At 40.1% G+C, this 71,875-nt stretch overlaps 2 protein-coding genes across 4 annotated transcripts in view; one reads left to right on the top strand and one right to left on the bottom strand.

Moving 5' to 3' along the window:
- The first annotated feature begins 14,946 nt into the window (after positions 1–14,946).
- Positions 14,947–58,801, top strand: Il5ra (interleukin 5 receptor subunit alpha). The gene is made up of 13 exons (XM_034512445.2): positions 14,947–15,137; positions 16,030–16,207; positions 18,844–18,991; positions 19,723–19,807; positions 21,231–21,376; positions 22,580–22,718; positions 25,355–25,508; positions 25,585–25,772; positions 28,056–28,201; positions 31,309–31,447; positions 48,263–48,356; positions 49,356–49,440; positions 53,718–58,801. The coding sequence occupies exons 4-13, from the start codon at positions 19,735–19,737 to the stop codon at positions 53,799–53,801; spliced, it is 1,248 nt and encodes a 415-aa protein (XP_034368336.1). The 5' UTR covers positions 14,947–15,137; positions 16,030–16,207; positions 18,844–18,991; positions 19,723–19,734; the 3' UTR covers positions 53,802–58,801.
- A 7,350-nt stretch (positions 58,802–66,151) lies between these two features.
- Cntn4 (contactin 4) overlaps positions 66,152–71,875 on the bottom strand; it is a 904,382-nt gene continuing 898,658 nt past the window's right edge. For all 3 annotated transcript variants that reach the window (XM_076940198.1, XM_076940197.1, XM_034511644.2), the window contains 2 exons: positions 71,279–71,447; positions 66,152–67,944 (listed from right to left, as the gene is read on the bottom strand). In XM_076940198.1, coding sequence (XP_076796313.1) covers positions 67,844–67,944; positions 71,279–71,447 — 270 coding nt within the window. In that variant the 3' untranslated portion in view covers positions 66,152–67,843. The remainder of the gene's footprint in view (positions 67,945–71,278; positions 71,448–71,875) is intronic.

Below are 71,875 nucleotides of genomic sequence, written 5' to 3'. Positions count from 1 at the left end.
GAGAAGAGAGGCATGGGGAGAGGGGAAGAATGCGGAAAAAGGACAGAACAAAAACAAGAAGGCAAGAGAGGAAGGAGGGGCCAAGCAGCCCCTTATATAGTGAGTTAGGCACACCTGGCTTTTGCCTGGAGCCTAGACAAAATGCTAACAGTATAAGCATTGATTTCCAACATATTAATTCCCCATAGTAACAGAAAGAAAAAATTTGAGTGCAACGACATAGAAGAAATCATAATTGTCTTGTCATATGATAGGGAGAAATCAGTTCTATAATTATTTAAGAGACTTTAAAACTTCCAGTAAAAAACTCTTGCAACTGATAAATTCTTGCAGCAAAATGGTAAAATATTGAATTAATATTTTTTAAAAAAATCTGTCTCTATATACCAATAATGAACACGGAGAAGAAATTAGGAAATCAATCTCATTCCAGATGGCCTCTAAAAATATCTAGACTAAACCTAACCTAGGAAGAGAATGACAATATAATTTGAACTTTAAAACACTCACAGAAATGGAAAAAGACACCAGAAGGCAGAAAGACCTCTGAGCTTTTGGGGTTGGTAGAATCAACATTGTGAAGAATGGCCATTTTACTAAAAATAATGCAAACCCTATCAAAATGCCAACATCATTACTATATATAAATGCCAATATCATATATTATAGGTAAAACAAACTGAAAATGCACTGGAAAACACAATAAAAACAAGATAAGGAACAATGCTGGAAGCTTCACCACACCTGACTTCAAGTTATACTACAGAGACTATTACAAAAACAGTGTGGTACTAGCTCAAAAATAAACAATATTTTAAGTTTTAAACCTGGGACAAAGGATGAGGTGCCTATTTAACTATGAAAGTGGACCTGGCCTCTAGGTTCTCCCAGCATCCCTCATTCCCACCTTTTAAAGGTGTGGCATACCAGAACTCTTCTGCCCAGGGGCTGGGCTGTCCTTCCCTATATAATTTAGATATTTTGGCTACCCTTCCTTCCCCACCCCCCCATCCCCTTGGCCTCCTGGATGCTGGACCTGGTTCCCTCTCTCTCTTCTTTCCCCTCCTGCTCTCCCCACATGGCTCAGGTGTCTAAAAGCTCTGGACGCTCTCAGATGTTTTTACTCTGGCTATGCTATCCCACATAACTATAATGAACTTTCTCCTCCAACATACCTAGGAACAGTCATGGCTTTTCCTATTTATTTATTTTTTTCATAGATCAGGATGGAACGTAGAACAGAATGGAAGACCCAAGCATGAACAATCACAGCGACAAATGTGTTAATTGTTCACAAAAGTGTTGGTAATACTAACTGGAGGAAAGACAGGCTCCTTAACAAACAGTGCTGGGAAAACTGGATATCCCCAAGTAGAAAAATGAAACTAGAGGCTTGCCTTTCACCTTGCACAAAAAAAAGAGTCAACTGTAAACATAGATCACAGATGGAAAGTGAAGACCTGAAACTGAAAATTCCAGAAGAGAAGGTAAGAAGGGGTAGGATGCTAGCTAGCATGGTCTCTGAAATGTGGAACCAGGTCTTGTGACAGTGAAGGAGCCTGGAGACCAGCACTGCTTTGATATGCTAATAGGCACCATAGGTATCCGTGTGTCACTTCTGCCAGTGACAGATAGTTTTTTGGAAGGAGAAAACTGACTTTACAATTTTCTGAAGAATGCCAGTTTTTGATCTCACCACCAGAAACCCTCCTATAGTTCAGCTTGATCCCATGTTTGGATATTTGGACTGCCTTTTGGAGTTTGGGGAACTGGAATCCTTTTTGGACCTAATACTGCCCATCACAATACCGACTTATCACAACAACAAAAGGGAAACTAATACAAGGTCTTTCATCTTTTACTACTCATGTAAAAAGAAAAAAAAAAAGAGGAAATTATAGAAAACAACAAAAAGTAATATGTTAGAAAGGTCTCGGGATACAAGATAACCTCATAAGTATTATAATGTTACAATCTAGCACCCAAACGTACACAATGAAAGCATCCATCGTTTTATACAAATAAAATGTGTAGGAATAAATACATAGTTAAGGTGCACAGATATACAATATCTTCAAATTGCTAGGGAAATAAGACCACACAGAGAACTATTAAAAACCAAAATGATGTTTAAAACTGAAAAACCTGGCACTATCATCATGTACTGGTAAGAATTTAAAGTGAGCAGAATTCTAATACATTGTTGAAAGAAACAATTGGTTTGCTACTTTGGAAAAAAACCTTAGTATTGTAACATAAATTATAACCCAGTAGCTGTACCTCCAAAATACTAAAATGTGGAAAATATGTTCATACTTAAAAGAATTTTTCAATGGTTATAGTTTTATCTATAATTCCCAAACTGAGTATCCTAAATTTCTTTCAACATATGAATAAATGTGCAAACTTCAGTATGCCCTTAATGAAATCCTACTTGGCAATGGAGTACATTGTGCTAATACACATAGTAGTACATTTCACTATTAAGTGAAGACAGCCTATTGCAGGATATTTAATCATACTGTAAACTGTGAGATTGTATTATTTAGTAGGAAAAAAAAACCTTGTTTCTAGTTGTGGAGTGACTCAGCCTTAGCTCATACCTTTAATCCAAGAATTTTCTGTTTATTGTAAAAAATAAAATACAGTGAACCATACATAGGTCATGTCAAGAGGCAGAGCAAGCAACCACTTGATAGGGAGTGAACATAGGATAAAACCATAGAGAGTAAAAGAAACTCAGAAGGGATGGATAGAGAGACGTACATGAAAGGGAGGAATATTCCCCTTTGAGGGTTTTTTGAGACAGGGAGGAGAAGGAGAACTTCCTTCTCTTTTGGGAACTTCAGTTGAGGAAGAAGGTCAATTAGGTGCTTTCTCTGCCTCTCTGAACTAGCAGGCTTTCACCCCAGCATCTGGCTCCTGGGTATTTATTGGTAAATTGAGCTTTTGTGATTTGTTAAAATGTGCTGTTGTTTTGTTGAAAACAACAGCCAGATCCAGGAGACTATGTATGATTATATTCATATGGCATGTAAAAACCAGAAGGTTAGAGACAGAAACAAACCATTTGTTAGCCAGGACTGAATATAGAAAAGGAGGTTACTACAAATGAATAGGAAAAAATTTTAGAGAGCGGGAAAGGAAAGCATTGTGTTAGAGACTGACATAGCCTGTAACTGTATAACTGCATGCTTGTCATCACACACACACAAGAGTACACTAAAAAACTGCTTTGATAAAAGGTAATTTTGGGGTACATAATCATACATCAAAAAACTCCCCAAATGGCTTTTTATATACTAGAAAAACAATTAGAACATAAAATTATACTTGAAAACAAATGCTTGTATATTGATTGTTACAAAATGCTTGTATGTTATATCTACAAAAGCTAGATCAAGATCTTTGAGGCTATTTAATTAAAAGAAACTTTTATGCATGGTATGTGCAATTGAACCACCAGGACCACTGAAGGTCTCACACTCTCTCTTTCCTACAACATGTTTACTATGAACTCTTATTACAAACCAGCCTTAAGGGAAATGGAAACTCCATGGTCAGAAGAACTGGTATTTAATAGTCAATAGCCCAGGAAGAATTCTCTCCGAGTATGTGCTTTATATTGTGAGATGAGTATAGTACAGAGTACAGTCTGTAAGAGTCTGGTAAGTTTTTACTATTCTAGATACAAATGTCAGTCAAGACTACTATTCATCAATTAGAAGCCAATATGTGATTAAGAAAGAAGTATCAGGAAAGTGAAATAAAAGCAATCTAGACTTATATGTATATACATATTTGTCTATCATTATATATAATATGTGTGTATATATAAATATATATACATATCTATGTACACAGATATATTCATATACACATACATACATATACACACATATATACATATGTATATATGTATATATATATGCATATATATGGTATTTACTTATAGGCTGTGGTCCAGTTAATCCAACAATGTCTGCCAATCGATAGTCTAAGAATCCAGTACTTGTTCAGTCCATGAGGCTGGATGTCTGCATATGCCAGCTGGTCTTTAGTATATCAGAATCCCAAAGAAGTAAGAACTACTGCCAGTGAAGAAATTACTTTCCAACTGTAGAGACAGCAAGGAGATAAAGTAAGCAAGCTTCCTTCTTCTGTGTTCTTTATATAGGCTACAAGCAGATGGTGGAACCCAGATCTTTCCACCTCAGAAGATCCAGATTAAGATTTATATTTCTATCTCTAAAGATCCAGATTAAAAAAGTGTCTTCCCGTTTCAAATTATTTAATTAATAAAAATCCTCTGTAGCCCATAGGGTTTCAGTTAATTCCAGATATAATCAAGTTGACAACCAAGAATAGCCATCACAGGCTTCAGGCTTTTAGATTCATTCATTCATTCTGATTCAGAACTGTGACTCAACAATGATTCCACAGGGGGAGGCCACAGAGATCAGATCATACAGGATGACACTGTGTATCATGTCCCTGGACCTATTTTTAACTTTAATAGTAAGGAGTTGATGGTTTTACTGAAGTAGGGGTTTCTATAAGCCCACTTGTGTTTTCCCAAGTGTGATCACTGCAGCATGGAGGCCCAGGAAGGAGGCTGAAGCTGCTGTCCTTATGCACGTGGGCCATGTTAGTGGCACTGGGGGAAAAGAACAATAAATGGTAACTAGAAGAAAACTAAGAAAAGATAAAGATGAACCGAGAAGAGGAAATGACAGGCAAACACTGCATTCGCTTCCTGTGGCTGCTGTAACCAACTATTCAACATGTTAAGACTGAAACCACATAAATATATCATCTCATATCTCTGGAAGTCTGCATTAGTTACTTTTCTTCTGCTGTGATAAAGCACCATGACCAGAAGGGGTTTATGGAAGGGGGAGTTTATTTTAACTTATGGTTTCAGAAACATAAGCCCCCATCATTGTGGAGGGGCGTAGCAGTAAGAGGCAAGAAAGGAAAGCAAACTGAAAGCCGGCTGCTGTTACCAAGTCTCAGTGCTGGTCCCCAGTGATGTACTTTCCCTTCCTCCAGAAAGGCCACACCTTCTAAATTTCCTCTTAGAACACTACTGACTGCAGACCAAGGATGTAAGTGCCTGAGCCTATGGGAGACTTTCTAATTCCAACCACCTCAAAGTCAAATTCTAAAAGAAGTCCATTGAGTCATGTTCCTTCTGAGTACTCTGGGAGATCCTGTTTGATTTTTTTCTAGCTCCAAGAGAATTTCTTTATCTTCAAAGTCCAGAGAACAGTGTCATCCCTCCTGCTTCCTCCTGCCACCAGGTTATGAGGACATTAACAACTGGATTTGTTTATCTAGATAACATAAGACCAATCTACAGAAAATGTCTCACCTTAACCATATGTTTTATAGAAGTAGACTGGTCTCTGGGTTCTCCTATTATTTAGCCTGCCAATCGTCAGTGGCTAGGCAGATGAGAGAACAAGAATACCATGGAAAGATGCAAAAAGGTAAAATACCATTAGCCACCTCAGATAACATTGAATACCTTCCTTAGCTCCCCCCTCTGCCTTTTAGGCAGGTTGTGTGATTTCCATTACAAATTTGGCTGAAGGAGAGGGAAAATAGCTCAGTTGGTAATGTGCTTAATGTCCAAGCATGGGGAACTAAGTTCAGTACCCAGAACGCATGTAAAATGAAGCCAGGCATGATGACACACAACATGCCTTGTAGTACCAGAACTGTGGAAGCAGAAGTAGGTAAATACCTTTGGCTTACTGGTGACCAATCAGAGAAGCTTGAACTGACCAGGTTAGTGAGAGACACTATCCCCCAGATTAGAGGAACTAGGTTTCTGAATACACACACACACACACACAGACACACACACACAGACACCACACACCACACACCACACACTCACCCCTATGTGCAACCTTACACAGACTGACAGGCACACACGTACACACACACACACACACACACACACACACACACACACACACACACACACAATTACCTTTACCTTTATAGACATACGTGCATGCGCACGCACACACACACATTAGAACAAAAACAACTAACTATACTCCGAACTCTCTACTGACTATTCCCTCAGGGACACCCCTTGTGCTCCCACCCCTCATTTCATCCTCCTTGCTAGAAGCATCCATATCTTCAAACACTCTGAGAAGGCAGAAGGACTCTTCTCACTGTGTGGCAAGATAATAACATTGTCGTCCACTTGAGAAACACATTTTAGGCAATATTTAGATAACTCATGGGGGAAAAAAAAAGATTGTGACCTGATGTGGCAATCTGCAACTCAGGAGTTCTGCTAGTCTTCTCTCCTACCCTTTCCTACCTTGTCCTTTTTCTTTGTAAGTGGCACACCCTAATTTGTTGGGGAAAAATGTTCTGTTTCAGACATGTGTGTTCTTCTGTGAAACAACAAAACGTACCTGCTTGAAGAAAAAGTCATTCTCCAGTTTTGTTCTCATAAAAGTTTAATAGAAGCCAACTAAAGTTTAAGATCTCCCAGAGGACAAATAAAGATATTTCTCAGCAAGTGTAGAATCGCAGTTTCCATTGGTGCTGGGGGATTTTACACACAAATGCAATTTTATTTTACATTTAAAAGAGGTAAGTAAATAGACGAATCAATTTTAGCTGCTCTGAAATTTCATACTGGGTCATTAATTTTAAAAGATGGGATTTCAATAACAGTTAAGAGAACAGAGGCCCAAGGGTAAAGACTGAAAATAATCACCTTCAAAATTCCAAGTTTTTGGCAGCCTCAGATCAGAGTAAGGAAGAATCTAAAGTGAGTTTCTTATAGCGTCGTTCGTTCTTTACTGCACAGTTTAGCTCTGAGTGTGGGTTCACATGAGCCAGTCTACTGCCAAAGCAGAAACCACCTCCCTCCTTGCAGCTCCCAACCCTGCTTTGTGTGCCAGCTTCTAGCAAAGATTCTGAAACACTGAAGCTGGAGTAAAACAAACATGTTCTCTGATCCACCCAGGGTTTCAAATTCGAGACAGGATGCACTGGCAGCCATCACTGCAGTGGAGACAGAAGTACAACCATCACTCTCAGTTCAGTAACAGCACACAATAGAACTATACAAGCAGCAGGTCAGTGAGGAGGAGGGAAGCAGGAGAGGGCTTCATGGACCAGAGGACATTCAGACTGAATTGTGCATTAGTCAGAGGATTCTCAGGAAGACTTACTCACCGGCCATTACTAACTAAATATTCCTTCCAAATCAAACATTTATCATCTTCTAGAACAACACTAATATTTGTAGAATGAACATTTCTGCCATTCCAGGCAATGTGAATTTGGGAGGCATTACAAAAAAGCCGTGCTATGTAAATTCTCTAAGCCTCAGTTTACTCACCTGTAAAATGGGTTTATGGAGCTATAGTGATATATGTGTACATAGAACATCAGACACACTAAGAGCTTTCTTCTTCACTGAAACAAAATGTTACTTTTTTGTTAATAGAATGTTTAACTGTACAGTTTTTGTTAAGTTTTTTCTTTCTTTGTATGATTGTACACTATGTATATTGTATGTGCATATGTGTTGGGTAGGCCAGAGAAGAGTGTTGGCTATCCTCCTTTATCCTTTGAGGCAAAATCTCTCTCTTTCTAAGACCTCACATTTTTTTCAACTAGGTTGGCTGCCAGCAAGCCCTGGCCATTCTCCTGTCTCTAACTTCTACAACACTGGGGTTTACAGGCACAGGCAAGACCTCACTCAGCCTTTGATGCAGGTACAGGTGACTGAACTTAGGCCATCACAGTTACACAGGGAATATAAATGCTCTTAGCTTGTGAGTTATCTCTCCTACCTCTTTGTTGGCTTTTAAACAACTTGGCTCCTTTCCGATCTGACTTGCAGAGCTCTGACTGCTGAAGAAAGAACTGGGAAAGCTTCAGCTTCTGGGAATCTCTACGGAACGGAGACAAGCTTGGACTTTTTGTAAAACACAGTGAGCCTACACACACTAAGCTTACACTATACTGATTTTCCAACAACTGCTTGTGGTTTTGATAAAATTGTGTTAGGGTGATCTTTCTTGTATTTTTATGACAATTGTACTGGCGCATAGTAAATGTCATAAAATTCATGGAAAGTATATAACTCAATGAATTTAGAAATCAGTTGAGTTGCTAACTATCATTACACACAGTATAAAATGTTTTCTTTACCCCAAACAAGCCAACATAACAGTAGCGGTTACTGCTCAGCTGCTCATGTTCTCCAGACTCTTCCTCACTGTGTCCCCTCTACAGCAGACGTCTCCATCATTATTAGCTGATATTTCTTTCTCTATAGATTATCTTGTTGTGGACACTTCACATGAAGAACAGACTCATGCATTGGTTCACTCTGACTACCCTGACTTAGCTTCCTGTTTTTAAGGTTAATCTATTCTATACCATGGATTAGTACTTCCTTTTTATTATTTGTCAGCCTGCCATTGATGCTCATACTATATATTCTCTCTCTCTCTCTCTCTGTCTCTCTCTGTCTTTCTGTCTCTCTCTCTCTGTCTCTCTCTGTCTCTCTGTTTCTCTCTGTCTCTCTCTCTGTCTCTCTCTCTCTCTGTCTCTCTGTCTCTCTCTCTCTCTCTCTCTCTCTCTCTCTCTGTGTGTGTGTGTGTGTGTGTATGTGTGTGTGTGTGTGTGTGTGTGTGTGTGTGTGTGTGTTGCAGGGGCAGGCACCCGGGGAGTAGAGTGAGATACATACACCACTGTATGCCTATGTAAGGCAGAGGGCAATCTCAGGTAGCAGTTCTTACTTTCTACCTTGATCCATTAGAGTCATTTTTGTTGTTTTTCTGCATTATGTTCCAGGATGGCAGGTTACAGGTATTCTCCTGCCTCTGCCTTGCATCTTGCTCCATTACTGCTGGGATTAGAGACCTTCACCATGCATTCAGTTTATTTAAGAGGGGTCTGTAGCTTTGAGTGCAGGCCCTTGTGCTTGTGCGGTAAGCCTCTTTGCCTTCTGAGTCATCTTCTAAGCTCTGTACCACATATTGTTTATCTATTTATCGGTTGATAGATCCTTGGGTTTTTCTCAGTTCTTGGCTTTTACAGGTAATGCTGTGCATATTCACATAAACATTAGTATGTTTGTGTTAGTTATTTGAGAATTTCATGCATGAAGATAGTGCATTTTAATCATATTAATTATGATTAATTCCCTTTCCTCCTTTTTACTCCTCCAAGATTCACTCACATGACCCCACCCAACTCACATCTCCTTTTTTTGATAGCCTTTGAGACCAATTTGTGCTGCTGTCCATACACTCATGGGTATATATATGTCCATCCTCTGGAACACAGCTGATGTACAAGAGTCTACACCATTAAGGAAATGGAGTCTCCCTCCAAAACCTCCCATCAAGAGTCACTAGCTCCTCAGTTATGGGTTGGGGTTTGTGAGCTGTCCCTCAGTCTATACTGGACTATTGCCTGGCCTGGTGTTGCAGGTCTCATGCAGACAGTCACAGCTGCTGTGAGTTCATCAGTGGAGGGCGTCATCATGTTCAGAAGGTACGACTCTGACCTAGTCTTCCCTGACATCTGGTTTTTAAAATCTTTTTACACCTCTCTTCCATGATGGTCCCTGAGACTTGGGGTCAAAGGGTTTGATATAGATGCCCCATTTGTGGCAGCTCAGTTCATGGACCTTCTATGCACGTTGACTAGCTGTGAGTTTCTGCATTAGCCACTATCCACAAAGAGAGAGAGAGAGAGAAAGAGAGAGAGAGAGAGAGAGAGAGAGAGAGAGAGAGAGAGAGGAGAGAGAGAGAGAGAGAGAGAGAGAGAGAGAGAGAGAGAGAGAGAGGAGAGAGAGAGAGGAGAGAGAGACAGACAGAGAGAGACAGTAACAGAGAGACATTGGGCTTGTCATGGGCTTTTGAAAACTAAAAGCCCACCCTCAGTGACACAGTTCTTCCAACAAGACCACACCTCCAAATCCTTTGCAAATAGCACAACTCCCTGATGATTAAGCATTCAAATAGATGAGTTTATTGAGGGCAATTCTTATTCAAGCCACCAAACTCTTGAAGACTTATGCTTCTTTTCTTCTGGGTATTTTATACATTTCCCTCTTTTATTAGTCAGGGTTCTCTAGAGGAACAGAACTCTTAGAACAGATATAGATAGATAGATAGATAGATAGATAGATAGATAGATAGATAAAGGGGATTTATTAGAGTGGCTTACAAGTTGAGATCCACCTAATCCAACAATAATTGTATACAAAGGAAATTCCCAGAATCCAGTAGTTGTTCAGTTCACGAGGCTGTATGTCTCAGCTAGTCTTCAATATAGGCTAGAATTCTGAAGAATTCTCATCATCAAGACCAAGGGCAAGCAGACAAAGTGCAAAAGTTTCCATCTTCCATGTTTCTTATATAGATAGATAGCTACCAGAAGTGGTGACCCAGATTAAAGGTGGATCTTACCATCTCAAAAGATCCAGATTAAAGGTGAGTCTTCCTGGGGAGGCAGAGCCAGGCAGATCTCTTTGTATTAGCCAGTTTGGTCTACTGAGGGAATTCTAGGACAGCTAGAGCTACACAGTGAAACCTTGTCTTAAAATAACAAAACAAAACAAAGGAAAAAGGAAGGAAGAAGAGAAAGAAGGCAGGAAAACAGGAAGGAAGAAAAACAGGAAGGAAGAAAGGAAGAAAACAATCTCTTACAGGTACTTGGGTTTTAATTCCATGTGTAGTCAAGTTGACGAGAATAACCATTACATGTCTTTTATCTCTATTAAATTCATTTTTGCATATGTTGTAAAATAAGTTCAATATAGATTTCTGCATATCTGTGTGCACTAAAGAACTAGTGTTTCCTGATTGAGTTGTATTAGTTACCTTCTCAAAAATCACTTCATTGAGAGGGGGAGACAGCTTTGTATATAAAGTATTTCTTGTGCAAACAAGAAGACCAGAATTTGGAAGATTAGAGTTTGGATCCCCAAAACCTACATAAAGGCTGTGGGCACTTGTAACAGCCACCTGCAGTGCCAGTACACTAAAGTAGACAGAGAGTCCTGGGGCAGACTAGCTAGGTAAATTAGCTGATTATTGAGTTATAAACTTGTGGGCCGTGGAAGGGTATCCTGGTTCTTGGGTTGTGGGTTAGGCCACGCCCCCAGAACCCAGGCTTTTGACAAGAGGTCTGCTCTCCTTTCAACCAGAGCCTTTCAGTCAAGTAGAGCAAAGGTGGAGGGCATGATTAACAGGCCTCAGGCCCTAGAGAGATTTACATACTAATGAGGTACCTGAAGGACAGAGGGTGGAGCCAATTAAGCATTCCTTCCCAGCCCTTGCCCCCTCTTTTCCTCCCTATTTAACTCATGACTGCCCTGGGTTTTATGGGGGTGGGAGGGTGCATCCAGATCCCAGATCCATCCACCATCTGTAATGTCAATAAACCCATTTTTGGAAACGCAAGGACTTTGTCGTGTTTGGGGCTGCAGCAGCTGGGCCTAACTTCCAGCTGGAGGAACACAGAGTGTTCACAGCCAACTACCCACAGACTGGCGTGAGAAACCATGTGATTCCCCAGCCATTTTACCTACATAAACTCATTTGAGAGAATAAATAAATAAATAAAGTGGAAATTAATCAAAGACAACACCAGATGTCAATTTTGAAGTTACACAGATTCACACACATGGTCACCCATAAATACATACCACACACATCAAATGCAAAAATATTAATTGATCATAAGTTTAAGAATTTACTTCTGAATTATTAGTTTTATCCTTCTGATCAATGTGTTTTCAGTATTTTTAAGTAGATCAATGTGTCTCCGACATTTTAAAGTAATTTTTGTTCATGCATCTGTACAGAATATTTGTATTATATGAGAAACACATGAATAAAGTAAAAAAATATTAATTTTGCTGTATTAGAAGGAATTACTTTACTCACAGTTCTTCACTGACCTGCACATGCATGCTCTTTTACCTTGGCCTGACAGGTGTGGATGACAGAGTACACTTTAGGCATGAGACTTTTGATTCTGGTTTTTATCCTGCTGTATTATGCTCTGAGCCTTAGAGTTGAGCTGATAATTGACATATACTTAAATGGTTGGTTTTGTCCTCTGGCATTTCTGCTATCATTGTAAAAACAACATGCCTTGGGAAGTCCTATTTTCAAACGTCCTGCAGATGCCTGAACCAAACCTGAACCCATTATGTGATCTGAAACCCATGTAAAATAAACCAGACCCCGGTGAGAAATCAGACATGCAGGTGAGAAGCAGATGCCTTTCAGTATTAACCACTGCTAAGCTATCATGTCTGTTCTGTGTAAATAACTAAGACACCTACAATTTAGATATAACCTTGAAATTTAGACATATAGAACCTACAACTTAGGCATAACCTTCCATTCTTCTGACTAAAATGATATTATAAAAGTGTGTGTGTGTGTGTGTGTGTGTGTGTATGCTCTCTTACTGTTTTTCCTATAATAGCTATTTATCAAATGTCCTTGATAATAGTGGGAAGAGTGGTAAATACTTGTAATCCAGAGCACAGGAAGAAGCAAGAGAATCACAATCTCAAGCTTATCCCTGAATACACAGCTTGTCTAGGATACATAAGACCCTGGTCAAAAACAAACAAACAAGCAAACAAACAAACCCATAAAGAAGCTTACCACAATTACAGTCACCCATTTCATTATTCACACAAGTCAAGATTGAGAAGCTGTGTCTGTCCTTTACCATCCTGATATTTCTTTTCCTATTGCAAAGAAACCTGCACTGAGTTTCAGTCTCTTCTGTATAAACCTCTATACAGAAGAGACTGTGCTCTACAGATCACATTTGAATAAGCTGATTTAGCCAGAAATCAAGGAGAATCCAGTGAATTTTGCTTCCTATGTAATTACAATTCAGATTCACTTATGCCATTTGACTAAATACTCTCTATTTTCCTTCTGAAGGAAGGAGGAAGATTAAAAAAAAACACTAATTTTGTGAATTCTTTTAGAATGTTCCATTATGTCTTTGGACACTTATATTTTATCTTAAAGAATGAAACTGATGCCATGAAATTCCTGCCTTTGTTATGGCCTTTGAGTTCACAGAAAAACATGGGAGAATTATGAGCATATTATTTGTTTTTTATTGATATACTAAGTTAAAATATCAAACCATACCCTTGAGGAAAAATGGTATTCAGAGGCATAGTCAGAATAATTTTCTGAAAGTCTTCAGAGAATCTGGCATTGAGCATATCTGAAATTTGTAAATACATTTTGAATAAACACGTGTAAGAAATACAACAAATGTTCAAAGTAGCCTTTCTGGACACAATGTTCTGTGCCCATGATGAGTAAGAAGTATTTTCAGTGTTCTTTGTGATGGATGTGCTGTATCTAAACTAAGACACACAGTACTCTGAAGAGTTAGCCAGATGGCTGAAACTCTGTCTGAACTTTCCTGGACAGCTCTCAGCCAAGAGCAAGAGTTATTTTCTGCTTCTCGTTTCACTTCTTCTTTCCCCAAGGAAGATCACATTGTTCAGGTCATCAAACAACAATTGATCTGGTTTCATTTTGGCATCTCTTTCAAATGGTTACCTTGGGAACCCCGGGGCACACACAGACTACTGTACTTACACTATGCCGACACTGAGCCATGTGGCAACTTCCTTCAGGGGACTCATCATTTATCATCTCACAAACAGAAACATTGATCTAGCCTCCACAATGGCCTCTCTATGTCTGCTCAGAGGGGATAGCTGCCCCCTCTTCTCTGAAAGGCTTCTGTGCTGGTTTCTCTGGGGACTAGGGGTCCCACACCAGGTATTCCTACAGCTGAGCCTGCAGCTGGCCTTTGGGAGGCAGTTACTGGCTCAGATAAGAATGCACTGAACCCAGTTCTTGTGTACTCTCTAAGCCAGTGCTTCTTATGCCTGTGGGATGTGACACCCCCACCCCACAGGGGTCACATATCAGATATCTTGCATATCAGATACTTGCATCATGATTTGGAACAGTAGCAATATTACAGTTATGAAGTAGCAAGGAAATAATTTTATGGTTGGGGTTAAAAACATTGCTGTAAGCCATAATTAAACGGGAAAAATATCTGCTCTGCTAGCCACTCAGTGTGAAATTCCCCACACTGAAACCACCAGAAAAAAAAAAAAAAAAGCAAAGGGCAGGAGACTCAAAGTGCATCAACTGAAACACTGCACTGGGCCCTGGGAGATGACTCCGGGGAAGCATGTGGAGTGTGCCCTGGAGACTGTCACTGTCAGGACTTATGAAGGATGAACTGGGTCAGTTTCGATAGACCCTAGCAATTTATTACAACCAGACCCCTAGGCACTCCTCTCCCCACATGTTCATTTAAGTGTTCAGAACTTCATAACAAAGCAGAAGTCAGAGGGCTTGAGGCTTCAGGTGGAGGGAGCTGCCCATGTGTCAGGCCCCGTGACTTATCAACTCACAAGCCTACCGTTGGGATAGTAACCAGACACAGTACCTTTGCTTACATGCGGGAGCGCGCACACACACACACACACACACACACACCAGGCTGAAGCTTGCAGAGTTCTCAGATCATGGTATCTGCTGGAGGAGGCCAGCCTCTGTCAGTGAACAGTACGATCACTAAGACTCCAGTGTGGGCCCTCTTTAATAGGTTGCTCTCTTGGGAATCTTCCTCCAAAGAGCAGTCCTATGGTCTTTCCATTGTAAGAGAAACTGCAGGTGTCTTCTTAACCATGACAGCTCTGATGATGAAAGAGTAAAGAACCCACCCACCTTAAAGTCAAACACCAGTGCACCCGGAGAGGAGGTGCACAGCTGCTGGCTTCCATTGCGGCAGCCACTGTACCTCTCAGTGAGCAGGAATCAAACGCTTGACTCACTGTGGGGTTGGTGGGGCAGATAAATACCTTTTTCTATGACGAGGCTGGAGACACACCCAGGACCCCCACCAAAAGGAGGGACAGGAAAAGAGAAATAATTGGTAAACACAGAAAATGTTTCAATAGAGAAAAGAGGAAACAGAACACTTTTTAGCCCTCTTATCAGCAGGGACAGCTAACACTGGGGATACCAAACTTAAAGAAGCTCACTGGACAGGTCCCGGTATGTGGTTCTATTTTTGGCCTTGGTTCTGTAGCTAATGCGTTCTTCTGTGAGTCTCGTTAACCTAATGTCTTATGTTTTGTCAAAGCCCTTGGAAATAGAAGACATTTGTTTCCTGTGGCAGTCTACACGTTACAAAAATTAAAAGAAGTGTGTATCTAGCGATAAGACTTCTTCAAAAATATATGAGTTTAGAAAATAGGCTCCAGATCTAGTTAGATATAATCAGAAGAAGTTTCAGAGTTAATTTCAAAAGTTACAAATTCAGAGACAAAAATAAGGTAATGATGTCATCATATAACAAGTTATTTTGTTTCTGGTTTCTGCTGATTTCTTTGGTAGTTGCAAATTTCTTTTGTATCTGTGATTTTTATTTCATCTAAAATGTACAAAAAGCTGATGAAATGTCTCATTTGACTTTATGTTCACTAGTTAGGTACCTAAAGCCAGGAAGATGTATGTTCCAGATACACAGAAAGCATGTATGCAAAGGAACATTAAATAGATAGATAGATTGATAGATAGATAGATAGATAGATAGATAGATAGATAAGCAGAAAAAGAGAGGAAAGGCTAGAAAAATTATAATTCAATGAATTACAATTTTGAGCGTTTCATTACCTGTTATTTCTGCATGTTCATATGCTGTCTTCAATAGTTGTCTGGTGATAAATCTATGTAGTTGATTATTAAACATTTATATTTTGAAATATAATCAAGTTTTGAAAATTAAACTGTCTCATTTGTTTAACATTACTTAACATACAATGTGGGGAAATTTTCAAGTAGTGCATGCAAGAAGCCAGGCTTGCCAGGCGTTCCCCACACAGTCCCACAGCTGATCTAAGCTATCTCTTTGTTGATGTTGAACAGACTTGTCTTGCCTTATCAGGGTTGGATAATGACTTGTCCCTATTCCTCACTGGACCAAGCCTAATAGGCATGTGCCCTGGATCTGATAGGGTGATCCATGCTGGGGCTACGATGGAAAGCCAGATGCGACAGGCTTCGGTGGTTCTCGACTTCTAATGTTGAGAATCCATGGAACTGAAGGGCTTATCCATAGACAGGTATGTCCACCAATGAAGAAGCATCTATGTGGATAATACTTAGTGCCAAATGAAATTGGTGGGATGCAGTTAAGTATCGAGATACTTATAGCGAACACTCTCTCTATTCAGAATACTGAGGGTGGCAGCTATTTGAGTCTGGTCCTATGGAGTCTTTTGTGTTTGTGGCTACAACTTGAACATGAGGGTGGTATTTTAGGATATTTTAGAAAATTATTCAGAAGTCCAGTGGTGGGAAAAATAAAGTGTCCCATGTGTCATCCTGTTTTCATTTATATTTTTATGCACATGTCCGGTGTTTCACTGTGGGGGTGGCATGGTGTACCTAGCTAAACATATTCTTTGCTTTATGTCTCCATCACCCTCAGTAAAGAATTGTGTTTTATGGCTGGCTATGCTGTACAGGGTTAAAACGGGGAAGCAAATTCTTTCCTTGTAACACTCTAAAATAGCGTGAATCCTCCTAGCGGCTTTTCAATTTCTCCCATTTCGGTTGCGTTTGGAATTAGATGACACCACAAGTCATTCACAAAGGCCTTAAAAATAGGAACTGCCAATATAATTTTGGTTGTAAAATGAATACTCCAGGCATAAAAAATAAGTTGAAAAGGGAAAATTATATTTCTGAACTTCTGCAGAATTTGACCGACTCTCAGGAACACTGGGGAAGTCCATCATTAATGGCCAGAGCCTGAGTCAACTTAATTTCTAGAAACATCTGTCATAAAAAGATATCACACTCCTTTGGTCTTCTAAATTTCAACAAGGCCGCTTTAGAAATTTATGATCACTCACAGAAATGTTAGTGAACAAGTTCCTTCCAATCACCCTCAAAGATAGAGCATGTATTTCTGGCAGTAGGTAGGCAATCTTTATTTACTATATTCTTCTTAATTTACTCCTCAGTTTAATAATGTAATGGGTTTGGATTTCATTTTAATTGGTAGCCAAGAGAAAAATGACTTAAGTATTTTATCATCTTGAGATTGCACAAATAGATAAAGCTACTAGATTAACTATATTTTAATAATAATAACTTACAGTCTATTTGACAGTAGTGTAAAAATTTGAATGTATGAACCAAAAAGCTGGAATCTTTTTTTCCTTAACTAAAGATGATGTCTCCTGCAAAAAGCTCATGTGCTTTAAGCAGCCACAAAGAGTAGTTTGGGGGAAACAGAGTCAGCTAATCACAAGAAACAAAGAGTCAGATACTGAAGCTCCAGTAATTTCAGCCTTTGCTGAAATTTATCTGCTCAGTTTTGAGATATTTGTGGCCTATTTGGGCATCTTGAGCTGTACAATATCTCAAAAGTATTGCCTATGGCATTAAAAAAAAAATCAGAAGATACGAAGAATCATGTTGCCCTTAATGGCCAAAACTTAGTTTTAAAAAATGTTTGAGTGATCAAACTTGAAAGAGAATTCTATTTTCAGGCACTATAAAATCAGAATACAAGGTAAATTCTAGGGGAGAGTGCTTACTAATATAAAATATTCAATTACCTCCCCACTGAGATATTCAGCAGAATCATTACTTACTTCAACAATTTAATTGCAAAGGATAAACAGATGTTTGTTATTTTTACAAGCACTGTGTTAAGATACTTCCTGTTTTACCAGTCAGTAAAAGTCACTACAGGGGTATTAATGTGAGGTGTTTTTTTTCCTGACCTAGAACTCCTGTTAATGAAAACCAGGGGAGGTAGGGGATATAGAACATCATGTCAGGAAATGCTGACATCTAAAGATGCAGCTTTCATAATTTGAAGCAGCAGTTATCTTTGTTGTTACGAAGGATATGTTAGCTTCTCAGGCTTATTGCGTTGGAAATACTTCCTTTTAGCATGAAATGTCTGACTTGTTGAAAATTTAGAAGACTAATGCAGTATCTGCTTTCATGGTCATGACCATGATCGGGTACAAAAATTCACTTTTACAGGGAGGAAATACCACAGAAAAAGAAATGGGATTGTTTTGCTGAAAACTGGCACAAGTCTGATAAGTGTATTTGAAAAAAAGAAAGGAAGAAGGAAAGAATGCCTTCTATATGCTGTCCGTTTACAGCTGTTGTGTTATTCCACTAACTTTAGCAGTAAGAGCAGTAGGTTAAGTAAGACATTGTAAGATAAGATAAAATAATGAAGCAAGAGTATCTGGTATTAATTTTCAGAAATTAATCCATCTAATGGAGGTCCTTTCGTTGGCTGCACTGGAGTAAGACTTTGAAAATCTCTGGCCACTTAAGTAATTTTTTAAAGAAAAGATTCATCTTATTGATTAATTAAAAAAATATTTATTGGGGAAATGCTAAGGGTCTAACCAGGGTCTTATATAGTCTAAGCAAGCTTCTCCCACTGACCTACATCTCAGCCCAGTAAGTCATTTTAATTGCTATCAAGATACAAAAGCATATATTTTTTTTGTCTGAAAACCTGAAGTAGGTCTTCACTCATATACACAGACACACATACACACACACACACACACACACACACACACACACGATAATAAAAAATAATTTTTTTTTAAGTGAGGAGGCACATGTCAGGTAGAAGCCACACACATTGTTCTTCCTTAAAGTTAAGCTTGAGAAAGATTTTGGGGGAAACTCCAGATCTCTCCTTGATCTGCAGGTCCCAGCAGGAACTGTTGCATGCCCCTGTTGGACTCCAGGGCTGAGACTGTGTGCTTTTCCTCACTCACTGAACCCAACATTCTATTCCCCTTTCTTTGGATTATCAAGCTGTTTTCTGGAAGAAGAACTACTTAACACTTTTCCAGGTATGTGACTATGCCCTCCCCTGGCCTGTTCTCATCTGGGTGCTTCAGACAGTAAATCACGTTCTCCCAAACTCAAAGCACCACAAATCGATCCTGAAATTTTAAAGGCTCTTTGTGTTTCTCACATTGCACCTTGTTATCACTGTAGTTTCTTGTCACATTGACTTTTGGAAGAAGAGTAGTGGAGACAGAACCTAGGACTTCCTACATAACACTGTGCCACCAAGCCCCTAATTTAAAAACACATAAATGTAAGTGGTAGTGTTTATGTCTATTATTAATTGCTTAGAACTTTTCCTGTCCCAAGACTGCTCTGATGTCCTGGATACTGACCCTCTCCTCTTTTCTTCCTTTTCTTCTAGCTCAACATATTTGCTCACTGGATTCTAGCAGGGAGATCCATCTCTCCTTGTGTGCATTGTGAACTTTAGTTCACCCTTTGTTAGTCAAATAAGAAGTTTGTTTGTACTTATTATGCCCCCAAACACACGGGGGGCACTTTCTCATTAATTCTTAATTTACATGTCATCTGTCCCCAAAGACTATGAACCTACAGCCCAAGAGTAAAGCTCCATATGGTTGCATCCCCAGATGCTCTCAGGAGGCAAGAGAAAGCGTGAGCCTTTGCTAAATGATCAATGCTCTGATTTTATGTTGGAAAGTAGCTACCAGCTTTCCTTACAAATGACAACACAATGACTTGGATTTTTTGTCGTTCATTTTTCTGACAGTATTTTGCCACCATGGTGCCTGTGTTACTAATTCTTATGGGAGCTTCGGCAACACTGCAAACTGACTTACTTTCTCACCAAAAGTGTAAGCATCTTCTTTGCAATAATGTTCGGTTTTGCTAAAGTACATTATAAAATAGGTAATAGCGTTTTCTACTAAATACGCATTCTACTGGGAAATTTTTAGAAAACAGTATAAACTCTTGAGATTTAAGAAGGTCGCCTGGGCAAAAATGTAAATTCTGTGCTTCATTGGGAAATTCAATTCTAAGAGTACAAACTGGCATCGTGGAAGAAAGCAGTCTCAGGAGGCCACATTTAGGACTTCCACTTCCATAGGAAACTTTACAAAAGGCTTCAAAGGAAGCAAGAACAAACATCTACCATTTGTCTCCCCCCACCCCCCCACCCATTCCCCTTGTGGATCTAAGGGTTTAGTATGCTAACCGAGGTTAAGAGAGGAAAACTGTCTGATGGCACCAGCCCTGCTCTGTCTAGAACTCTCTGTAAAGACCACATTTCACCAAGCAGTTGAAATATACGCAGTCCATCTAGAGCAATGAACTTTGGGGTTTAGTTAACTAGTTTAGATGTGAGAAGCCACAGTAGCCAGTGGCTGCTGGAATAAAGGTGAATTACATAGACAGTCCTGGAAACCCTTGCGTGTCAAATGCAGGTGCAGAGTCATGAAGGCCTTTAAAGGTCAATGGAAAGCACTGAGAATTTAGTAAATGAATAAATTAAAGGTTGTAATACGTGTATCACAATGTATAGTGTTACCCTAGTTTGAGTGAGAAATTTTAAGAAGTTGTCTAACCGTATGGCCAGAAAAATATAACAAAGTGAAAAGTGTATTGAAATTGTTTTTCTTTCTTCTCTTGCTCATTCTGTTTCACAGCATCTTTACAATGATGCTGTACAATCAGTGGGGACTGATTCTTTAATTAAATGAAATATTTTAGTATGAAAAATTACTGGTTTTATAAGTAGGTAAGGTACTTTCATGCAATGAAAACCAGATGTCTTTGATACAACTGTTGTCATATTTGATATAGCCCCCATCCCTGGTGTTTTCTACCTATCTTCTATACTATTATAAAAAAGAGGGGTGGTGAGAATTAGAACTCCAGAAGTTATCACAACCATTTCACTGGTTGTGATGGTTATTTTGAAACTACAGCTTCAATAACAATATGGTAGGCTGTTCATATTCAAGAAAAACTTGTGAAAGTTACAAGTAACACCTGAACCATGAACTAGCAATGATTTTAAGGAAACTTTTGCCAAATTATTTCAGTATTTTATATTCTAATAAGCTACAACAAACCAGCATGTTATTTAAGAAAATAATTAAAATATGTTCAGGACCAAGATTACAGCTTAGTGGTAACATACCTTTTCCATATTCAGCAACCCTGAGTTTCATTCCCAACACAGTACACAAAAAAGTACTCTGTATGGACAACGATGCATTGCGTCATTGTTTTCCTTTTGTTTTTAATCAATAGTTTTACTTCTACCACCTGTCAATTTTACCATTAAAGCCATTGGATTAGCTCAAGTTCTTTTACACTGGGACCCAAATCCTCACCAGGAGCAAAGGCATGCTGATCTAGTGTACCATGTGAAAATAAATGCGCCACAAGAAGATGAAGTAAGTGTTGGGTCTGATGACAATCATTACCAAGAGTAAGGTCATCTTGTTGTGTTACCAGTAGGATCTGTAAAGTAAATTAGACCAATGCTTATTGTTCAAGATGAAACGCTAGCACAGAAGGCTTTATCTCAAGGAAAATTCTCTTCTTCAAGAAAGAATACTCCCTACTGCCCCTCCTTTTCTCCCCCCACCGTGTGTGTGTGTGTGTGTGTGTGTGTGTGTGTGAGAGAGAGAGAGAGGGGGGGGCAGAGAGAGGGGTAGAGAGAGATAGAGAGAGCATGTGCTTGTTCTGTACTTGTTAGTGTGGTTGTGTGCACATGTGCCGGCGGTTGTGCATACAGGTGTGTGAAGCCCACAGGTTGACACTTTCCTTAAACACTTAAACACTCTCCAAGACTTTTACGTTTTGAGATTTTTGCTAGGCTGATGAGCCAATGACATTTGGGGATCCACCTGTCTCTGCCTTATCCTCTGTCCTGAGGTTATAGGTGCATGCTGCCATATGACTCGAATATTACATTTATTGTATAATTCATTGACTAAGCCATCTCCACAGCCTGTTTGCCAACTTTTGAAGTATAATGTATTTGATAATATTGTTTACATACCTCCTAAACTGTCATTACAACCAGAAGAATGTAGTGAGCAAAATGGTACAAGGGTCAGTAAAGCCAAGGTCAAGGCTAAGTTCATGCAGTATGTTATGGGTCTTAAGTTGATTTCTTGCAGTCTCTGATTTAAGGTAGGGATGTAATAACATGATTGCCATGTATTATATTTATGGTAAGGTGAAAGAAAGGAAGGTGTGATTTGTATTAACCATTTTGTAGTAAATATGAAATTTTAAAGAATTTCATGTCAAGAAGTTGCTCCTGGAGAGGAGACTGGCATCAAAGATGAGAATAAGAGGTAACTTGGAAGGCAGACGCTGGTAGTTTTTTGAGTTCAAGGCTAGCCTGAACTACAGAGTGTGTTCAAGGAGAGCCAAGGCTACCAGAGAAACCCTGTCTCGAAAACCAAGATAAAGAAAAAGGAATATGTTCATGTGTCACTGAGAAACTGCACTAATGTTACAATGGGTGTTTTCTAAGATTACTTCATTCTGTTTCACTTATGCATCATTTTCAAAGTGGAGTCAAGGGCCTATTTGATTAATATTGTTTTTCTCTTACATGCCATGATTGGCGTGCTCTATTTTAGTATGATACCAAAACGACTGAAAGCAAACGTGTGAGCCCCCTTCACGAAGGCTTTGCAGCTAGTGTGAGGACCATTCTGAAGCGCAACCGTTTAGACCTGGCCAGCAGTTGGGTTTCTGCTGAACTCAGAGCACCACCAGGTAAAAAACATGGGACATCTAAGTTTTGCATCTTACACCTCTCAAAACAGAAAAGAAAAGCCACTTTTAATTAACCCAACACCATTGCCTTCCAATCCCCTTCCACAGCACCCACATTCCAATCATGCCTGTCATAGGGTTTCCATTGGCACATTCCTGTAAGTCATCCCTAAATTTATACCAGACTTTAGTGGAAGCTGGGGCTTTTCATACATGTAAGCAGAGGTAGCTTACATGACAAATAGAGACACAAGACTGGAAAAAAAGAAATAGGTAGGCCATCAGATCCTAGGATATGCCACTTTCCTAAATCATATATGTCTTAGCCAACATCTGTTTTTGTTTTTCAAGTTTTTCTCCTATCCACTTCATCAGAGAAGAAGATTGTGCCTGTATTATTAGTCAGCTTTCTTTTTACTATAGCAAATATGTAAGATAATACACCTATTTTGGTTTCTGGTTTTTGTGGGGGTTTCCACCCATGACCTGGCAGGCTGTCAGTTTTTAGGCCATGTGGTAACACAGTGAATTATGTCAAAAGCAGGTGGTAGATGTCTAAGGCCAGGGAGCAAACAAGAGGTACAAAAAGAACAAGGGTCCAACTATTTTTAAAGATGTCTCCCCAAACACCTCCGAGAAGTCATCAACTCAGAAAGGGTTCTCCACTTCTCAATAGCAACAAGAGCTGCAGAACAAAGTCTTTAACAAAATAAACCCTGGGGTCTCGCTTAGCCAAAACCCCCAGACTGTGTTGGTGACAACATAGAAGCTTGCATTGACTCATAATTCTTCAAAGAGTTCCCAACAGGCTAAACTCTAAGTAAGGAGGCTATGTCAAAGAATACAGAGGAATATAAATAGAGGCCATTGTGTGCCATGTATTTAAGCCATTATTTTATCTCTCAGGAACAACTGAACTTCCTTTATGTGATATTTCTTTCAGTATTAAGTTTCTATGGTACCCCCAATATGTACCAACTAGACTTGAACTTTCAGACATATTGGTATTGTACCCCCAATACATGTTGACACCAAGTATGTATAATTTATGCCACTAACCAAGTGAAAAGTCACACTGAATAATTTGGGTTGGAACTGGAAAACTGCTTTGACATGGCATAGACTGTGTGGATGCTTGGTATGCAGACAGATGCATACATGCACACACAGAATGAAGGGGGAAGGCCTGTATCCATGGGTTTTATATTCATGGACTCAACAATCAAATGCATTCCAAGACAAAAGCATTAAAGCATTCATACTGTCCATGAACAGATTGGTTTATGCTACTATCTTCTAAATAACACAGTCTAACAACTATTTCCAGAGCACTTATGTTCAATATTCTAAGTTATGTAGGAAGGATTTATATTAGACCAGATGCTATGTAAGTTATATGCAAGATGACGTCATAGAAGAGACCTGAACATCTGAATATTTTAGCATGGGGGAATGTTCTGGAACCCATACCATAGATACAGAAGCATGATTGTACAGACACATGTGTATATGTCATATATACTATGCATATGTGTGTCACAAGACAAACTAACCAGTCAGTTTCCTGTCTCCAATGTCTATGTGGCAATAGGAGAATCTCTCCTCTCACTCCTTCTGTCCTTTGAAAGATACTCTGTGACAGCGATAAAAAAATTAATCTATAACTGTTTTAAGAAAAAATAAAAACTTTTCAATCACTTAGAATTTTCTCTTTAGACAGGTTCTCCCTGACCCTAGTCCTACTTTTCTCTCTCTCTTTTTTTTCTCTCTCTTTTCTCTCTCTCTTTTTCTCTCCCTCTCCCTGTCCCTCTCCCTCTCCCTCTCCCTGTCCCTCTCCCTCTCCCTGTCCCTCTCCCTCTCCCTGTCCCTCTCCCTGTCCCTCTCCCTCTCCCTCTCCCTCTCCCTCTCCCTCTCCCTCTCCCTCTCCCTCTCCCTCTCCCTCTCCCTCTCTCTCTCTCTCTCTCTCTCTCTCTCTCTCTCCCTTTGATTCTTTGAGGAACAACAGCAAGTCTGTTTGATAGAGTGCTCAGGATGTCACAAATGTAATTTTGATACAAACAAACATTTGAAATCTCAGATTTGAAGTTATGGCATGTTAGGGAGACTTTTACAAGCTGTTGGACACTGACTCTGTAATGTAAAGATAAGATCTTGGGGTATTGCCAAAATTCATCTCCTGAGCAGTAATCCATGTAATTCATGAGACATGGATAATAAGGAATGGCTCATGTGGTGGAGGAAGGAAGGGGACTCTGGAGAACTTCTTTGATAAAACCTTTCATTTGCAGGCAGAAAAGCTGGAATCCAGACATCATGGGGGACAATGCCTAAGAGTCTGGTATTGATAAATATAGCACTAGAATGCTGAAATTGTTGGACACATGACACTAGACTTGAACTTTCAGACATCCGTCTCACAGACATATATCCATATGTACATCTAAAGTAGCCGAGTCGTTTTTCATGTCAAGGCTCTTTAACTCCGGTTTCATTTCTTCAGTAAATTTGCACTTTGCAAATGAGTTTCTATAAATAGATGCTTGTGGTCAGTCACAATCAGTATTATGTCAGGCAAAATCATAAAATTCAGAAGCCATTAAGGCAATGCTTTGTCCTTTGTATCTGTGGTCCCCTAGGTTCTTCTGGAACCTCCGTTATGAATTTAACTTGTACCACAAACACTGTCCTAAGTAGCCACACCCACTTAAGGCCATACCAAGTGTCTCTTCGTTGCACCTGGCTTGCTGGCAAGGATGCCCCTGAGGACACACAGTATTTCCTATACTACAGGTCAGTGTCTATTTTTACTTATGCAAATTATCCATTTCCTCTTCCTTTATAAAAACTCATGGGTTTTCCAATTTAGGTTTGGTGGTTGGACTGAAGAATGCCAGGAATATAGCAGAGATGCAATGAACAGAAATACTGCATGCTGGTTTCCCAGAACATTTATCAACAGCAAAGGGTTTGAGCAGCTTGCTGTGCACATTAATGGCTCAAGCAAGCATGCTGCAATCAAGCCCTTTGATCAGCTGTTCACTCCACATGCCATTGGTAAGAAAGACTTATCCCAAGGTGGGAATAATGGAGTAGCACCAACTTGGCAGAGGAAATGGTGTTGCTACCTTTCAAATGTTACAACAACCATCTAACAAACATAGGAAAACCAATGAGGCAGGATTCCCAACATTAACGCTACATATGTAATGTAGGAGACTGCCCTGGGTATAGTAAGATGTTTAGAGGCATTCTTGGCTCCTATCCGTGAGTTTTCCAACTTGTATACTCCCTACTGGTTCTCCTACTCTGAGTTGTGACCAACTCACAACTCAAACATATACTTTTGAGGGTAGAGGTCTCCCCAGTAGAGAATGGCTGCTCTAGGAAAAGCAAACTCACTCCTTAAGAGAAGTCTTAGCAGTGCTCTTCTTTTCTGATTGCTTTCATGAAATGTCCACCCACAACCATGGGTCTTGTAATAGATTGTACCCAGAATAATTCTGAGCCTTTTCCCCACAGTATGGTCCCTTGGCAGTGCAAAGGTATCCAGGTTTTCCATCATCTGGCTCTGCTTTCAAAGCTAATCTTCTCCAATTCTCATTCATCCTTCACAGTGCTTTGGACTTATCTCAAGACTTTTAAACAATATGTTCACAAGTCTTCCCTCCCCTCCCTTCCCCTCCCCTCCCCTCCCCTCCCCTCCCCTCCCCTCATCTTCTTCTTCCCTTCCCCAGCCCTTTCTTCCTCTCTCATATGTGTGTGTGTGTGTGTGTGTGTGTGTGTGTGTGTGTGTGTGTGTAGTATATACATACTGGTGCAGGTGTGCTTGTTTATTCGGAAGCCTAGGATTAACATCAGGATCTCTCCTTCCACTTGATTTTGTGAGGAGCAGAAATTTTCAATGGATCTGGAACTTGCCATTTGGACTAGACTGGATGGCTAGCTAGTGAGGTCCTAGGATCCACCTACCTCTACTACCCAACTGTTGAAGTAACTTTTATGCTTCTAAAGTTACTGTCATCTCCAAGACTTACTGCTTCAGTCTGCTGACCTAGTCTTAGTCCTAGAAGCTTGTATCCTCCATACAATCTAATCCAGGCCTAGACTGTTTTCACTCTCTGAGACTTACTATTGAATAAGCTCAACCTTCCAAGTTTTTCTGAGCTGGCTGGTCAATTCTGCTGTTTTGGTTAAAACTTCTCTCTAAGCTTCAATCTGGCTTCCTTTTTTAGCCTCTCCTAAATGGCTCTACTTCTCCTCAAACTAACTCTAGCAATCCATTCTTATCTTTTGGCCCCTTCTCATTCTCTGCCTCATTCTGACTTCACTTATGTCTAGATTGTTCTCTTTCTGCAACCTGTCTCTTTACAACTCTCCCAGAAAACCTGCCTTCTTTCTCTCCTCTCTTTCTTCACTGCTCTCTTAAAGGGCTCTCCTTTCCCTTCTCTTCTCATGAGAGCCAGGCGTATCCTATTCTGTAAGATCTTTCTCTGATTTGTCACCTTGTCTGCCAGACTATTAGACATTTCTTTCAAACATGGGTGCTTCTTTCTAAAAACTAACTTTACCATTATTGTTTGGGATTAAAGATGAGTACTAAAGACATGTCTGTATTCTAGCCAGAGGGATTAAAGGTGTGTGCTAAGGCTGACCTATACCACAGCTAGAAACAGGGCTTTTTTTTTTTTCCAGTAAATGACACAATCTTGAGGTTTACAGAGTTCACAGTCAAATATCCTGCAACACCTAATTGCTACCACCAGTGCTGGGATTACAGCTATTTTCATCTGGGTGCTGGGAATCTGAACTCAGGTCCCAGTGCTAGTGCTTTACTCCTGTAAAGACATATTTAGCTCAATATGTTATTTTTACTTAGAAGCTTCTCTGACCAAACCAATCCAAACAAATCAAAACAAAACATCAATAACAAAAAAATAAACAGTAAAGCCAGAAATGAGAAGTGATTTACTCAGAGTTGTTCCCCTGCTGGGAAGTGGAGGTGGGGCACATGGTCCATGTTCTCTCCATCAGCATAGTCTATCTTGGAAAATTTAAGAGATGCTGAGTGCACATTTGCAGTGAGCTGAGAGGGGGGAAAGAGTCAATCAATCACTTTCGTTATAGTGGTTTCTGTTCTTTATATGTGTAAGTCTATTTGGTACAGCCATACCAAGAACTTCATGGGAAGCTACTTGCTTCCTGTGGCTTTGAGACTGGTTGATTTAGATCTAATGGTAAACCTTGAGAAGAGCATATCTTAGAAATGGTGGGTTGGGGCTACCAGTCCTGATCACTGATTGTACAGACTTGCCACTGACCTTTCTTCTTCTTACCTAGATCACGTGAATCCTCCAATGAACGTCACAGTGGAAATTAAAAACAATTCTCTCTATATACAATGGGGGAAACCACTCTCTGCCTTTCCAGGCCATTGCTTTAATTATGAATTGAAAATTTGCAACACAAAAAATGGGTGCACTCAGGTAATTCTTTATATCATTCCAGTATTCCATGATAGGCATTCATTATTTGTGGAACATTTAAAACATTGGTTCTCAACCATCTTAATGCTGTGATCTTTAATATATTTTGTCATGTTGTGATAACTCTGAACCATAAATTATTTTTGCCGTTATTTCCATAACTGTATTATTGTTACTGTCACGAACTGTAATGTAAAAATGTTGGGACATAGAGGTTTGCCAAAGGGATCACAACTCACAGGTTAAGAACTGCTGATTTAAAAGTTTCAGTATTGACTGCTCTGGGTGTTTTTATGTACCAGAAAAGTCAATGTTAACTTATATCTGCCCCAGGTATTACAGAAATAAATCAAATCTTACAGGACTTTTATATTCAAAGAACATACTTTGGGTTCAAAACAATACCAAGGATAAAATAAGAGCTTTGCTAAAAATACAAATGATGCAACTACTGAGCAAGATAGGAAGGCAAGTTTTTCAAAGGTTAGAATTACCCTCAGAGCCTGTAATTCTACTTCTAGGTACACATGCAAAAGACTTCAAAACATGGTCTCAGACGGTGTTTGGACCCCCATGATTACAACAGCATTACTCACTATAGCCAAGTGCTGACGCAGCCCCACTATCCACTAACAGATGAATAGAGTCAGACTTGGTTGCACACACCAATGATTCCAGCACCCAAGAGGAAGGTTGAGATAAGAGAAATGTTATAAATTTGAAGCTAGTCTAGACTTCATAGCAAGATTATTACGTGAAAACAATCTGAACCTTCAAACTGGGAATGGGAGTACAAAAACAAAATGTCACACACACACACACACACACACACACACACACACACACACGAAGAGACATTATCCAGTCTTTGAAAGCAATTCTGATGTATGCTATGATCTGAATGAACCTAAAGACAGCAAACAAGGTGAATAAACAGATCACAAAGAACAAATATTATATGAAAAGGCTATGATTCTGCCTTTAATGAGATGCCAAGGGTAGCAAAACACATATAAACAAAAGTTAGCATCATGGCTGCCAGGAAATGGAGAATGGAAATTAGGGACCATTGTCTAATGAAAACAGACAGATTGTGAAGTTATCATTATTGGGTGAGGGGAGCCGAACAGAGGGTCTCATGCATGCAGAGCAGGACACATGCCCCCAGCCAGGAAGCTCTCAGTCTTGCAAGATGAAAAGTGTGTTGCAGTGCTGCTTGCACAACAGCATGGCACTTTAACATTTCTGCCCTGCACATCTGAAAACAGTGCAGAGGACATATCTTATACCCATGGGGTTTTATTGTTTTACTTTATACATTGTCCACAATAACTGTTGCATAATTATATTTACCATCTTACTGTCAATCTAAGCTGGAGCCTTCCTACACACACACACACACACACACACACACACACACACACACACCCTTAAAGATAAATAACTTCTCATAGTTACAAAGTGGAGAAGTCAGGGTCTCACCTCATGTCTTACAAATAGAGGACATCAAGAGCCTGTGAGATAGTTCAGCAGGTAAAGGCACTTGCTGTTTCGAATGCTTTCCAGAGTTCGGTTCCTGGAGCCCCCAAGGTGGAGGAAAAGGTGGTCTGCCTCAAGTTAGTCTCCCATCTCCACACGAGTGCTGTGGCACACACACACATAAATAGATACATCTGAGAACAATTAAAAAGAGACAAACTAAACACAATTAAACCAATATCTACAACTTGGCTTCTAGGGTTAGCACATAAAGAGAGATAAGGCCTTGTTTTTTGGAGTCTGAGATAAACAAAATGCTACGCCCTATTAATTTTAAACTATGTGCCAAATCATGGGGTATATTACTTTCCTGTGTCCTGCCAAGCTGGTGGTTCACATAAAAATAAATCAATGTATAAGATAAGTCCCACTCTGGAAAATAAGGTCAGAGCCTCCCTATCATAGAAAGAATCAACATAAAGCAGAAGGGAGAGGAAACAAAATAACCTTGTAGCCTCAACATCCTGGAGCTGGAAGCAACCTGGGGGAGGTCAGAAATCTCCTCTGTGAAGGACAAGCTTTCTTTTGTAAATTTCTAATCTACCATAAGTTAGCATTTTCATAAAATAAGTTAAAAGGGAATATATATATATATATATATATATATATATATATATATATAATCTCCAAAGATAGGAAAATACAAACCAATATGTATGCAAGCACAATTCCACAATTCACGTGCTTGGATGTCACAGCAATGCCCAACCGCTCTCCCCGTTTCTAAACTGTGCTCTCACTGTCTGCACTGATCTTATCAGACACCGGTAATCAGCACTTCCTAACTCATATCAGTCGCCAACCACACTGTGCCTCACACTGTGTGAGGAAAGGAATAACCCAGAGGTACTCGAGGCATGTTTCCTTCAGCCAAGTGGTAGTGACTGACCTGGCCCGAACACAAGGCAAGCACTAGACTTGTAACTCTGTACCTTACATAGGGATTTCAGAGTGGCTCTGTGAGGTTTTTATTAAAAGCCAAACAACATGTACATCAAAACCCCCGTCATGGACAATAAGCGGCACCCAAGGATTTTTCGTGATAGAGAAGAGTAGTATTTACAGTATAGAAGGGTAATTTTGGTAGTAGTGTGAAAGTCAGATGTGAGGCTGGGGACCATGTGTATGCAGTGATATGAACTACTATGACAGTCCAAGCAATAGACCAGGAAAGCCCATGAAGGCTGTGGCCATTGGACAGGGCTGCATAGGTACAAACTACGTGCTTTTTAGGATTGTGACTTAGCAATGTGGAATGGCAAGGGAACAGATTATGTGTGCTGTTGGAACTGACTCCAATTTTTCTACATGAAACATTAATTTGTCCACACTGCATCACCTAACCCTTCAACCGACCATTTTATTTATTTTAGTTACAAGATCACTTTCTCCCTCGGGGTAACTGCCAAGAAATCACACTGGCACTCTGTAGAATATGACTGTGCTCTATTGACTTCAGATTACTTGCTAAATAATGAGCCACATTACCCACATGTGACCTCTCAAGCTGGTATTTGACATAAGTTACATGTCTCAGCATTATTATAATGTTAATTTTTCCCATTTAGACAGAAAAGCTGATCACCAATAAGTTCATCTCAAAAATTGATGATGTTTCTACATATTCCATTCAAGTGAGAGCAGCTGTGAGCTCACCTTGCAGAATGTCAGGAAGTTGGGGCAAGTGGAGTCAACCAATTTACGCGGGTGAGTTCCTGTTGTGTATTTAAAAGCAGTAGCAACAGATAATCGTATACATGTGTACATGTTCTCTCAGGTCTTGAAGTGGCTTCATCTTGTCTCCGCCTAATCTCCCATCCATCTACTGAATCTGCAACTAGACAAGGATGTCCTAGGAGCCTAGTTGTCCTGCTTTCTCCCTAGCACAAGCCCTTGCTGGGCCTATTTTATTTTGTCCAATTCTTGTTTTTATTTATTTATTTTGTTTTTCTGGGTATGCTTCTATCCATATTGTGTGTATCTGTGTGCATGCATGTGTGAGGGCATTATGCATATGTGTGCACATGTGTGCAGGTATGAGTACTGTGTGTGGTCACGGAGGACAAAGGAAGACATAGGGTATCCTATTCTACCATTTTCTGCTTCCTTCCTTTGAAGACGTGGTCTCTTGTTGAATCTGGAGCTAGGATGGTATCTAGTAAACCCCAGAAGTCCTCTAGCCTCTGCCCACAACCGCGGTGGGTTCATAGGCCCTCAGGCAGCCACACCCAGTGTTTTACATGTGTGTGAGGAATTTGAACTCAGTCCCTTATGCTTATGCTGCACTCTTACCTGCTGAGGCACATCCCCAACCCCTAATTATTTAGAGTTGATTTTTTTACTTTCAGAGAATTGTAGTTTCATAAGCTGTTAGAAAAAAAATGGAGATCCAGTCTTTCTTTAACCTAGTTTCTTCCAATGGCAACATCTTGCAATCCAGTATAATTTTAAAACTACAAAATTGACACTGACGACCTGTCCATCCTTCTTGGAGCTTATGGATTTAATGTGTCATTATTGGTGTATCTTGGCTCTTATGCATTCTTAGCGCTCATGTCACAGCTCAGTCAAGATGCCAAGCAGTCCATCACACAATTGTTCCTTTTGGCCTTTCAAAACACACCCATCCTCTTTTGCACCTCATCTCTAGCCCTTGGAAAGAACTACTCTGGTCCCCATCATTGTAATGTTTCCATACTCAGGTGTGAATTTATATATTTGTTTCTTTAAAAAAAGATTTTAAATTAAATAATATTACGGTTCATGAAACTGGGATCCATCCCTGAACCTTTAGCCTAACAGACAGTATATAGGTCATCTCTGTTGGTTTTACACCTATTGTTATTTATAATCAAATTGACTGAATACCATATGTGACAAATAACCGGGAATGTGCAGCAACTATGAATGAAGGGTTGTATTTCTTGGATAAAGAAAGTTACTGGTACAAGTAGACATTTGCAGAACAGCATCCTAGATGCTTTTCATCTATTCGCTTAGCTAAGTCTATCAAGAAACTCATTCTTCAGATAACGATGTGTACATGTGTAGTTGGAAAGCTTAGGTCATTTGCTTACCTCTGTAAGCATCAGAGATGGGGTGAAGCCTATGTTAATTTATCCTAGGGCCCAGTCTCTTAGCACTCTGTCATGTTGTGATAAGACCCTACTTGTTGAAAGGTACTTAGCAAATTACATTGGCACAGAGGACTTTGTGGTTAAGGTTGATGACATCACCTCTCAGGAAACCCATGGGATATTCCGGAGCAATTTAGACAGCATACTTAAGGAGAAATTTCTTTCAGGCACATGTTAAAATTATCTACTAAAGTAGTAATTCATTCACTTGGGCTACAGGGTGTGAGTCCATGGGAAATTCTTGGGCACTGACCTGTGCCCTGTGTGGTCTGAGTCAGAGCTAATGTTTTTCAAGTACATTTCCAGCAAGACAAGAATAGTAGAAGGGATCAAGGGGTGGAATACAGAGCTAGGTCTGTAAGAAGGCTGATTGTGCTGCCCTGAACTCCTATAGAACGTTGCCTCAATTGAACAGTTGTTCAATATCCAACCCAAACTGCCTTGTGCTATGCCATGGCCCTGATAACACTGGGGGAAGGGGACTTGGGTTCAGAGAAGCACCATGAGTTCCTGGGGAGAGGAACTGAAAGGAGGATGTAGGAAACTGAAAGTTGGACGGACTCACCTACTTCATAATTTTGCTGAGGTGAGTCTTCCTCTCCCTCCCTTTCTCCCCAGATTGACACCCAATTAAAAGAACCTGACCCGGTACAGATAGGACCTTTATTAAAAATCCTTTATTTGCACTCCATGCCTCAAGATTGAAACAAGACTCATCAGTCTCAGGGATTTTTAACCAAGTAATTACTGTTATCCAACTGTGTGCCAGCCGCTTTGTTTATTTGTAGTCCGTGGATTCTTTTTCCAAAATGGTTTACGTTGTTTCTCAAGTACACAAACCTCATTGGTTTGAAACTACTGATGTTTCTCATTGTTGTCCCACCATTGCAACCTAAACACATTTCAGATGGTGGCCAAGATCAGAGTCTAGGCTAAGAAGTTAACAGTGTTTTTTTTGAGTGCTTCGGTTTCAAAGTTCTAGGCAGTGTTGACTATTGATACTTTAGGATGAGTAAGTAGACAAAAATCAGGAGATCTGGATTTTAGCCATGGCTCTGCCAATTGTGGTTCAATGAACCAAGGTAAAGAACACAATACAATTTGGAGAAAAATTCGGAAAATAAACTCAGGTTGTAAGAGGTGGTGATAGTCTCTGCCACCGGGGACTAAGTGAAATACCATGCCAGTCTGGGTTCAACTACTCTTACCTAGTACCTAACAGCTAACCTTCATGCCAGTCTGGGTTCTACTACTCTGACCTAGTACCTAACAGTTAACCTTTCTGGGCATCAGTTTCCTTACCTGTAAAGGTGACACTTCCTTGCTTGCTTCTATGGCTGCCACTCTTGTCGCTCCACTCTCTAACATTCACCACCAAAGGATTGTGAGTGAGACTGTGAGCCATCTCGAAAGTTTATCTTACACTTGTTTTTCATTTATTCACTTTCCACTCTCCCGATCTCTTACCATTTCCTAAATAACAGCTTCCTGGCTTGGATCTGGTCTCTTATATCCAGCCCGCCCCAGGTGCACCTCAGTGTTATTTGCTGCTGCAAATCCTATTTCACTCATTGCCTCCTAGTTCATGCAGATGACCTGATTAATATTAGTGCTTACCTTATAAATCCATCCTTTCTGGAATTTACTCCTCTGCTCAGTTTGGGATCATTAGTAAATTTAATCAATGCAGAGTCTCCGTTTTCATCAAGATGATTAATAAACATAATAGGAAGTCCAAGCCCCTCAGGGATATTTTGCATGGCTCTTCCTTACCCCTGGAGAATGCAGTAATAATTATGCTCAGCTTGCCATCTACCAGGCAGTTTTGCTGTTAAGTTCATTTCCTTCAATCTCCCTTCTCTCTTGCATTGCCTTACAAGTGGCCTCTGGGAGCCCTCCTGGATTTTCACTATCGGGCCCAAGTGAAATATCACCCATGCCTTTGACATAACGTTCACCCCCATTACTTTAATTAAGGTAAGGAAATGGAAGCCTGGAGGTATTAAATGACTTAGTCATTGTCAAATAGCCAAAAAGTAGCTATTAATGTGTAATTTCCCCCAAATAAGTGACATATGAACTAATTGGCAAATTAGAATAGTTTAAATTAACTATTTAACCAATTATAGCCTGAGGTGGTTTCATAAAGAATGAGACACAGAGGAAGTTGGATTGATGGTGTAGGGAACTGGGGTAGGCAGGTGGCTTCTGCTCTAGTTGGTAAGGTCCTTGGTCAGTCCAATAGGCACAGGGAGTGTAGATGGCAGTGAACAGTACAGCCAGCAAAGAAGCCTGCTCTATCTGCTTGAGATTTTCCTTGAATCTACTCTCTTGCTTGGGATTTTCAGAACAAGGATCTTCTTCCTCCTCCTCCTCCTCCTCCTCCTCCTCCTCCTCCTCCTCCTCCTCCTCCTCCTCCTCCTCTTCTTCTTCTTCTTCTTCTTCTTCTTCTTCTTCTTCTTCTTCTTCTTCTTCTTCTTCTTCTTCTTTTTCTTCTTCTTCTATGTAAATGATAGTGGCAGTTTTGTCTTATCAGTACTGGTTATCAACTGCTCTTCATCAGCTAGCTTCTGCTTTAGGAGCTGAACTTCCCAATTTTGAACGTCTTTCTCCTTCTCAGTCTTGAAGTTCCAGCTTCTTCTGTTCTGTTGTTATCTCTGCCATCTCCTGTTTCCTGAAAACGTTCCTATTCTGGACCCTGGTCCCTGAAGCTTTCTTGCTTCTCTTGTCCTCTTTTCTCCTCTACTCTGGGACATTCAGATACTAAGTGTAAAATAAATAATTATGGAAATAAATGTTCCTAGCATGCATCCTGCTCCCCCGTGGAAATGAGAATGTTGGCTGCATTTATTTGTAGCTGTGCCCCTGGTTAGGATTGGATCTGTTTCTTGGTAAGAGGTTAGACTGCCAATCACTGGACTCAACAGTGGTTCTTAGCCTGTGGGTTGTGACCCCCTCCCAGGTCACAAATCAGCTATTTTGTATATCAGATATTTACATTACAATTCAGTTATTACATTACAATTAAATCAGATATTTACATTACAATTCAGTTATGAAATGCAGTGAAAAAAATTTTATGGTTGAGGGTTAGCCACAATATGAGGAACTATATTGAAGTGTCATAGCATTATAAAGATCGAGAACCATTGCTTTGTGTGAGCAATGAGTTTGCTCCACTCTCAGTGAAGGCTGTATCTGACACTCAGGACCTGGTATTATTAGAAATGAGTGAAAATGGGTTCATCTAAAAAGCTTTCTTTAGGCTTAATATGAGTGGCACCTAGTCTGGGAACAGAACAAGACTCATTGGGCCCAGTTTTCACATGTCTCAGTCAGCCCTGTGGTCACCATTTACAGGGAGACTGCTGCTATCTGCTGAGACAAATCCTTCAGCAACAAAGACATGCTACTCATAGGAGATCCTGGCCCTCACTTTCCTGCTATGGTGTGTGTGTGTCTGTGTGTGTGTGTGTGTGTGTGTGTGTGTGTGTGTGTGTATGGTGTGTGTTCTGGGGAATATGTGTCCTGGGGTGGGTGTCAGAGCTAAGCAAAAGCCAATGTGGCATATTGAGGTGAGGTCTGCTGCTATGTATTGTAATGTTAATTTCTGTACCAGAAGGCCTGGGCCTACAAGTAAAATCCCACTACAGTTACCAGCTTTTGTTGTGCAAATATTGCTCCTTAATTTAAAACTATTGGTTAAATAAAAATGGCTACAGCCAAGTACTGGAAAGATTAGAGATAGGCAAGTTTTTGAGTTATGAGGTTGCAGAGAAACTGAGAAGGTAGAGAGGAGAAGATGCCATGGGATAAGGGATTGTGAGAGCTGGCCATGAGGGCTGGCCATTGGAGTAAGAGTGGCCTAGGCAAAGCATGGCAAGTCTTATCATGGGGTTATTGATAGGGTAGTATATACTAATATCTTAAAAAGTAGTTATTTTAGTGCTATTTAAAAGCTTATTATAAATGATGTGTTTAAAAAAAAGGTAAAGAGAGAGGGGATATGTTCTACGGGGGTGTGGTGAGGAATGGGGGAAGGGACCGTCTCTGCTGGCCCATGTGACAGTATAGTATAGAATAGACTTTATTCAAGGCATGGGGAGGGGAGTCAAGAGGGTAGTAGAGGCAGAGAAAAACAGAGAGAGGGAGAGAGTAGAGAAGTAGAGGCTGGCCATGAGCACATGGAGAGAGGGGGAAGGGAATAAGGAAGAGGTGAGAGGACAGAGCAGGGAGCAAGAAGACAAGAGAGCAAGTGAGCAAGAGAAGGGGAAGGGGGCATGCAGTGCCTTTTATAGTGAGTGGGCCAGGCCTACCTGGCTGCTGCCAGGTAACTGTGGGAGTGGAGTTTAGACAGATGCTAACAATAAATACAAAAGTTTTGCATCTTTTATCTGGGAACTGGATGATCAAAGGCAGGGTAGAAATATCTGGACTGAGATTAAGTAATTATTACAACAGGAGAGGCACATAGGCGGGTGTGCTGGGTGGAAGGAGGGCTTTTATTCTTTGACTTGGTGTTCATGACAGAAGTGCAAAGCAATTTATCTCTACCTGAAGCTTATAGACTCAAGAGCTGGGAGGTGATGGGGTTGTCTTGAAGATCACTGAACGTACTTCTTTCAAGGTCTACAGTCTATCAAAGAAACTCAGGCTCCAGCTCTGGCTCCTTCTTTCTTCTGTGCTTGTAGATTTCTAGGAGCCCCCTCCTCATCTGTGTCTGTTTGCCCCTCTCTGTCTCTCTCCTCGGTTCCCACCCTTTCTTCTTATATTCCCAAACCATTGTGAGACAAGGTACAAACCAGAATAGGGAAGAAGAAAGGGAAACAGGTACGGGGAAAGGGTCAGTTTCATTTGCTCTGGGCTTTGAAAAGAATTCTGTCCATGTACAGTTTTACGGGGTAAGAGAAGCGAAGCTCTGGGTTAAGTCAGAGGAAGAAAATGCTTGGAAAGAACAATAGGTGACCCATCAGCAATAAGAAAAACCCCACTTAGGCTACGGTCACAGCTGCCACTTGTCTTTGCCATTGGGGAATTTCAGCTGGGCAGACACAGTAGTTGAGTCAAACTGCTTCTTTGACTAGGGCTTCTGTGGTTTCAAGGTTGGCTGGATCTTGCCTGGTAAGCCTCAGGCCAGACCACCTTGGCTCTCTGGGTTTTTCTACTATCTTGAATGTAAGGTTGCAATAAGCTTTCAGCCTCTGGTCCCTAATGTCATGAATTTTATTTTATTATTTTATTTTTAATTTCAGGTGTGACCACTTCTCTTGGTGGGCATACCATTCAATTTTCTATGCTTAATAACTTGGGCCAAGGAAGGACTCTGGCTTTGACCCTGTGCAAGGCAAGTTTATTCATAGTATCTAGGATATCTGCTCCAATATAATTTATTACTAGACAGATGAGAGAGAGAGAGAGAGAGAGAGAGAGAGAGAGAGAGAGAGAGAGAGAGAGATCTGCCTCAAACCTGATAACCGCTGGACCTAGACCTAGTACCCAGCAACAAGACTCCCTTTACACCTGTGAATGCTGATTGATGTTCTTGTCCCAATTGTTGTGTTCCAGCCAGAGAAACTGAGGCAAGGAGATAGACCTTGTTTGGGCTGTAGACTGCTGCAGAGAGGTTACCTTTTGCTAGTTCTTAGCCAGCTCGGGCTCCATGTAGGCCAAGCAAAGGGATGTTTACATTGACCTCTGCAGGTAGTTTTTGTCTAAGTGTTACATGTTTTGCATGACACTCATTTTGTGTCTCTCTGTGTGTTTGCTTTTTCATTGATAGGTTTTTCTCTGCCATCGAAACCAGTCAATTCAAGCTGAATTGGGAGTATAAAGGCATGCTTATTGGAGGCAGCTCTTAGGGGGTGGGCACCCTTGTCTCACAGGAGGAATTCAGGGAAATGGATATGTGGACAGGGAGACATAGGAATGAAGGATAGAAAGAGAGAGCACAGCACGTGCATGCAGAGAGAAAGAAATGCAGACACAGGGAGAAAGAGAGAGAGAAAGGGAGATTGCAAAATGTCTGGACTATATAGAGAAGAGCCTCTGGGGGAAGAGAAGCCCAGTTCCTGGCTGAAAAGTTTATGGTAGAGGGTGGTGTGTGCCAGCCATACCTTGTAACTGGTAGGGACTGAGGGATGCTGGGAGAATCTGGAGATAGTTCCACTTGATATGTTAAATAGGCACCTCAGCCACCTGTCCAGGGTTTGAAACTCAACATTCATAAGTGTCTACATGTGGGCATGCATGTGCCTCAGTCCACTATGGAAGTCACAGGGCAATCCTTGCATCTTGGTTCTTGAATCTTGGTTTGTCTTTGTATAGTTTTTCAAATCAGGTTAGCTCACCTTCAGATGTCTAAAGATTCTCCTATCTTATTTTCCCATCTACCTGAAGAATTTTGCCAGGATTTAAAATGTTTGTAAAATGTTTAAAAGTGTCAGACTTTTATGTGGGTTCTGAACTCAGGTTTTCAGGTTTGTAGGAATAAGCCATCTCGACAGCCCAATGCAATATTCATCTTAGCTCATATCTTTGAGGTATGGGGGAAAGGAATTAACCATGACTTCTGACCCCCTTCTTCCTCTATACCCAGAATATTTGGTATTTATGTCTCCTGACCTGAAGATTCAGGCAGCACTACAATTGTGGTTTTCCCTTGAGGATCTAGGGAAAATTAACTAAATGCCTTTGCTCTGACACAATGCATTAATCTCAATCATAATTACTACAAACATGGATTGATCGGCTTCTGTGGACTTGCAGAGACGCTAAGCACTTTGTATGTATCAACTCATTCACTCTTACCCCTAGCTTCAAAGCAATAAACAAAGTGAAACAAATACACTGCTCAAGGAAGGTCACCTTAGCACCAAGAGACAGAACTAGGCTTAAACCTCTCCCTTCTGTGTCTTCTGGCTACCAGCACCCTCTGCAGCCAGCCTGCAGTTACTTCAGCAGGTTCACAGAAAAATGGCTCTATAGAGGCTCACAGGGAAGAATTCTGGGGTTTGTGGGAGCTCTGAAAGGCTTTGGTTCTTTGTGACAAGCCTGCAGAGGAGAAGAAAACTGTACAACTTTACTTTCCCTATTCTGATCCATCCAGTTTGGGCCTGGTAGGGGTTATGAACATCACCCGGGTCCACTCAATCCAGGCCTTGCCAAACCATTCATGTACACAGTGCAGTCTCTATGGCTTTGCCACATTGTCCTTCACCTGAGCCCAATTTCACTAAGATACTAGAGCTTTGTGCATTTTTCAGTGGGTCATGGGTTTTAGGCCTTTACCTTTTGTTCTTTGCACCCACCCTTTGCCTCTCTAAACCAGGAAATCTCTCAGAGTCCACCTGAAAGCTGCCACAGAAAGCCCAGTCACACAAGGCGACTTTTGCTTAAATTGAGAACCTTTCATGTGTGACACGACAGCTTCGCACTCCAACCAGAGGAAAGCCACAGGAAGCCAGTTAAACTATGGTATCATAGACTAATGTATTGACACCATCTTAATTACTCAACCCTGTTGATGCCATTTAAACTTTCCCCACCACCTGCTGGTTTAAAAACACAGCAGGGCTGCTTTATTTGAGGGGCTCCATCAATTTGCTAATTAGTACTTTTGCTTGAGACCCATTGTTGAATCGGAGTCAGATTAAAAATCAATACTGAAGCAGTCAAAGTACAAACTTGCATGGACTAAGGCTGCTCAGGCCTTTGAATCAAATCCACATCCTTAGAGCTGTCAGTCCCAACTAATAGATCACAGAATTCTAGAGCCAGAGCGACTGCAGTACCAAGGGATGAGTCCTTTGATGGAGCTTCCAGGGCAGCCAAAGACAGTTAGAAGAAGGCTAGCTTATCATCACCTAGAGATTTCCTGAACTCTGTTGTCACCATCCGCCCCATCCAGCGCACACTTGCTGCAGAATTTCCATGAGGTTACTTGTTTTACAGTCAACTAGCTGCGATGTTAAAAATGAAAACCAGAAGTCTAAAGAATTATATGACCGAGGTCTCTAAATACACTGAGTTAGTCAGGTCTACAGAACACCCGGAAGTGAGGTGGAGGGGCCGGAGGCTTTTCCATAGGTAGGCTATGACACTTTCCCTCTCAAAAATTCTGTCTGTATAATCAACAGAGAGTACCCAACCACATCTTAAGAAACATTTGTGGCTTCGTGATTAATAGCATGTAAAAAAAAAAAAAAAATTCCCCTTAAGTCAGACAAATGATTCAAGTTACCTAGAACTTTCTCTTATTATTTTTTCTTTCTATTCCCACTTCCCAACCCAAGCCTCAGGATTGAACCTAAAGCCTTGCCCAGGAGATTAGAAAGGAAAGCTCTGAGATCATGTATCCCAGGACAAACTTTTAGAGTACTGAAATGCTTAATAATTTTGAGTCCGTATATATACATGTATGCCAATGGTGATATCTGCTCTCCTGTTCCTCCTTCAGCCAAATAAGAGAAGGTTTGAAGGTTCTTGTTTGGATTCTTTCTTTTAATACTCATTAAATCTCTCTCTCTCTCTCTCTCTCTCTCTCTCTCTCTCTCTCTCTCTCTCTCCCTTCCTTATAAAATAACTAGTGAGATAGCTAGGTGTAGGTTCTAGGTGAAGGTTCTTGCTGTCCAGCACGATGACCTGCTTCAATCTCTGAGACCCACATGTTGAAAAGAGAGAATCAACTCCTACATGCTGTCCCTTGGTGTGCACACATGTACCTTGGTGCCTACAACCTTCTATCATAAAAAAAAAGGCCAAAAAATAGAAATAATAATTACCGATAGTAACCTACAAGCCATTTTTACTCAGCAACATGTGAACATGATTTCTTGCACTGAATTTACCTGTCAGTGTAAATTTTCCTTGAGGTGAAGCTCACAATGCTTGTGTTCTTGAGCACGAGCTCTACTCTTCATTTGGTCGTCTAGGAGCTGCGCCTGGAGGCGTCTAGGTTAACTCCTTCCAAACAGAGGCTGTGAATATACTTCCTCCGCAGTAATTTCCAGGTAGGGAGAACATTTTTAGTTGGATGAACTAAAATTAGTTGTCTTCCCCTCCATGGCTTTTGTTTGTTCACTGAGAATCTTTACTTATCTACATAGGAGATAAGGCGACTAAGTCAGTTGAAAAGATTTTTGTAATCATGGTCAGAGGATAACCGGTACTGTTATCAGGACTTGGCAGATCAGGCTAGTGGATATTGTACAATTTGAGCCACAAATGACTCAGTGTGTGACCATGATAACAGTTACAGTGCTTTTTGTTCCTTTCACAGGACTCAAAGTTTTGCTGTGTGTCTTTGTAACATAGGTATGAACAAATAGACGACATGGTTAATGATTTTTCAATGCCTTTTTTTAGGAGAAGAAAACAACAACAAACAGAATCATACTATGCAGTCCTGACTAACCTGTAACTTGCTATGTTGATCAGTCTGGCCTCTGACTTGCTTTAATCCTCCTGTCTCTGCCTCTCAAATGCTGGTGTGATAGGCACATCTTACTATTCCAATGTGTGCAAATGACTGTTTACAACAGACACAAAATGTCGGGGTCCAGCCTCAACACAGAATCGGAGTTCTCAACTGGAAGCAAGGATATCTGGAAGGCGCAAAATAAATATACACAGACTAGTTTTTGGTACAAACTGACAGGCAATTTTTCAAGGCTTAAAGATTTTCTCTCTTCTCTCTCATTCTCTGCTCTCTCTCTCTCTCTCTCTCTCTCTCTCTCTCTCTCTCTCTCTCTCTCTGTTTGAGGCTGTACACCCTGCATTCTCCTGTGCACTCCACTTTTCTCCTGTTCACTTTTCTTTTCTTGAGTGCTCACACTCCAACACACACACCTCACACACACCACATGCACTCTGCTTTCACTCACACACACACTCTCCATATACACTTCACATTTTCTCGTCACTCACTCTTCACATGCTCTTCTCGTGCTGGGTACATTCACCACACATGCTCTCCACTTGATCCTCACATGCTTGCCACATGCTCTCTCACTTGCTCTCTCACCTTTCTCTTGCCCCCGTCTTTTATTGATACTCCAAAAGCAGGTATAAAAAAAGACACTGTATGATCATCTCCAAATCAAATTGAAAAGAATAATCATGTCCCACAAAGAATGAACAATTACAATTATTCCCCAAAGTGTCAAGCTTTCCCTATTCCCAGGCCTGTAGCCAAAATAATAATAAACATCATTATTTAAACATTAACTTTTAACTTACTATACTTCAGAGCTCACAGCTCCGAGGTCAGCTACTTACATTTTCCTGTGAAGCTCTAATGATAAATGACCTGGGCAAAGCTGCCAGGCAGTGGCCAGAAAGAATCAAGTTAACCCTTATCTTAGTAGTTCTGTTTCTGCACATTGCACACAATGACTCTCCTAAGAGTCCCAGTGTTTTGACTTAGTTTTACTAGTATAAGATTTTATATATTCTACACTTGCTTATCCAATAACCACTCTTAAATGTTGTGCAAAACTTACTTCATAATTTCAATAGATTTTTTTCCTTCCTTGGGATCCCAATGTTGGCTCTATTTCATTTTCTAATAATTTCTTCAAACTCTCTTTACAAGTCAAGCATTAATCTGAAACTACCATTGTGCAGTTATTGCATTGTTTCCAAGATGAGAACACACAGCATGCACCTGGGCCATTAGGACTGTGCTGTGCTGTGCCCTATGCCTCAATTTTTAATTGTTTAAGAATCATTACGTCAAGGAACATCTAGTTTCACAGAATTCACCAGAGCAGAAGGAGAAAGAAGTAAGGAAGTCAGATATAATAGAATAATTATGCACACCAAGGCCAACTGAAAAGCAGTCACACACAAATGAAATCTATACAGCCATTGTCCGGGGCTAAGGTTAGGAGAAATGGGAACAACTGTTTTTTATAAATAGCTCTGCTGGATACTGAGATGTCTCCATCCCAGCCTACTGCTGACAGACCCTGTCATGGTATGCTGTCTCCAGCAACAAAAATGTTTTTAAAAAACCCTTGAGGTTTTAAAGATATTTTCTTAAGAGGGTGTGTATGAGTATGTTTGTGTACATGTGTGTGATGCCTTCAGAGGCCAGAAAGGCCCAGATGACATGACGCCAGAGCCATAAGATGGTTCTATGCATCCTCGTGTGGATGCTGGAAAGCAAACGTCAGACCTCTGCAAGAGCAGTATAAGCTCTTAATTGTTGAACCAGCTCTCTAGCTCTGGCTCAGGATTTTAATAAAGTGCTTCAGTGCCACCTATAGCTTGGGAATGTCAAGGACACTGGACATTTGCAGAGCAGCCAACCCTGCATAGTCATGACCAGTGTTTGGAAGGAATCTTTTGAGTGGCCAGACACAGTGTACACGTTTAATTTCCACATCACCGTGTGAAGAGTAGAACTCGCCCTCCAGAACACAAGCATTGTGAGCTTCGCCTCAAAGTAAACATACCTTGACAGGTAAATTCAATGCAAGAAAGCATGGTCAAATACTGTTGAATGAAGAGGAGGCTTCAAAAATACACCTATGACATAAAACAAGCTTTTACTACAGTAAAATTACACCCAGCCACAAAGGTGATGATGCTCAGGGGGTGGTTCTTGATAACAAAGAAATGCCGAGAGTACACCGAAGTAATTAAACACCTAGAATAGGATGAGTGAAGAACACCTAGAATACACTCCATAAAGAAATGTCAGAATACACAGTGTAAAGCCTGTACACATAGCACACCCTCAGTGTTACAGATGGAGAGGAATGCGCTGGGAACCCTACATTAGATCCTAGGCTTTGTTTCTTGTTGCCCTGACTGACAGAAGTTATCAGTCCTCAGTTGACTTCACTCCCTTTCTCTGTTTTAGTGTTTCTATATCTGTACAGGGATCTCTGGGATTAAATTAATGGTGTACATGGTATGTGGCCACTCAAAATGTACATATAAAATATGTGCAGTGAATAAGTTTTTAGTTCATCCCTGTGAGTGATGACTTTTATATCTTTGTACTCTATAACTTCCAAACTACTGCAGGTGAAAATATACTGCTTTTGTAAAAATTAGTCTTGTTTAAAGGGTGTGTAAGGAAGTGATGATGGCCTGGATAGAATGAATATTACCAGAAAAAAAAAGTTGTTTGGAGTGTGGCAGATTTGCAGGATCCTGTGTTATAACTTGGTTTGAGATGCGACGATCAAAATGTCTGGCTTCACTGCGAGCTGGATCTGGAAGCCAGGTCTCTAGACTAAGCAAGGACAGGTGCAGGAGTCAGAAGCATGAAGCCTTACATTTATGATTGTATGTAGGAATCAGGTATGCTGAGGGTGTGAGGAAGGACCAGGAGCTCTAAAAAAAAAAAAAAATTAGAAATAATCTATGTCTCCAAGGATACAGTGTGGGTCTTGAAAGGACAGAGACTGAACTGAAAAAGCTGGTAAAAGAAGTAATTACTGACTGCTTTCGTTTCTTTTGTTGTTTTGAGACAGCCTCTCACTTCTTTTAGCCCTGGCAAAGGGGTGTCTCTGACTCACCCCACTTCTACCTTGGCCATTCAGATTCTGAGATTACAGCTGGGCAGCCTCATGCCCGGCTGACAACAGGTTTGATGAAATGAAGAACACGAATTTGGTTGTGACTATTCTCAGGCTTGCAAAGTACACAAGTGAGTGTGGTCTGTGGGGATTTTATAGTCTAAACCTAGAGCTACGAGTCAGGGCAGTGTCAGGAAAAAGAACGACTTTGGGGGTTTTATGGAATTAAAATGTGAAGGTCTGACAAACAAACTTGTCAATGCTCAAAGAACAGACTGCGATAAGAAATGGCCAAGGGAGGCACTGCAACGGAGCCTGCTGCAATTTTAAAGGAAGGCAGTGCCATAGAAGAATGGGGTCCTTTCAGTAAAGGGCCATGGCTTCCCTTAACTCAGCTGTGGACAGTTGAATTCAAAATGGAGATTGGCAATGGTCCGATAAGAGTATATTATGTAACATATATGAAAATGGCATAATGAGTCCTATGATTTTTTTTTTAGAAATTAACACACACACACACACACACACACACAAAACATTTTTAAAAGGACCGGCTGGGGATATGCCTCAATTGGTAGAATGCTTGTTTAGGATACAGGAAGCAATGGATTTAATCCCCAGCAGGACATAAAGAAGATGTGGTAGCACACTCAAGAAGTGGAGGCAGGAAGATCAGAAATTCAAGTTCATTCTCCACTACATACTGAGTTTGAAGCCAGTCTAGGAGTACACGAGACCTTGCCACGAATCTTATATTAAAGGAAAAGAAGAGATTTAGGGGAGAGATCAGTAGACATAAAGTTAAGACAGGAATCAAGGGGTCTCTTGGGGTTTTCTAGAAAGACATTTCCAATGACTATAACGGGAGTTTCTGAGGTATGAAAATACAGGAGCCTGAATCATTTTTTCCATTATTTATTCATTTTACATCCTAATTGCTGCCCCCACACATAGTCCCTTCCCCCTTCCCTGTTCCCCTTCTCCTCTGAGAAGGTGTTGGCTCCCCTGGGTATCCCCCAACCATGGCACAGCAAATCCCTGCAGGATTAGGTGGATCCTCTCCCACTGAGGCCAGACAAGGCAGCCCAGTTAGGGGAATGGATTCCACAGACACAGAATCCTGAATCTTTATTCAAGAAACCAGACTGAGCAGTGAGAAAAGACAACATTTGGTGATAGCTAGGGAAGATGGCTGAGCAGGGTTGTAGCTTAGACAAGATAAAGGATTCTATGAACATTTGAAAACAGAAAAGAAGAGATTAAGGAGATTAAAGCTTTGGGAAAGTGGAGAAGAAACCAGACCAAGGACAGGGAAGAGATGAGGAGAGGCAAGAACTGCCAGCATTAAATCCAGACATCTCTCTCCTGTGATAACTGAATAGTGTGTGGGCTTTGAATGACTTGAAGGGTTTTTTTGTTTGTTTGTTTGTTTGTTTTGTTTTTTTTGCCTTGGGATATTAACAAGTGCTCAAAAATCTCCATTTTACGTGCATTTCTTGTTTTATAGAAGAAATCCTGGCAAATGAGGATTGTTTGTTTGTTTGTTTGTTTGTTTTTCGAGACAGGGTTTCTCTGTGTAGCCCTGGCTGTCCTGGAACTCACTCTGTAGACCAGACTGGCCTCAAACTCAGAAATCCACCTGCCTCTGCCTCCCAAGTGCTGGGATTAAAGGCGTGCGCCACCACCGCCCAGCAAACCGAGGATTGTTTTTTAATTGCTTTTTATCCTGGTGTAACATAGTTTGAACCTTGCCACAGTGCATCCCTAGTACAGCTGTCCTCACGTCATGGCCTGAGTCATTATTTGCTTTCTGCAGATCTCCCCTGATGGACTTCAAGCTCCAGGATGGGAGGTGCCAAATGCATTCTCTTAATCACTGAGTCACAGTAACTTGTGTACTTGACAAGAGCCTAACAGATACTTACTAAACGGATGGATGGATGAATGAATGAATGAATGAATAAATAAATAAATCAGCTTTCTCCCTAGGAAAGAGAGCTGACTATAACTCAGGACTTGCTTCTGGTCTGTGAGAGTGAGTCCAGCAGCTGAGCACAAACGGACACTACTTCCACTAGCACCATTTAGCCAGAGACCTTTGATTTTTCAGGACTGCATTCCTGAAATTAAACAGGCAAACAAGCACCTCCCTCTCCCCTCATTCCATCCTGTTTTTCAGAGTCTGATGTAGTCTGTAAAGGTCATAGAAGGGTCTCCTCTATAGGGAATAGGAACACATTAGAGAACAGAGCTATGCAAAACACTTCTTGTGCTGACAATGACAGTATTTTACTTCCTGTTCTGTGAAGTGGGAAACAAGGGGAAGGGGGGCTTTGAGGATAATTACAGCCATACTGTGTTTACTGTAGATTCTGATACTGGCATTAACTATAACTATTTTCTGGTACTTCCTTCACAAGTAAGTTTCATTTCCAAGTAGGTAGATTTCACTATAGAAATAGATTTCACTGTACATGGGTGAGGTTATCGAGTAGCCTTGTGCTTTTGCAGCTTTTCCACTTAACTCTCTGAAGTTCTAAGCACCAGCACCAAGATGGCATAGCATGGGTGTAGGCTCCGAAACACTGGCTGATTGACCGAATTAATCAGGCTTAAATCAGTAATAATTGCAAAGCCCTTAGTGCCATGGTTTTCTTTCCCCTTATAACAACCTTGTGAGGTTGGGTGTCAGCTCCTTTGGCAAATGAGGCATCTGAGGCTCAGTGCTCAGTTGCTCCTCCTTGGCCAGCATCACCTAGTACCTTCAATTCAAATCCAAACCCTCTGAAGTTCCATTCTTTAGTTTATCCTCCTTGATGTTGACTTTGCTTTCTCTCTCTTCTCCCTCGCACCAGGAAAGGAAAGGAAGCCCTGGGTAGAATGGCATCTCATCGTGCTCCCAACAGCCGTCTGCTTCGTCTTATTAATCTTCTCACTCATCTGCAGAGTGTAGGTAACCATTCCATTCCAGGGCTGCATTTCCAGTCTGCCATGCAGCCCTTACACAGGGCTTCTGTTTATCAGGAGAAACTAACATCACGCTGTTTTAGGATGTCTTTACCGGGAGGGGAGAGAGGAGACAAAAATAAAACATGGCATACAGCAACTACACAAGACACAGTCCTCAGCCACCTCAACTCCTCAAATCTGCTGACTATTTTAATTTCTAATGAGGTTTTGGCCACTGTGTTCTTTTCCTTCATGGCTCCCCTTTCTACACTTGCTGGTCTTTTGTCATCTCCTATAAAAAGGTCCAACCAAGTCTGAAGTCACTACACTGCCTTCCCATATAGGCCTCTGTGGTCAGGGGTTGACCTCTGTTTTGTCTTTCAAGTTCTTGGTCCAGTGAGGTAACTGTCCTTAGGTCAAGTGCAAATTCTTTAAAGGCTGCATAGATCTCACATCTCACCTTGTGGACTGCAAGTGGCTACATCTGATTTCCCCCACACCCACCCCTCTCTTTCTATCTATCACTAAGGCAAAGTTCTGTTTAGCCTAAGAATTTACGATGTAACTGCCATATTAAATGGGTGTTACTCATCACCAAGTTATATTTAGATGCTGAGTGTGGGTGATAGGCAGCAGCTCAGAGGGATGGGAAAGAAAAGAGGGAACTGTGAAATTATCACAGCTGAAGGAGGAAAGCTAGAGTGAGCCCGTGACTGAAGAAGCCGAGAGAGAGCTGCTGCTGACCATCTTCAGAGGTCAGGCCTGGCGATGAGCAACAACGTGAACAAATTCTGACTTCCTCTCCCCTGGTGACCTCAGAAGCCACATCCCAGCCTGGTAGCACCCCAAGATCTTCAATGATGACAGTGTTTAGAAATCTTAGCCAACAGAGAATCTAAATTTATAACACAGTCACATGGAACTAATTGTCTCAGTGTTTGAGTAGAAATCTAGGCAAGTGGATTGTTTATGCTCACCCAGCTCCTTCCCTATTGTCAGGTGTCGCCTATGGACCAGGTTGTTTCCACCAGTTCCAGCTCCAAAAAGTAACATGGAAGATCTCCTTGTGGTGACTGAATATGAGGTAATATTAAAAGACATAAAGAGGTGACATCCTAAGTGCCCAGGGATGACTATCAGGTTATCAAGATTCCTCTGTATGTCTATGTATACATTTACCAACTAATACCTGTATGTATGTATGTATGTATGTATGTATGTATGTCTCTCTGTCTTTCCCTCTCTCTCTCTCATATGTGTGTGTGTATGTGTATAAAATTAGCTATAGATATTATTATTGTCTCTACATGTTGGAAAGGTGTTATTCAATGATAAGGCCTCTTACCATTTAAACCTGAATTTTCACTTCATAGACACTATCTTTTAACTGATCTCTGGTAATTCCTCGAAGAATGGGAATCTTAAGCTCCTGTCCTGTACAAAAGAGGAACAGATGAGATCTTGACAAAACAATGTTCTCAGGACGACGGTAGCTCTGTTGTAACATTGACACCATGTAGGCTGAGGTCTAAAATCGATCCCTCCAAGACATTTTGCTTTAATCTTTTGGATTATTACATACGTTTTAGAGCCCACCTATCAGTTTTCTATAAGGGGTAAAAGAGTGGTAAGAGAAGATGGGAGGAATATAGGCAGAGGGAAATTTTTTTCTTTTAAGACAAGATATTACTATGTAGTTCTAACTCAACTAGGACTCACTATGTAGACCAAGCTGACATCAAACTGACAGATCCTTTTGACTGCATCTTGAATTCTGGGATTAAAGGCAGGAAACTGAAAGTCTCTGGTAAATCTGAATTTTTGTGGTTAATTTTGGGGGGTGGGTAGCAATATTCTAATCCTATTGTCAGCCTGTCCATATATTGAGGTCTTTAGTTTCTATTAGCAACATTTCAAGATTTTCTGTATATTTCTGTTATATTGAACTCTATTGACCTTATCTTTCAGTAGATTGGCTACTGAGATAGAGGACAGCAAACTCTTCTGATAAAGACATAATAACCATTTATGGTAGAATATTTTGTTATAGTGTGTCTATGACAAAGTATTAATGAATAAGCATGGCTGTATCTTAAAACTTTATTCACAAAAGGAAATAATAAACCAGATTGTGCTTCATTTACTAACATCTGACTTGGATACAGGAACTTTCCTAATAGACTTAGATCTTTCTTTAACCAATGTTGATGAAGCATCTCATGGCTTGTTATAGAGGAAGACAGAGGTTGAAAAAGTCACCAAAATGGCTAATTTCAGCAAACCCCAAAGTTTGTTTAGATTCCTTTGTAGTTTCAGTTTGGAATGACATATAGACAGTAGGTTACTAAACTACTGAAGTAAAGAATTGATACTGGCCAGAGAGTCATGGTGTCCTGTGTTTGATCCCTGAATTCTTCACTGAAAAACAGCCCACCCATGCTGGCTCACATACGGTTCTTTGGAAAGGAACAAGCCAAGTGTAGATCTACCTCTGTTCATTTAAGTGTGACTGTTCCTCTTTGTTGTCTCAGAGGAAATCAGACTGGAGTCAAAAGTGACACTTCCACCTTTTATCCTGTTCTCTTAATGGGACATTTGAAGACTGATATCTAATTTCCCTATAGACCCTGGAAAGCTTCTGCTAATTTGCTGACACTGGTGAATGAAACTGGTTTAACAGCTTACTTTCTGGGCTTCTGGATTGTTGATAATTAAAATCAAGTCATGTGTGTAGAATAATGACTTGGAGTAGACAAGCTGGTTTCAGAATATGCATAGGATTAATGTCAAGATTGCCTGGCTTCTCAGGGTAACTTACTCTGTGCATCCATTGCAGAGTTTTACATGAAAGATTGTAGAGAAAGGAGATGCAAGAGAGAAACATGAACAGACAATTAAAGACTGAACAAAAAGTAATACTATATGGTGTTACCAGTAGTATGGCCTAAAATTTCAACCTATGATAGAGTGTGAGCAAGTAGAGAGCTGACCACAACTGGACTACAGCCGTGTTGTGTTCCAGCCTGCCTACCCAAATGCAGCAGCTAGCCATTTGTTGGGGGCCGACTTTTAGCAGAAAGCGGCTATCAGCTTTGCAGCCATCTTGAGCCATATACCCTGACATGAGATTTAAATTACAATAGCCTACAACAGCTGAGAACACTCCGATAATCTTGGTTTAGATACCTTGAGATTAAAGGTGTGTGAGATTAAAGGTGTGTGACTTAATAGTACACTTAGAAGTATAGAGATCAGAGTTAGAGACAAGACCTAAGGGCATGATTAAAGGTGTAACTTAGAGGCGTGGCTTAGAAGTGAGACAAATAAAATGCAGAACAGATCAGAATTCAGACATTAGGGAGACACAGCAGAGAGAAGACATTAGGGAGACATCAGACTAGAGAGAGACGAATCTCAGACATTAGGTAGAATCTGACGTCACCCTCGCTCTTGCTGAAGCCGGACCTGCAGACCGGAGCAGCAGCTTGGGCCGGATACAGTGGCCACCCAAACGTGGGTTGGCCCGGGCCTCAACATTTTGCCTGGGCTGCAACATTTATTTTGGCCGCCCCAACTTGGGGCTAGTGCGGTTCCCATTTCCAAGAACCCTGATCCAAGAAAAAGAAGGTCCATTCCTGCCATTGGTACCATGACCACTGAGAAAAACCTTACTAGTGGAGAATAAAGCTATTTTGAGAGCTGATCCTTAATGATGAGGGTAAGGACATGGTTCATGACCCGCTTGCAGATGTCAAAAGCTGTGATATTCAAATCTCTGATGTAAAATTGTGCAGCATTTGCTTAGACTCTACACATTCCATCCCACACTGTAAATCCTCTTAAAATTGCTTCAAATAAGCCCAATGCAAATGCTGTGGGGGTCGCTATTACACTGCCTAGTCTGGGGAATAATAACAAAAACACTTGTCTGAAGCCAAAGATTCAAAACAGTGGGCTTAGGGGCTCACTGTGACTTACACCTCCATACTCCGTAGGAATGCTCAAAATCACAGACCTCAGAAGCCAACAAACGGCCACCCTGGAGCTGTTGCTAAGCACGGTTTTATTTCTTCAGACTTCAACATAGACATTATTTTACAGTATTCAATAGAAAGTTACAATTTTTTTTTAGATCTTACTCTAAGTTTTTAAATTTATTAGAGATGAGTTTTTAGTTGACTTTTAGCAGTAGTAACCAGAGAGATTTCTTCCCCCACATTATGCCCACTATATACTATAAAGTATTTGTGATTCAGAACCATTTATGTTGTGTTTTTCAGATTATTCCTAATATATAACACTTTGTGTGAAATGAAACTCTTGTTGAAAGTGTTCTGGATGAGTACATGAGGGAAAATAAGACAATCTACTATAGGTGATATTTTTAAAATAATTTATAATTATCATTAGCTTTATGTGTTATATCCAAAATTAGATAAAACAAATGCTCCAACTTAGAACCTTTTTATTTTTTGAGACCTGGTCTCACATAGTTTAGATTGGATGTATGGCTGAGTATTATCTTAAATTTCTGCCAGGCAGTGGTGGTGCACGCCTTTAATCCCAGCACTTGGGAGGCAGAGGCAGGCGGATTTCTGAGTTCGAGGCCAGCCTGGTCTACAGAGTGAGTTCCAGGACAGTCAGGACTACACAGAGAAACCCTGTCTCGAAAAACCAAAATCCTGCCTCCACCTCTAACGTGGTGGAATTACTGGGTTTCTGCAGTGATGGGGATCTAACCCAGGGTGTTGTATACACTAGCCTAGCACTGTACTAGCCAAACTACATCTTTAGCCTCAAATTTATATTATTGCAATCAGTGAGTGGGATATTTTGGAAATATTAAAAATAATAACATCAAATTGGAGTGTATCTCAGGAGTAGAATACCTACATAGCATGTACAAGGCTTTGGGGTTAACACCTGAACACCACCACCACCACCACAATCTCCTAAATACAAAAATACTTAAAATATTATATGATGTTATAAAGAAAAAAACTCATATACCTATGCAAGGGCTAGGGTAATATATCTCAATGACAGAAGACCCACAACAACAACAAAAAAATAAAGCTGTGCGTCCCTGTTAATTCATAACAATTGTAAAAGAAAGCTTTACGCTTCAATAAGGGCTGAGGAGATGCAATAGGGTATATCTGGGAAATAAGTTTATAGACACATTTTCTTCTTCCCACTTGACTTTCCTAGTTTCTAAACATACTATTGTTCTTTAAAAGTACTTCAACCCAACTGTAAAAAAAAAAAAAAAGAAAGAAAGAAAGAAAGAAAAGAAACAAAAAAAAATCAAAGATGAAATATTCTTTATAAGACATGTAAAAAGGATCCTTTGTTTTGCAGAAACCTCCAAATGAAACCAAAACTGAAGTTGTACATTGTGTGGAAGAGGTTGGATTTGAAGTCATGGAGAATTCCATGTTTTGATGGTATTGAGACATTCTGAGATGAACTCATACAGGACTCCGTGATAAGAGCAAGGACTGATATTTCTTGGCAAGGAGGTATTTCAAATGACCACTCAGTTTGATTACAAGTCACCAACACATTCAGAAGCATGAGTCATCAATGTGCCATCTCTTAAAATGTGCATACCTCACCCAAACCTCCTCACAGAGCAACAGACTCTTCTGGGCATGGGCCCCTGCTTTCCTATACAGAGCACCACGTTGCCTAGTTATACCAGTGTGTCTTTGCAATTTGCATGACTTACCTTGAACTTTTTGCACAGGAGACAGTTTTTCAAGCTAAGGTCACACTTGCTTACTTTGGGTTAAATTGCCAGTGATAGCACTCAGCTACATTGACAGGAAGAAAAGGGTGGAACTCATCCAGAGTGAACTCAAATATAAGATTGCCTTTCCTGCAGCAAGTGGGAGACACCATTTTATGCTGCTTTTCCCCTTTGAGTCCTAGAATACTTTTCTTCCTAGAACTGTGCCTATGTCTTAAGGCATAGGGTGACACGGATATATCTGGGATAATATGTCCCAGATGTCTCTATGTTTCATAGGCCTGTTCAAGGAAACATCTAAGCCAAAGTAAGTTTAAAAACATGCACTAAGTCATCATGCCTGGGGTTGAGGAGATGTCTCAGTTGATAAAGCATGAGGGCCTGAGATTGATCAACCAGCATCAAGGAAAAATAACAACAAACACAACAACGATGACAAAAATAGTGCAAGCAGCACATGCCTATAATTGTAGAGTTGGGAAACCAAGACAAGAGGCTCCATGGGAGTTGTTGGCCAACCAGTTTAGCCAAATAGGTTGTTTCTAGGTTCACTGAGAGATATAGTTTTAAAAATTTAAGGTGGACAGTGACTGGGGAGAACCCCTGATACTGACCTTTGCCCTACATATACATACACATGCACACATGCAAACATACACACTAAAGACATCATTCCCTATTGAGAGAGAAGACAGGAGCTTGTTCAAGGATTACATTTGTCAAGGCTTCTAGGCACTCTGGAAATGAATTGAGAAAGACATTGAACTTAATTCTGCTATGGAAGTGATTGCTGGACCTAAAATTTACTTCCCACAGTGATGTTTGATGAAAGAGCCTTTATGACAACTTATTGGTCAACTAGTGCTTAGTCAACCCTAATCTCTTAAATTAGAGTTTCTTATAGGCCATTTCATATTAACAATGGTACAGAAATGTATTCACTAAATATCTTCAGATGAAGCTATATTTATAGGTATATTTTATGGGCAATGGGCTGAATATAGAAGCAAACACAACTATGTGTTCGGAAGAGGAATAATGAGTGACAGAAGGAACCCTAATGGTGTTGATTTTGCATATAGCCCTGAAGAGCTTGAGACAATGGAAAAAAGACAAAGGCATTGAAAATCCACACCATGGCCCACTTTTTATACACTTTATAGAGCTGCTGGAGTCAGTTTTCATAATCTGGGTGAGATGCACAGGGAGTTCCAAGTATCCCTTCCATGGCTTTTATGCAGTAGCATATAACCATCCACCATTCTGTGCTCAGTATGAAAGGTACAACAGTCATGGACAACTGCCAATATTGGATCATTTCTGAAGGGTCAGAGCACCATACCAGATTCTCACTGTCTCTCTGCTCTTTACAAGTTGTACTGTGTCACAGTCATATGTATTACTGCTCCCCCTTATATATGATAGACTAAATGAGGATGAGGAAGGCCAACTTCTAGAAAAGGGTAATGAGCTGAATATCAGACTCAGAGGAGCTCAGTAACACAGAGGAGACTATCACATAAAAGTTCAAGTTGGCTTTAGGAGTCAGACTAGGAAGTTGAGGCTAACGGAAGTGTTGCTACAAGACACAAAGTGTTTATTTGATCAACTAACTGACCAAGAATCTATGAAAATAGTACTAAGAACTCTCTATAGTGGACACTGGTCTGACTTAGCAGGTCTGGGGTGGAGTCAAGAATTTGCAAGATCAGCAAATCTCAAGTAGGCTTCTGCTGTAGGTCTATATACCACATTTTGATAAATTATTAGGAACATCACAACTTGAAAGCTGCCTGATGAAAGAATAAGAGATGGGAATGACCAACCCCAAGCATTCTCTGTCTCTAGTCTTGCAAACAAAGCATAGAGACACCATTTTGGACACCTACCTCTACCTAAGACATTGGACCAGAAGAGAGAGCAGGAGAGCTGCCCCCATACAAGGTTTATTTTATGTGTATAGTTCCCTCTTCAGAGTTGCCTCCCTAGACCTAGAAGCCAGCACTCCTCTGGGCTTCACAGATCTCCTGACCTCATCCCTGGCTGGTGCCGTCATCTAATTCTGGTGCATGTATAAGAAGCAATACAAATAGTTCATGTGGCCACATCAACATGTTGTGGACTTATTTTTCCTGATTCTTGAGTTGTGACAATCATTCTTTGGAAATATATAGCCAACATTATCTCTTCTATGAAGGGATCACAATCAGTTGTTCCAACATATCTCTGGGGTCTCATTGTGAACCTGTGTACTAGAAGATGTAGCCAACTGTTTATCTGCTTCTCTGCTTGACCATATGCCTCAGGAGTGCTAACACTGCATGTATGAGTTGCAGGGTCTAGAACAGTACCTAACTTTTAAGAATTACATATGGTTACAGGATTGGAGAGATGATGACCCAAGGTTAAGAGCACTGATTGTTATTCTAGAGGATATGGGTTTGATTTCCAGCACTTGGATGGTGGCTCACAACTCAGGTCCCAGGGGATCTGATGGACTCTTAGATAGCTGGCCTTTGCTACTTTGTGGGTTCTTTCTTTCACCCTTCTCCATCTGTTTTCATCCCCCTGTTCAATTCTCTAATACTAGATTAAGGGAAGAAAGGTTAGAGAGGAAGGAAAGGATATCACTGATTAAAATCAGAGGTTGGAAAGCAGTGACGTTATCCTTAGACTACTGCCTGCTGAGTAGGGCCATTGAGTTCCTTGATGCAAGTTTGATCTTCACTGTCAGGATATCTAATTTTTTCTTGTTCTTATTTCTTTTTTGCGTATGACTACTTAACAAACTGTAACCAATGGCAGACAACAGCCCACCACCATCATCACCAACAACCATAACTACCACAACTATCACCACCCCCACCCCCACTATGATCATCACCACTGCCAACCAACCAACCAACCAACCAACCAACCAACCAACCAACACTAACACTCAGGGCCCTAGCATTTACATACACTCAAGACCTCAGACTTCCAAATGTCACACAATGGCAGAAGTATCTTCAGCTGGCAAATCTTGTCTCCTACCCTCACTCCCAACCATAGAATGAGGCAAATCATAGTCAGCTGCTGAATACCCATATCCCACACCTGTCATTAAAAAAACTCTTATAGTTTTGTATTTTTTAAAAGAAATCAAAAATCCAAATTTTTCAGACAGTATCTCTCACTGAACCTACACTTTTATGGCTTTGGTGGGCATTGGCATAGAAGTGGTACACAGAGATACATTTTAGAACACTAATACACATAACATTTAAAAAATTATGGTTAGTGAACCAGCTAATGGTCTCTTAGCCCAGGCACAGCACTTTGCATATATTTTAAAATTAAACTCCATTCAGCAGAGATCATCAAGACTTTCAATGGCATAGAAAGAAAGGTAGGTGTCTAATAGGAGTGTAATTCAAAGTACCTGGAGATACCTTGTGGATGTTAGAAGCTGAGGTTGCAGTACTGAGTCTCATGAACATAGGACAGGGACCCACCTTCCTCCTAGGTCCTGCACAGCCACAGCATATGGACAAACAGTGGTTCTCCAAGATATTCTTTATAATGAAGAGCTTATTCAAACCATTTTTTTTTTTTTAGTACTTGGAATTCACTGAGAGTGATAGAAGGAGAGTTTGAGGAGACTGGGGTAGGGGATGAAGCTTACGTCTGCAACAGCCAAACCACCTGAGCCTTATTGAACTGCTTTGGGTCTCAGTTATTTATACTGGCTGGGGAAGAAGCCACTTGGGCGAAGAACATCCTGCTTAAAAATCCATATGTGTTGTATGTGTCAGGGCCATATTTTGATGAAATTCATAAACTGTAGGTGCTAATTTGTTAAAGAAGAAGTAGATTGCTGGTGAGAACAGAGAACTATAAACAACTTTTGATGGCTGGGGAAAGGTGATGAGCCTGCTTGGAACAGGATCTAGCCTCAGGATTCTTGTGACAAAAAGCTACGGAACTGCTCCTGCTTTCAAGTCCCACACATAGAGTTCCAGGATACAAAATTTTCAAAAGGCTTTCTTTTAGAATTCTGTATTGAGTTAAACGACAATTTCTATTTTCTTCAGCGTTGTTAGGGAGTAGATGTGAATGTAAATGTGGTTCAAGATGGAAACCCTTTAACATAAAGGATTTATCTATTTAATCAAGAGAGGTGCAGTTCTGATTTTCCTGAGTAGACATTTACCCCATCTGTTATAATCATCTCTCATGGAGCATTTGTAGAAGCCTCTGAAGTGAATTTCTAACCTCCAGGATTTCCTGTCCCTTAAAGGCATATTTTTCTGTACTCTGTCCAAAATCCTAAAAGAGTACTTCTCTAAATCAAAGCTCATCGCATCGAGAAGTCCATTGTTACCTGGTGTCTCCAGCAAACCCGCACAAAACCCAACCTCTAGTCTTCTTCTTTTCCTCATGACTGCTTAGGTTTTCTCCAGTGGAAAAAACCTTCTCATTCTTTTTACCATCTTGTAAAACCTGCATCTTCCAAGATTGATGTCTTTGACACATTCAAATTGCTCTTCAATTTCCCATTTGATTGATGTTTGTCAGATGCCGTCTGTGTAATACATACACCAATCAACTATGTTTTTTAAAATTTATTTTGTAAGTACCCTGAGGTCAAGAAAGGTTCTTTATGTACTTTTATTTACATAGGCCCTTGGTAGGGTCTATGAGTACTGGCTTAGCTGAGCAAGACAGAAGAAATGGAAGCATCCAACAGATAATTAGAACTCTAATTCAGACGCACAGAAGCGACCGTCAAATAGTGTAATAGCAATTCGCAGTTGGTGTCACTCATTTGATCTGCAGACATCCAGCTGCTGGCACCCCTGCATGTGCACATGCAAACTGTAGCACTCAGAAGTGTCTGAGCACTGAGTGCTTCCCCCAGCTTTGCAAGCCATTTGGTAATTAACATATATATCAGAAACACAAAGTAGCCCAGGTGTGTTACGTTGAAAATTTAATATGCTTTTATTTTCCACTAGAAAGTGTGTCATTAATTTCATTTCTTTTATTCAAACTGAAAGCAAAGATTGGTCTCTAGCAGGTGAAAAAATGCAACAATACATAAACCTGGGAGAAGGAGGAAGAAGAAGAGGAAGAAGAAGGAAACAGTTAAGTAGTCATATAGTTTCAAAGCAGTTAGCTTGTAAATGTTCCAATTGAAGACTCTATGGTCTGTGTTGCAGCTTCATGTCTCTGACATAACATGAGGTGCTCGTGTGAGTGGCTGTGTCCTCATATTTACTTACAAAAAGTGGACCAATGGGCTAGCTTTCACAGGTGGCTCAATATTTTACTTGTACATAGCTGAATGAATCCCAAATATGTTACTTCAAAGGTTTTGCTTCTTTTGAGTTGTTTGCAAAACAACCAATTTGAGAAAATGTTTAATCCAATAAAAACATTTTCTTTTGAGCTGTGTTGGTGAGAAACATGGTTGCGCTACTGAACTTAACCTTGTAACTCACTGGTCTTGCATGAAGACACCTTTGTTCCTACTTTTAATCTGTCCGAATTTTAATGCTATACTTCAAATATTGCATGCTTTGGTCTTCTGCAACGAACTGTATAGAGAAACATCTCAGTCCTTTTATCTCTATTTCTTCAGCACAACACCTAGCTTTCTTTTTTTTATTGATCACTTACTAATAAGGTGTAACCAATAAAATTGATAGTCATTGTTGTAGATACTTTGTCCTAAAGGTTAATAAATCTTATTTTCTAACTAGCTGTATGTCTTACATTCTTGCTAAGGAGATCATTTTATATAACTCCTTTAAAATATTTCTGGAATTTTTATCTATTTCTTTCTTTTTTTTTTTTACCACCTTGCCATGTAACTTTTGCTTTGGAAGGATCCTTTTATCTTAATATTCTTTCAGGTGCAACTGTAAAAGAAACCTTACTATCCACCAGCTCTGGCTCTCACGATGCAGGGCACTCACATACATGCATGCAAGCAAGCACTCATGTACCATCTAAGAAAGAGTGATAGTAGCCAATGAAAGTGTTCAATTAGCAAGCTGCATGCTTCCAGCTCAGAGCCATCAATTTTAGACATTGAAAAGCCCCTGGAAATTTGAACTCAAAATTAATAACTTCATGGGAGCCATTGCGTTTCTTTACCCACGAGATTTAGCAAATACAGAGGAGGATCAATCTAATTTGTATTTCAAATTAATATTGCATGTAGCATACTTACGCAAAAGAACACACATGGTATTCACTCACTGGTAATTGGATATTAGCCCAGAAGCTTGCAATACCCAAGATTCAACTCACAGACCACATGATGGTCATGAATAAGAAAGACCACGTGTGGGTGCTTCGGTCCTTCTTAAAAGGAGTAACAAAATACTCAAGGGAACAAATATGGAGACAAAATGTGGGACAGAAACTGAAGGAGGGGCCAACTGGAGACTGCTCCACCTGGGTATCTATCGCATGTGCAGTCACCAAAGGTAGACGCTGATGTGGATTTCAGGAAATGCATGCTGACAGGAGTCTGATATAGCTGTCTCCTTAGAGGTCTGCCAGAGTCTGACATATTCATAGCTGGATGTTCACAGCTAACCATTGAACTGATCAAGGGGCTCCCAAATGGAGGAGTTAGAGAGGAGGAGCTGAAGGAGTTGAAAGGGTTTGTGGCCCCATGAGGAGAACAACAATACCAACAAACCAGAGCTCCCAGGGTCTAAACCACCAGCCTGGGAAAACATAGGGAGGGACCCATAGCTCCAGCTGTATAAGTAGGGGAGGATGGCCTTGGGCATAGGAGGAAGAGGAGATCCTTGGTCACATGAAGGCTGGACACCAAGTGTAGGGGAATTCGAGGGTGGGGAGGTGGGAGTGGGAGGGTGGGTGAGGGCACATCCTCATAGAAGCAGGAGAAGGGGGGATGGAATAAGGGGTTTCTGGGAGGAGGGGAATGGGGTAAGGGAATAACATCTGAAATGTAAATAAAATATCCAATTAAAAAAAAGAAAAAAAAGGAAAATACTCACTTGTTTTCTCCAAGATTCAAGTTTAACTGGGCATCTTGTATTTTACCTGTTACCCTGAACTTGCTATACTGCTATGAAAGCTTAAGGGTGAAGGACGGGTGATTCAAGTGCATGTGAAAAACACAGTTTGCCTTAGAAAAAAAGAGAAGCTGCCCTGTTAGACCTCTCTGGAGTAAGGAAAGTACTAGACAAAACCATGGGGTTTCTTTGCAGGAATTGTATATTGTACAGCCCTGGTTAGTTTCAACACTAACACACAACCTCTTGAAGGCCCACTACCTTACATTACTGGTGCTATTTAAACACTTTATCTATCTATCTATCTATCTATCTATCTATCATCTATCTATCACCTATCTATTTATCTATCATCTATCTATCATCTGTATCTATTATCTACCTAATCTATTTTTCATGTACTCACTACTTTCCATTTTTGTTACTAGTACACTAATCTTTCATCTGCCTGCCTGTCCATCTATCATCTATCTGTCACCTATCCATGTATCAACTGTTTATGTATCTTCCTTCTATACAAGGGTATAAAAGTCTAGCATTAGGAGAGGTCTCCAGAACTATGCCAGAAACATCTGAGGTCCTGGCCTCAGCTCACCTCTGTGACCCGGTATATCTCTGAACTTCTAAACCTCACGTCTCCACGTAAAAAAAGAAACGGTAAATAGTAACCAAATCACCAGGCTGATTTCCAGGGAGACTATGACATCCCATAAGCATGGATGGCTATTATTTGCACTACATACCTTCCCATTGTTACAACATACTGTTCCAGGTACCTTGGCTTTCCCACCAATATTTCTTCTGTGCCCACATTACTGAATAGTGCACAGAGAATAGTTAACTGATTTTTTTTTTTTTTCTGAATAAAACCTGGCCCACTTCATGGACCTTCTCTCCTGCTTCTTTGAATAGCAGTGTTCTGCACATGGCCTTGTCCTGAACAACTCACCCCAAATCCTTACCTCACATACCCTTTCCTCTTGACTATCTCCCTTTTGCTGACCAGTGCCCTGCCTGCACAGTCTGGTAGCCTAACTTAGGCTCCTAGATTCTGGTTTAGCCTGTTTTCTCTCTTAGTAAATTCCTATAATGGTATATCACTTTCATATAAAGCCTTACCCAGTGTGGCTCATGTGTTGAATGCTTGGTCCCTAATTGGTGACACTATTTTCTGCGGTGGACAGTTTAGGAGATTAGGCCTAGTTAAAAGGAGTTGGTCACTGGGGGCATGAATTAAAAGGTTCTATCTGGTAGGTGGACTCTCTTTTCCTTTGTTCCCATGCACAACAAGGCAGGGAGCCTCTACCACATGTTTCTGCCTCCATGATGAGCCAAAATAAATAATTCCTCCATGTAAATTTTGTTTGCAGGTATTTCAGTCACAGCGACACCAAGCAAGCTTAAACCATGAGGAATTTAAAGGTACTGAATCAAGAGTTCAGGTGTAGCCCTGGCTTTCTTATGGTCTCTGTCCTATTTGTATCCATTTCATTAATGAAAATGGTAGAAATATGTATATCTTTCTTCTTCACATGAAGAAGATTTTGACAAAAATAAAAATTAAGCGTCAACTGGGTGTGGTGGCACACACCTTTAATCCCAGCACTCAGGAGGCAGAGGCAGGGGGATAGCTGTAATTTTTATATTCAACTGCTCTGCATACTTAATACTAGGAACACCAGGGCTATGTAGAAAAACCCTGACTCAAAAAAAAAAAAAAAAAAAAAAAAACCCGAAAAACAAAAAACAAAAGATTAAATATCATACAAAATTTTCACTAAAATCCTAGGACATGTTTTTATTCACATACCATCTGTGTTATTCCTAACAACTAGAAAGAGTGTATAGAGAAAGCCCAACCGACAGAGACTGGATGATGCCATGTTTAATTATATCCATATTAAATACCTCAGCCTTATAGTTTCTAGACTTTCCTATCTATCATGTAGTTGACTTTTTTTTTAGGCTTTTGTCTGTGTGACCTATATTATTATAGCTCTCTTAATGTCTATCTGGCCATAACCATGAGGATAAAGAACAGAGACCAATTTTGTTTGAACTGTGAGCTCTGCTGAGTATTGCAGTTTTACACTTGAGTTGTGGAATTCGGACATTTAATCTGCATGGCCCATTTAGCACAAGGGTCAAAAGGGGTCTGCTCACATGCAGGGCAGCCTGCCTTGCACAGAGAGATCACCCTTTGGCAGAAGGCTTAGAAATCACATGAAATAGCAATGATAATGTCTCTCCATTGACAGGTGAGATTGTTTAAATACCAGCTGCAGAGGGATGCCTGTCGGCATCTGGTACTAATCACGGGCCCTAGAAGAAAACGGACAGTTCTGGAGCTGATTTTGTGGAAATCTGGGCATCTGAATGAGGAACCTACTGCCTACCTTATTTTAGATAAACATTAATATTGAAATTTAGTGTTAGTTTATATTCTATTTATTGTAGTAAAATGATTAGATATTACAGTTGTTGTTACATCTCTGGACAGACGCAATAGCTAGTCCAGGGATGTAACAAAAATACAAAAACAAAAAATCTATTATAAAAAAATTACAATAGACAAAAATCCCTAATGTTTGCAGAGCTGTGCATTTAGAACATTGTATAGATTATCCTAATTAAAAAAGTGGCATTTGTCAGAATGCACCTCAGATTATTAAAATCTACAGCACATATAATTATCCTTTTGCTTAGGCTACCTTTGTGAGGCCCTAGTGACTGGCATTTTGTGATAGAATAATATTTGTATTACTCCATGTATTGTAATATATACACATATACATACACACATATCTATCTACATGTACATGTATATATATTTGATTAGAAATCCTTAATTTTAAGAGCCTGTATTTCAAGTCACAATGGTTGACCACATCTTCAGTGAAAATTCAATGACAATTTTAACAACAGGAAAATACAATTAAGTCTTGATGGTTGATGAGGAATGGAAGGGGATGGGTGACAATCTAATATAAAAAATAACCTGTTAGTTGATATTACATAAAGCCTATGACATTTATTAATTATGTGCTGCTTGTATAGGGAATGTTCCTTGAGTATATTAGTAGATGAGCATTTGAAACAGTTTAACAAGGATTTTAATGGTCTTTAAGATGTTAAAAATAACCACAATCATTCTGTTTTAAGATAAATACTCATGGCAACTCCCATGTAATTGGCTGGGATGGTTCACTGCTTACCTTAGAATCAAGTTTATTGCCTACTCTGCCACCCATTTGGAAAGGTGCTGTTGTGTATAGAAGGCTTGTTAGCTCAATAAAAATGTACTTACCTTGATGGATCCAATTACCTGTCAGGATAGAGCATCCTTTTATACAGTGAAATCACAGGTAGGAGATACCCAAAAGAACTTGAAGAGGTGAAAGAAAACAAATTTTCTTAGTGGTCCTCCCTTGGGAATACCCTCAAGGAATGGTACACCCCACCTAATTGTAGGCTGGGGCTTAGTATTTGGGAAGTTCCCTTGGTTGGCTATAAACATAAAAAGTCTATTGTTTAGACTCTCCCAACAACACCTATTCTTTCCCCTCTAGAAACACTATTCTGCTCTTGGATTAATACAGTGTCCTTGTGAGTGAAGGCTTGGTGTGAGCAGGCTGGTCAGCTTCTATGATCCATATTGATCAGCCACTTCCTGAAGAGCTTTTACATTGAGCAGAATTACATTAAACCTGGAAACACAATTGGTTTATCTTTCAAACCACATACCAAGAAGATTTTGCAAGGTTTCTGTACTCCCGAGAGTAGCCAGGTTCTTAGATTCATTAAGGCTTGTACCTTTGGTATTTTCTAAGCTCCTGTAATGACCCTGTGAGATGTTAATTCATTCCATTCTGCTTGGTCCAGTTAGGGGAGTTGTTTTTCTTGCTTGCAAACAGTGACCCCAACCCACAAAACATCCACTGAAGTCAACAAATCAAGCAAACTTTGGTGAAGGTGCCCATGTGGCAGTTGCTAAACTCTTCAGTCTAGTCGGCATCACCTAACTATCAGATGATAAAGCTGAGAGGTGAAAAAAAGGTCGTCAAAGGATAACACTAGAAGACACTGGAATTTTCCAGAGCATCACAGAAACAGTGAGACAGTCCACCCTGCTTGGTTTGCTATATAGCACACAGGCCGGCAACTGATGCAAAATGCTACTTCAAAGACCCCTTCAATCAATTCATCAACGAGTATTTATTGCAAGGCACTGTGCTAGGCACTATGGAGAGTACATGGAAGAGAAGACCAATGTCCCTGCCCTCAAGGAGCTTACAATCTAGTTGGGAAGACAAGGCATACATTGAAGGAAAAGTCAGTAACAATACAAGAGTTAGGTTCAAATGCAAGATAACAGTACAAGATATTTCCAAAAGTAGTACCCTATCAAATACTAAGTGAAGGGTTGCAGCAAATTCAGAGGAAGACATCACAAGGTCAGGCATGTGGGAAGATCTCAGAGATGAGCTGAAGTATTGGAGGTACCCTAGGAACGTTGATATTTGGGTGCGAGAGTGAGAGGAACATTTCAAGAAGGAACAGCCATGAGACTGAAAGGCACAGAGGTGAGATCAAAAGCAAGTAGTGTCCAGGACCAAATAGGTCTCAGTGTGGCTGTGTATAGGGGTAAGAAATTTAGATAACGAAGGGCCTTATGAGCTTAAGGTTACACAGATTTTATGGTTTTGGCATTAGGTAGGGAAAACAACAGGTACACTTAGATCAAATATACAAAATCTTGGCTAGCCAAGAAGAAAAAGTATTCTAGTCTCAGTTTCAAGACATTGATTACTTGATTTTGATCCTCTCTGATTCTGAAGAGGATTTGAAATGGTGTCTTCAGGGCTGTCAATTTCAAAGTCACCTTTAGAATTGGGTCATCTAATTTTGGGGCCAGAGCTTGAGACTTTTGTGTCCCCCTACGATCCCAAGTTGTAACTAAAAATTTCCCTGATAAGCAGGAAGGAATAATGCTCCCAGAAGGCAGATGTTTTTACAAATGACAGAATATTTATTAACAATACCTTTAAAAAAGATTACATATGCTAGACCACTGGTAGATATTGTTTACACTGGGGTTGGGAACTACCTGGGGTATCAGGTTTTTTTCATTCATTTTATTATTTTGTTGATTTTTTTGCATGTGATTTTAAATCATATTTTAACATAGAAGTAAGCCATATCAAAATAAGGAACACAGCTGAAATACTGACAATATTTTCCCTGTTACCATCCTAATTTTTACACAAATTGAATCCTGATGATGTCTTTATTGGATGAATATAATCAGCAGGTTGAAAAGCTATGTTATGTGTAAGCAAAAATGACAAATTACAGGCAATCGTGAGCTCTCCAAGAAAGAAGAAAAAGGTGACTGTGTGTTTTCATGTGAAAAGCTTTATAGAAAATCTCATTGCCTTCTATGTTCCACCCTTGTCAGCTTACAAAACATCCCCCCATCATAATAAATAGTTCTTTTCATAAGAATAAGGTTTTGTTGATATTGCCATCTTTCATTGTATGATTGTAAGATTTAGAATGTGAAGCTTATAAAGCAATCAGACTAGCTACTGCAAACAGGAGAGACATCAAGATACAATACATCTGTACTATGGAGAGTTTATAGAAGTTATATGTAAAATTCTTTGCAGCAGCTATTTGCTAAAATAGGAAAACATTTCAAATTACATGTTATTATCATTCGAAAGAAGGGCTCTATCATTACAGTTACACGTGTTATCTATAAGAAAATTTGAAATTATAAATGCATTGACAGAATTATTAAAAAATTTACATTCAAAACAGATATGTCTAAAGAGTAAAATTACCTTTTATGCCATGAAAGACTTGTTTGACTATAGTAACTTTTCATCTATGTTACTACAGGATATGTAACTTCAAATTCAATGCCTAAGATAATGCTACTACAAAGACGATGCTCAAATAAAGTCTTACCAGACAATGCTAAGTTCAGGGCTGGGAGGATTGCACAAGGTACCTCTTGGGCTGGGAAGTTTAGCTTTTGGGATGTGTAGTTCCTGAAACCATCTCAAATTGTGTTGAACAACAAAATTCACAACAGGATGGGAAAACGTATCACATATGTCAAGGGGACTCGATTCAATGCATTAACCATTCAAGGGATAATTTATATACAGCAGCCTTGAGTTACAGACCTAGTCTCCAGCTGTTTTGACACTGGATCCTTGTAAAACTGTACAAGTCATTTGTAATTCATTAACTGAGATGAGTTTCAAACTCTGTCCTTAAAGGAAATCATCTCAAATAATAATTGTGTGGTTGTGTTGCCCAGAGCATTTTACAGCAGAGGAAGAAAAAAAAAACCCAATATCTACATTATATGTTAACTTTAAAAAATTCTATAAAACACTAAATATATAATAAAAAATATGCATATAAGGACATATGTAAACTGCTTTGGTAACATCATATTACAGATGTCTTCAGTGCATTGCAGAGTTTCCAAAGAAACTTCAGACAAAGCTAGATTTGCTTTGAGGAAGTACTGTATAATGCCATTCCTAACGAAGCAAAAAACATTTTTTTTTCCAGTAATAAGATGTACTTGAACAACAATATTACTTAGTACTGGGTGTCTTCAAAACAACTAGCTAAATGTTGCTTATATTATAAATAGCAAGTCCTTTAGATAACTTTTGTCATAAACTAGACCTGGCTGTGAGAGAGATCATTATTGTACTGATGGCTGACAATGTACACGCATTGGAGGTAGAAGCCCCAGATCCTCTTGCATAGGAATCTGAAACGAGAGAACAAATTCTTTCATCAAGGTCTCATCCTGTATACAAAGGAAAGCGATGTTCCAGGGCTTACCAAACCAGCATGGTTGGCTGGGTTATTAAAAAAAAATCCTGTCTGTTTGTCCATCATCTGGCTCTCTATTTTATTTTTATTATGTGTGTATGTGTGTGCAGAAACACATGTGTGCTCAGGTATGTGTGCACACACAGAGACATAGATATGGAAAGGAGAGGTCACTGTCAGCTCTTTAGATGGATGTTTTCCACCTTGCATTCTTGAGGCTGGGTCTCTTACTTGGCCTGGAATTCACCAAGGAATCTCCCCCCTCTTCAGTGCTAGGACTACAAGGATGTGTGGCTGTATCTCGCTTACTTTTTTAAACTTGGGCTAGAGTTCATGTTAGAGTCCTCCAGCTTGCAAAGCAAGTTTTTTTTTTTTTTTTTTTTTTCCTGACTGAGCTTTCTTTCCAGCCCTATCTACATGATTCTATCAATGATTCATTAAAATCAGTTCCATGATGACAAATCTTGGTCTGGGAGCAGATTAGGGATCATCCTGTAGACTCTTTAGATTCCTATAATTTGAGGGTGTCCGTATCCAGTGTAATAGATACTTCAGTATTACTAGGAATATGCCTGATAGAGGTTGATTTGAAAACTGATACTCCCTTTCAGTTCCACTTCTCTGCTGCACAGACGATATGACACTCAGCTCTTATAGCTCCCTCTGTGGACCAGATATGGTCACTTTTTTTCATCCATCAGATAAGGAAACTAGGCTCCCAAGAGATGAGGTAACTAACCTGTCTAAGATTGCCTAGCTAAGTGAATGTCTGAATTGGGAATCAAAACCAAGTGTATCTAAGTAAATCTCTTTTGTTCAGACAAAACAATCACATTGTAAACAAACTTCTTCATATGGGCTGTACATTTTTCTTAATAAAAGCTTTTCCATTGTTAGTCTTGGTTTCTTTAAGGCTGTCTGATCTCTCCAACTGAGAGATGGAAGTGAAGACATTGTACTCTGCTGACACTCATTATCTGGCCACTATAAATGTTTTTGTAATGAATGAGACCTAGAATCAATGAGAATAAAAGAACTATCTTTGCAATGATCAGAAGTTTGTAGTAAAATTTAAGCAAAGTAAAATAAATAAATCCCAATTTTGTGGGGTTGTGGGCTGGACTGTACTCCTACAATTCACTGTGTGAGATTCCCTTTCAGCAGAAAGAAAGTCAGAGCTCTTGTTTGGTGATTACCTCATATACATAGCCAGTTCAAAGCCAGCCAAGGCTACCTAGTGAGACCCTTCCCCTCTCTCCAAAACAAACAACCAACCAAACAAAAAGAGTACATTTCAGAGGCATTCAAGTCCACTATCCATATACATATATAACATATACTAACCATATAAACCATATAATATATAAGCCATATATTATATACATTTATATATACATATACACATATGTATGTATATCATGTATGTATATTAGTGTTTATGTAATTATGAACTCTGTCTCTGGGCATAGCTTTTGCCTCAGTCTTCCTCTGAGCCCTGTACTTATTTTTCATGAACACAGACAAGTATTTATTGAATCCTTTCTAAATGACAGGCAATTCAGAGAAAAGGTGAAATGACCAAGGGGCTCTTTACTTTTTTTGAACTGAAAGCCATTAAAATTGCTCCATGGCTACTTTGCTACCATTTCCTATTTGTAAGACATAACAACCTTTTACTCCTTTGAAAAATAATGGACACCTAGCAGATACTGACTCCAGCTCCAAAATTAGGTTTCTGTTGAGGCTATCACCCATGGTTCAAAGTAGTATCTTTCCAGTGATAGCTTGAAAGTTTATATTTCCAGACCTCAAATCCAAAGGGCAGAAAAATATGTACCCAGATACCTAATGGCAACCTGGATATCAGTCTAATCTCTTCTTTACCATTGTAAAATACTCCATCAACGAAGGGACCATGTGAACTAAAGAAGACAATTCAGGAGGTATGGTTCCTCTAATCCAGGCACTTGTGAAGCAGAGGCAGAAAGATTTCTGCAAGCTGGAAGACAGCTTCCTCTACATAGCCAGCCCAGGGTCAACCATGGCTACTTTGTGAGACTCTACTTCCAAAACAAAGACTAAAGACCAAAACCAAAGCAAAACAAAAACCAAAAAAAGTGCAATTCATTGGCAGTAAGTGCTTCCAGAAGCTTTGTAAGCAGCTCTGTCTGCTCTCTTTAGGTGCTTTCCAAATCATGTCAAATAGTACACAAATAATCACTAAACTGGCACGCTCCATTGACCAGCTGCTGCCAATCATTATTCTGATTTCTGACTTGATACATTTTCTTTTTATTAAAATAAATAAAATCATACAAAAGCTTGTGTGCTGTTGAGATATTTATAAACATAAAACTTTAAAACAGAATAGGATGCATTTGCTCCCAAAACTACTCCCATATACTATTTAAAAATATTAAAAAATGGAGACAATTGCCAGGCAGTGGTAGTGCATGCCTTTAATTCCAGCATTTGGGAGGCAGAGGCAGGTGTATTTCTGAGTTTGAGGCCAGCCTGGTCTACAGAGTGAGTTCCAGGACAGCCTGGGCTACACAGAGAAACCCTGTCTTGAAAAACAAACAAACAAACAAACAAACAAACAGGAGACAATTAACTCTATATAAGCATATGTATTTTATATGTAGATTTCATATTCTCAATCAAAATATATCACGTTAACTTCAAAATGTTTCCAACTCAAGACTGAATTACACTAGCTTACTGGGGATAAAACACCACAGCCTTGGTAAGAACTTTTTGGCCAGAGTACTAGTACTGGGGAGGCAGTGGCAAGTGGATCTCTGTGAGTTCAAGGCCAGCCTGGTCTATGCAGCAAGTTCCAGACCAGTTATGTTACATAGTGAGACCCATCTTAAACAACAATGACAACACCCAAACCTTTTTTGTCTATTCTTCGTAACTGCATTGTTCATTAACTATAGAGGCTATAGTTAGTTAGGGGACTATGTACTTGTCAGCCAAATGGGTTAATATGAAACGACCCTTTGTGCTTTATCAGGGGCATCCTTCATTTACTATTTTGGTTCGTTACTGACTAAACCCATCAAAACTAGGCAAAGATTTTTTTGTTTGTTTTTGTTTTTTTTTTTTTGCATAAAGTATCTTGAAATCAGTTACAGAAGAAAGGATGTTCCTGTCATTTATCATAATTACGACTCTTATCAGGCTCAATTTCTTTGAAGCCTTAGCTCATCTGGTATACTGACACAATAGGCAAAGGGAAAGGGCCAGATGAAAAAAGTTCTTACTTGAAATCTTTGGGATTCGGATTTGCTCACTGCTGCTGCCGTCTCCTCCATCACTGAATGGCTTGATCTCTATGATGTAATCTTCATCAAAAGGTAAAGAGAGCTCCACTGATGTTTTGTTTGTTTCAATGACAGATGTGCTGCTTTGCCTGTTCCATCGGTACAAGACCTGCCCAAGCAGAGAGAGCGGATGTTATCCACTGTTCTAACTGATATGCAAAGATATGATATATTCTTTTTTTTTCAATCTCTGTGGGTCAGTTAAGTGTAAAATGATATAATTGCTCTGACAGCCTGCTCACACTAAGAAGGCTCATCTGTGGCCAGGGTCAAGACTGCTGCTACCATGTTGTGGAAAGAAGAATTGAAAGGAAGAGTTGAAGTGGAGAAGGAGAGCAGCATGTGGCTGTTCTTAACATGTACTGGAATGTAGAAGACTAAATTTCTCTTTAAGGATGCAGAGTCAATGACATACCAGGAGCCTTGACACCAGAACAGACTTGGCTCTGTGTGACCCTAGGTCATTTACTTCATCTCTCTTAACTTGAGTTCCCTCTATTGTAAAATGGAGATGAAACTACACACTTTTCAAAAATT

Source organism: Arvicanthis niloticus, chromosome 9 (genome assembly GCF_011762505.2).
Source record: "Arvicanthis niloticus isolate mArvNil1 chromosome 9, mArvNil1.pat.X, whole genome shotgun sequence".
Lineage (NCBI taxonomy): Eukaryota > Metazoa > Chordata > Mammalia > Rodentia > Muridae > Arvicanthis > Arvicanthis niloticus.
The sequence above is the reverse complement of the archived record's forward strand: the minus strand, read 5'-3'. Positions and strand labels throughout refer to the sequence as shown.

What these genes read in the sequence shown, in the direction of transcription:
- Il5ra (XM_034512445.2), top strand. Translation starts at nt 19,735, where the DNA reads ATGGTGCCTGTGTTACTAATTCTTATGGGAGCTTCGGCAACACTGCAA. An exon ending in CAGTATTTCCTATACTACAG is followed by an intron (nt 25,509 to 25,584) that starts GTCAGTGTCTAT and finishes TTTCCAATTTAG; the next exon opens with GTTTGGTGGTTGGACTGAAG. An exon ending in TTCTCACTCATCTGCAGAGT is followed by an intron (nt 48,357 to 49,355) that starts GTAGGTAACCAT and finishes CCCTATTGTCAG; the next exon opens with GTGTCGCCTATGGACCAGGT.